This window comes from Musa acuminata, chromosome BXJ3-1 (assembly GCF_036884655.1).
Source record: "Musa acuminata AAA Group cultivar baxijiao chromosome BXJ3-1, Cavendish_Baxijiao_AAA, whole genome shotgun sequence".
NCBI classification, from domain to species: Eukaryota; Viridiplantae; Streptophyta; class Magnoliopsida; order Zingiberales; family Musaceae; genus Musa; species Musa acuminata.
Genome location: NC_088349.1, coordinates 43,253,770 through 43,325,858, shown reverse-complemented (window position 1 = coordinate 43,325,858; position 72,089 = coordinate 43,253,770). Strand labels below are relative to the sequence as shown.

General features: G+C 33.5%; 1 protein-coding gene across 3 annotated transcripts; it reads right to left on the bottom strand.

The window, feature by feature from the left end:
- Positions 1-37,339: 37,339 nt before the first annotated feature.
- Positions 37,340-67,224, bottom strand: LOC135628844 (alpha-N-acetylglucosaminidase-like). 3 transcript variants are annotated; one of them, XM_065135780.1, is made up of 6 exons: positions 66,907-67,224; positions 64,447-64,523; positions 63,331-63,542; positions 61,390-61,511; positions 49,683-49,814; positions 37,734-38,038 (listed from the first exon to the last, which is right to left on the bottom strand). In XM_065135780.1, exons 1-6 carry the CDS (start codon positions 67,156-67,158, stop codon positions 37,997-37,999), a joined length of 837 nt encoding a protein of 278 aa, XP_064991852.1. In that variant the 5' UTR covers positions 67,159-67,224; the 3' UTR covers positions 37,734-37,996. The 3 variants fall into 3 exon arrangements, with proteins under 3 accessions (XP_064991855.1, XP_064991852.1, XP_064991853.1); XM_065135783.1 differs by lacking the exons at positions 37,734-38,038; positions 49,683-49,814 and adding an exon at positions 37,340-37,727; XM_065135781.1 differs by lacking the exon at positions 49,683-49,814.
- Between the last annotated feature and the right edge of the window lie 4,865 nt (positions 67,225-72,089).

The following is a 72,089-nucleotide window of genomic DNA, read 5'->3' as shown; positions in this document are numbered from 1 at the left end:
TCAGTTTATAAACGACCATGGTCAGTTTCAAAAAACTAAAACCTCATGCATAACGTTTAATTAATCCTAATCTTTAAAGCAACTCACTGTTGCGATAAACAATTCATCCATCAAGATATATTACTTCAGTATTGTAATTTCATTTACAAATATTTAAGTGTTGGCCCATCATGTTTCTAAGACAACTTCTCATTAGCCTGATGGTCTTCCTCCTCTTAACGACAATGCAATTTTTCCCGGTAGCATCTGATAAGCTTGCTCCAACATCATCTTCAGCATTAGAAGAGTTGGCAAAAATCTTAGGTCAGTAGTAATTATTATTTATTTATTTATAATATTTGAAATAGCGTATGATCAAGCATTATTTTAGTTTTGATATTAAAACAATGATAAATAACACCAAGTTCTTCTAAATGCGGACCATATAGGAAATATGTTAAGTGAAGAGTTATCTTCAATTCTTTTGATGCAAATCTAAAAGCATGTTTCTTTTACTAATTTTGCTATATTCGATAATCGTTTTTATTGCTTCGTATGCTTGTTAAAATTTAGATCTTGTTTCAAAATATTTTACTAATTGAATTACTTTTGTTCTTTAGCCATTGCTATCAAAGAGGCTATAGCTGGAGATGACATCAAATCATTTGATATAAAACCTTTTATCATTCCTCCTCTACATAATCCTATAGTCCCCGCTGTACACGATTAGATTCATTGTCTTAATATCATAAACAATAAACTGTAATGCATTATGCGTTGTCATTATTTTACTTCGAAATGAACGAAAAATTATTAAAATACATGTCTCTCAAATTTTGTCGATAAAATTGAAATAGTTAAATGTGAGCTTGTAGAAAAGATAACCCAAATGAAATTTTAAATATTAACTTTCATCCGTGAAAAGCATTATTATAACTATCGGTTTTATATTTTCTTGAAAAGAAGGTTGGATATAACTATTACCACATAAAATATAGTTACGTCATTATATTACATAATTGTTCCAATATAATATATTGTTTCTCAATATTATTTAAATATATAGTCTATTGCCATAAATTGATAATTCGTGAGAGCGAGTTAGAGTTCCAATTTCCACTACAAAAGTAGACCAACACACAATATCCTCACTCCATTATATTATACCAATATTCTAAGCTCTTATATTTTAATGATAAATAACTTACATGATAGTTAAATGAAAAAATTTTAATTTCAAGTCACTAGTTGGTAATGAGTTGAAACATTGCTATAAAAAGAAAGTATAAATGCCTTATTAGTTGCCCAAGATAAACTAGCATTGGACCATTAAAATATACTCATCCTAAACTTTAAGTGGTTATAATCTTAGAGTAGGCAAAACTAAAGTTTTCTAAAATTTTTATATAATTGTGACATTTTAGATTTTTAATATGTTTGACTTTTTGTTCACTCCTTTTAACAATACATTATTAAAATTTATCTTTTTTAGGATTTGAGTAAAAGAATTAACATAAAAGCAAAGATAAATAATTACAAATATTTTTAGGTTTATTATCGACTAATACAATATTGATAACATCATATCTCAATTTAAATTATCATGAGATAATAGATATTTATTATAAAATATTATACTTCTAATATAAAATAATTAACAAATGACTCGAACAAGTCAAGTTGACAATCAATACATCCGTATTTTAATATTTTTAACTTGTACGAAGAGGATCATCAACTATATTCCTGAATAAGTTGAACAAGAAATTATTCAAATATAAAATTGTACTAGTGAGAATTTTCAATCCACATTTAGATTTTTTCATATTACAAGAATACTAAATTGACAACATAAAAAATTAAATTGGGCCTCTTTTTAAATAAGAATTCTATGCGTGGAGAGTTTTACACCATGCTTTATATACTTCATCTCAAAAAGAGCATAACATACTAAACTACTGAGGTATTAATTAGTAATTCATAAAGTAAACTTTAAATCCTCTCTTAGTAGCTTTTAACCACTTGAAAGATATGAAATAATTTTTTTAAAATTTAAATCTTAATAGTGTTATATAAACTATAAGTATCTTGTCAAAAGATGATAATATTCTTATAAAATGTTTACCTTATGGATATAACAAGCATAGTTTATAAATTGTATGATTTCATGATTTTTTATTCAACTTTTATACATGTCAATTCTTCCATTTTATACATTATTAGATACTACGGAAGTTGCTATATACAATGAAGATTTCAGTTACATAAAAAGTATTAAAATAATATAACATTATGCATAAAATTTAATTTACCCTAATCTTTATATTACCTCACTCTTATGATTAATAATTCAATCATCTACACATTACTTCAATAATGCAAAATTTATTTTTTTTACGTATAATGTAATGTTAGTCTATCACGTTTCGAAGACAACTTCTTATTGCCCTAACGATCTTCCTTCTTTAAACGACATTGTAATTTTTTGCACTATCATATAAAGAGATTGCTCCACCATCATCTTGAGAATTAGAATAGTTGGCTAAAATATTATTTTAGTAGTATTATAGTTTCGCTTGCTTAAGATATTCGGAATAATATACGATAACGCATTATGCATGTTTCGATGTTAAAACTTATGATTAATAACACCAAGTTCACCACAATATGGACCGTAAAAATAAGTAGTTTGTGAAAATTTGTGTAGTTTTTTTAATGCCATCAAGTTTGTTTTTTTTTTTAAACTAATTATGCTATATTATTCAACATTTTAGATAATATCATATAATTATTAAAATTTAGATTTTCTTTCAAAATATTTTACTAACATGAATTACTTTTATTTTTTAGCCATTGCTATAAAAGAGGCGATAGTTGGGGATGAGATCAGATCAATTGATATTAATCCTATAATCATAACTCCCTTTTAAAATCTAGTACACCTTAATCTCCTTGAGCTAATTTTTTCTAATATCATAAAAAATAAATTTTAATGCATTATGTATTATCATTATCATAATATGTGATGAATAAAAAATGATAAAATAAAAGTCTTCAGTACTATCGATAAAATTGATATGGTTAGATGTCAACTTGAGGAAAAAATGACCCAAACGAAATTATAAATATCAATTTTGAACATTTATAGATTGCCAACAATCATGACAAGTATTATTATATCAAAGAATGCTCTCTTTCTATTTCTAGAAATAGAAACATCCAAGTTTATAAGAAAAGAAGTTTTGATATGACTATTACCACATGAAATCAAGTTATATCATTATTGTGCAAAAATTTTCCAGTAAGATGAATAATTTTTTTCGATATTATTTAATTATATAGTTTATTATTTTAAATGTGCAATTCTTGTAATAGGGGTAGATTTTCAATTTCCTCTACAAATGCAAATCAATGTCCATAAAACTAACTTTATTAAAGTACAATTATATTATTAGCTACTAAGTCAAAATATTTCTATAAAAAGAAACTCTCATTATAAGTTACCTATAATAAAATAATCTTAGAGCATTAGAATTTGCTCATCTTGAAATTTAAGTGATTGCAAAGTCAATGTTGGCAAAACAAATATTTAAGGTATTTTAACAAAATATCAAATTTGTCTTCATAAATTTTGATTATGTTTAACTTTTTAGTTCACATATTTATACAATTGATTATTAAAATTCATCTTTGTTATTTAGCATGAGGGAAACAAATTAACACAAAATGAAAGACTTTTTTACAAATATTTCTAACTTTGCCATGCTCGTTTAAAATCATGATAACATCATATTATGACTCAAATTATCATGATAATCTTGATGTTTATTGAAATATTTTGCTCTTTTGATATAAAATAATGAACAATAATCTTGAATATGTCAAATTGACAATAATTTCATCCACATTTTGATATTTTTAAATTTTATGAAAAAGATCATCGACTAGGTTCATTAATAAAGGTGAACTAGATATTATTCAAATCATTATTTCTAAGAGTGAGAATTTTTGCTTTTTATATTTTCAAAAATTACAAGAAAATTGATCGTCAAAAAAATTAAGTTAGTTTTATTTTTAAAAAAGATTTCTATGTGTGGAGTTTAGGACCATGCCTCATGTAATTGATCACAAAAAGAGCATAAAGTATTGAATGACTAAAGGATTACTAGCCAATTTACAAAAGAGATGCTTATTCCTCTCTCAATTATATTTATGCACTTGAAGGATATGGAATATATTTTTTTCAACTTACCATACAATAATCTTAGTTTTTACATAAAGTATATGCATTATGTTAAAAGATGACATTATTTCTATAAAATATTTATTAATAAATATAACAAGCATAGTGTATAAAGTCACAATTCTTTATTTAATTTATATACATTTCCCTTGTACCATGAGATATGTTATTGCATGCAAAGAAAGTTACAATATACAATGAAGATTTCAGTTTCTAGACGACCATGATCAGTTTAAAAAAACTAAAACCTCATGCATAACGTTTAATTAATCCTAATCTTTAAAGCAACTCACTGTTGCGATAAACAATTCATCCATCAAGATATATTACTTCAGTATTGTAATTTCATTTACAAATATTCAAGTGTTGGCCCATCATGTTTCTAAGACAACTTCTCATTAGCCTGATGGTCTTCCTCCTCTTAACGACAATGCAATTTTTCCCGGTAGCGTCTGATAAGCTTGCTCCAACATCATCTTCAGCATTAGAAGAGTTGGCAAAAATCTTAGGTCAGTAGTAATTATTATTTATTTATTTATAATATTTGAAATAGCGTATGATCCAGCATTATTTTAGTTTTGATATTAAAACAATGATAAATAACACCAAGTTCTTTTAAATGCGGACCATATAGGAAATATGTTAAGTGAAGAGTTATCTTCAATTCTTTTGATGCAAATCTAAAAGCTTGTTTCTTTTACTAATTTTGCGATATTCGATAATAGTTTTTATTGATTCGTATGCTTGTTAAAATTTAGATCTTGATTCAAAATATTTTACTAATTGAATTACTTTTGTTCTTTAGCCATTGCTATCAAAGAGGCTATAGCTGGAGATGACATCAAATCATTCGATATAAAACCTTTTATCATTCCTCCTCTACATAATCCTATAGTCCCCGCTGTACACGATTAGGTTCATTGTCTTAATATCATAAACAATAAACTGTAATGCATTATGCGTTGTCATTATTTTACTTCGAAATGAACTAAAAATTATTAAAATACATGTCTCTCAAATTTTGTCGATAAAATTGAAATAGTTAAATGTGAGCTTGTAGAAAAGATAACCCAAATGAAATTTTAAATATTAACTTTCATCCGTGAAAAGCATTATTATAACTATCGATTTTATATTTTCTTGAAAAGAAGGATGGATATAACTATTACCACATAAAATATAGTTACGTCATTATATTACATAATTGTTCCAATATAATATATTGTTTCTCAATATTATTTAATTATATAGTCTATTGCCATAAATTGATAATTCGTGAGAGCGAGTTAGAGTTCCAATTTCCACTACAAAAGTAGACCAACACACAATATCCTCACTCCATTATATTATACCAATATTCTAAGCTCTTATATTTTAATGATAAATAACTTACATGATAGTTAAATGAAAAAATTTTAATTTCAAGTCACTAGTTGGTAATGAGTTGAAACATTGCTATAAAAAGAAAGTATAAATGCCTTATTAGTTGCCCAAGATAAACTAGCATTGGACCATTAAAATACACTCATCCTGAACTTTAAGTGGTTATAATCTTAGAGTAGGCAAAACTAAAGTTTTCTAAAATTTTTATATAATTGTGACATTTTAGATTTTTAATATGTTTGACTTTTTGTTCACTCCTTTTAACAATACATTATTAAAATTTATCTTTTTTAGGATTTGAGTAAAAGAATTAACATAAAAGCAAAGATAAATAATTACAAATATTTTTAGGTTTATTATCGACAAATACAATATTGATAACATCATATCTCGATTTAAATTATCATGAGATAATAGATATTTATTATAAAATATTATACTTCTAATATAAAATAATTAACAAATGGCTCGAACAAGTCAAGTTGACAATCAAGACATCCGTATTTTAATATTTTTAACTTGTACGAAGAGGATCATCAACTATATTCCTGAATAAGGTGAACAAGAAATTATTCAAATATAAAATTGTCCTAGTGAGAATTTTCAATCCACATTTAGATTTTTTCATATTACAAGAATAATAAATTGACAACATAAAAAATTAAATTGGGCATTTTTTTAATAAGAATTCTATGCGTGGAGAGTTTTACACCATGCTTTATATACTTCATCTCAAAAAGAGCATAACATACTAAACTACTGAGGTATTAATTAGTAATTCACAAAGTAAACTTTAAATCCTCTCTTAGTAGCTTTTATGCACTTGAAAGATATGAAATAATTTTTTTAAAATTTAAATCTTAATAGTGTTATATAAACTATAAGTAACTTGTCAAAAGATGATAATATTCTTATAAAATATTTACCTTATGGATATAACAAGCATAGTTTATAAATTGTATGATGTCATGATTTTTTATTCAACTTTTATACATTTCAATTCTTCCATTTTATACATTATTAGATACTACGGAAGTTGCTATATACAATGAAGATTTCAGTTACATAAAAAGTATTAAAATAATATAACATTATGCATAAAATTTAATTTACCCTAATCTTTATATTACCTCACTCTTGTGATTAATAATTCAATCATCTACACATTACTTCAATAATGCAAAATTTATTTTTTTTACGTATAATGTAATGTTAGTCTATCACGTTTCGAAGACAACTTCTTATTGGCCTAACGATCTTCCTTCTTTAAACGACAATGTAATTTTTTGCACTATCATATAAAGAGATTGCTCCACCATCATCTTGAGAATTAGAATAGTTGGCTAAAATATTATTTTAGTAATATTATAGTTTCACTTGCTTAAGATATTCGGAATAATATACGATGACGCATTATGCATGTTTCGATGTTAAAACTTATGATTAATAACAACAAGTTCACCACAATATGGACCGTAAAAATAAGTAGTTTGTGAAAATTTGTGTAGTTTTTTCAATCCCATCAAGATTGCTTTTTTTTTTTAACTAATTATGCTATATTATTCAACATTTTCGATAATATCATATAATTATTAAAATTTAGATCTTTTTCAAAATATTTTACTAACATGAATTACTTTTATTTTTTAGCCATTGCTATAAAAGAGGCGATAGTTGGGGATGAGATCAGATCAATTGATATTAATCCTATAACCATACCTCCCCTTTAAAATCTAGTATACCTTACATCTCCTTGAGCTAATTTTTTCTAATATCATAAAAAATAAATTTTAATGCATTATGTATTATCATTATCATAATATGTGATGAATAAAAAATGATAAAATAAAAGTCTTTAATACTATCGATAAAATTGATATGGTTAGATGTCAACTTGAGGAAAAAATGACCCAAACGAAATTATAAATATCAATTTTGAACATTTATAGATTGCCAACAATCATGACAAGTATTATTATATCAAAGAATGCTCTCTTTCTATTTCTAGAAATAGAAACATCCAAGTTTATAAGAAAAGAAGTTTTGACATGACTATTACCACATGAAATCAATTTATATCATTATTTTGCAAAAATTTTCCAGTAAGATTAATAATTTTTTTCGATATTATTTAATTATATAGTTTATTATTTTAAATGTGCAATTCTTGTAATAGGGGTAGATTTTCAATTTCCTCTACAAATGCAAATCAATGTCCATAAAACTAACTTTATTAAAGTTCAATTATATTATTAGCTACTAAGTCAAAATATTTCTATAAAAAGAAACTCTCATTATAAGTTACCTATAATAAAATAATCTTAGAGGATTAGAATTTGCTCATCTTGAAATTTAAGTGATTGCAAAGTCAATGTTGGCAAAACAAATATTTAAGGTATTTTAACAAAATATCAAATTTGTCTTCATAAATTTTGATTATGTTTAACTTTTTAGTTCACATATTTATACAATTGATTATTAAAATTCATCTTTGTTATTTAGCATGAGGGAAACAAATTAACACAAAATGAAAGACTTTTTTACAAATATTTCTAACTTTGCCATGCTCGTTTAAAATCATGATCACATCATATTATGACTTAAATTATCATGATAATCTTGATGTTTATTGAAATATTTTGCTCTTTTGATATAAAATAATGAACAAACATCTTGAATATGTCAAATTGATAATAATTTCATCTACGTTTTGATATTTTTAAATTTTATGAAAAAGATCATTGACTAGGTTCATTAATAAAGGTGAACTAGATATTATTCAAATCATTATTTCTAAGAGTGAGAATTTTTTCTTTTTATATTTTCAAAAATTACAAGAAAATTGACCGTCAAAAAAATTAAGTTAGTTTTATTTTTAAAAAAGATTTGTATGTGTGGAGTTTAGGACCATGCCTCATGTAATTGATCACAAAAAGAGCATAAAGTATTGGATGACTAAAGGATTACTAGCCAATTTACAAAAGAGATGCTTATTCCTCTCTCAATTATATTTATGCACTTGAAGGATATGGAATATATTTTTTTCAACTTACCATACAATAATCATAGTTTTTACATAAAGTATATGCATTATGTTAAAAGATGACATTATTTCTATAAAATATTTATTAATAAATATAACAATCATAGTGTATAAAGTCACAATTCTTTATTTAATTTATATACATTTCCCTTGTACCATGAGATATGTTATTGCATGCAAAGAAAGTTACAATATACAATGAAGATTTCAGTTTCTAGACGACCATGATCAGTTTAAAAAAACTAAAACCTCATGCATAACGTTTAATTAATCCTAATCTTTAAAGCAACTCACTGTTGCGATAAACAATTCATCCATCAAGATATATTACTTCAGTATTGTAATTTCATTTACAAATATTCAAGTGTTGGCCCATCATGTTTCTAAGACAACTTCTCATTAGCCTGATGGTCTTCCTCCTCTTAACGACAATGCAATTTTTCCCGGTAGCGTCTGATAAGCTTGCTCCAACATCATCTTCAGCATTAGAAGAGTTGGCAAAAATCTTAGGTCAGTAGTAATTATTATTTATTTATTTATAATATTTGAAATAGCGTATGATCCAGCATTATTTTAGTTTTGATATTAAAACAATGATAAATAACACCAAGTTCTTCTAAATGCGGACCATATAGGAAATATGTTAAGTGAAGAGTTATCTTCAATTCTTTTGATGCAAATCTAAAAGCTTGTTTCTTTTACTAATTTTGCTATATTCGATAATAGTTTTTATTGCTTCGTATGCTTGTTAAAATTTAGATCTTGTTTCAAAATATTTTACTAATTGAATTACTTTTGTTCTTTAGCCATTGCTATCAAAGAGGCTATAGCTGGAGATGAAATCAAATCATTCGATATAAAACCTTTTATCATTCCTCCTCTACATAATCCTATAGTCCCCGCTGTACACGATTAGGTTCATTGTCTTAATATCATAAACAATAAACTGTAATGCATTATGCGTTGTCATTATTTTACTTCGAAATGAACTAAAAATTATTAAAATACATGTCTCTCAAATTTTATCGATAAAATTGAAATAGTTAAATGTGAGCTTGTAGAAAAGATAACCCAAATGAAATTTTAAATATTAACTTTCATCCGTGAAAAGCATTATTATAACTATCGGTTTTATATTTTCTTGAAAAGAAGGTTGGATATAACTATTACCACATAAAATATAGTTACGTCATTATATTACATAATTGTTCCAATATAATATATTGTTTCTCAATATTATTTAATTATATAGTCTATTGCCATAAATTGATAATTCGTGAGAGCGAGTTAGAGTTCCAATTTTTACTACAAAATTAGGCCAACACACAATATCCTCACTCCATTATATTATACCAATATTCTAAGCTCTTATATTTTAATGATAAATAACTTACATGATAGTTAAATGAAAAAATTTTAATTTCAAGTCACTAGTTGGTAATGAGTTGAAACATTGCTATAAAAAGAAAGTATAAATGCCTTATTAGTTGCCCAAGATAAAATAGCATTGGACCATTAAAATACACTCATCCTGAACTTTAAGTGGTTATAATCTTAGAGTAGGCAAAACTAAAGTTTTCTAAAATTTTTATATAATTGTGACATTTTAGATTTTTAATATGTTTGACTTTTTGTTCACTCCTTTTAACAATACATTATTAAAATTTATCTTTTTTAGGATTTGAGTAAAAGAATTAACATAAAAGCAAAGATAAATAATTACAAATATTTTTAGGTTTATTATCGACAAATACAATATTGATAACATCATATCTCGATTTAAATTATCATGAGATAATAGATATTTATTATAAAATATTATACTTCTAATATAAAATAATTAACAAATGGCTCGAACAAGTCAAGTTGACAATCAATACTTCCGTATTTTAATATTTTTAACTTGTACGAAGAGGATCATCAACTATATTCCTGAATAAGGTGAACAAGAAATTATTCAAATAAAAAATTGTACTAGTGAGAATTTTCAATCAACATTTAGATTTTTTCATATTACAAGAATAATAAATTGACAACATAAAAAATTAAATTGGGCATCTTTTTAAATAAGAATTCTATGCGTGGAGAGTTTTACACCATGCTTTATATACTTCATCTCAAAAAGAGCATAACATACTAAACTACTGAGGTATTAATTAGTAATTCACAAAGTAAACTTTAAATCCTCTCTTAGTAGCTTTTATGCACTTGAAAGATATGAAATAATTTTTTTAAAATTTAAATCTTAATAGTGTTATATAAACTATAAGTAACTTGTCAAAAGATGATAATATTCTTATAAAATGTTTACCTTATGGATATAACAAGCATAGTTTATAAATTGTATGATGTCATGATTTTTTATTCAACTTTTATACATTTCAATTCTTCCATTTTATACATTATTAGATACTACGGAAGTTGCTATATATAATGAAGATTTCAGTTACATAAAAAGTATTAAAATAATATAACATTATGCATAAAATTTAATTTACCCTAATCTTTATATTACCTCACTCTTGTGATTAATAATTCAACCATCTACACATTACTTCAATAATGCAAAATTTATTTTTTTTACGTATAATGTAATGTTAGTCTATCACGTTTCGAAGACAACTTCTTATTGCCCTAACGATCTTCCTTCTTTAAACGACAATGTAATTTTTTGCACTATCATATAAAGAGATTGCTCCACCATCATCTTGAGAATTAGAATAGTTGGCTAAAATATTATTTTAGTAGTATTATAGTTTCACTTGCTTAAGATATTCGGAATAATATACGATGACGCATTATGCATGTTTCGATGTTAAAACTTATGATTAATAACACCAAGTTCACCACAATATGGACCGTAAAAATAAGTAGTTTGTGAAAATTTGTGTAGTTTTTTTAATGCCATCAAGTTTGCTTTTTTTTTTAAAACTAATTATGCTATATTATTCAACATTTTAGATAATATCATATAATTATTAAAATTTAGATCTTCTTTCAAAATATTTTACTAACATGAATTACTTTTATTTTTTAGCCATTGCTATAAAAGAGGCGATAGTTGGGGATGAGATCAGATCAATTGATATTAATCCTATAATCATAACTCCCCTTTAAAATCTAGTACACCTTAATCTCCTTGAGCTAATTTTTTCTAATATCAAAAAAAATAAATTTTAATGCATTATGTATTATCATTATCATAATATGTGATGAATAAATAATGATAAAATAAAAGTCTTTAGTACTAGCGATAAAATTGATATGGTTAGATGTCAACTTGAGGAAAAAATGACCCAAACGAAATTATAAATATCAATTTTGAACATTTATAGATTGCCAACAATCATGACAAGTATTATTATATCAAAGAATGCTCTCTTTCTATTTCTAGAAATAGAAACATCCAAGTTTATAAGAAAAGAAGTTTTGATATGACTATTACCACATGAAATCAAGTTATATCATTATTGTGCAAAAATTTTCCAGTAAGATGAATAATTTTTTTCGATATTATTTAATTATATAGTTTATTATTTTAAATGTGCAATTCTTGTAATAGGGGTAGATTTTCAATTTCCTCTACAAATGCAAATCAATGTCCATAAAACTAACTTTATTAAAGTACAATTATATTATTAGCTACTAAGTCAAAATATTTCTATAAAAAGAAACTCTCATTATAAGTTACCTATAATAAAATAATTTTAGAGCATTAGAATTTGCTCATCTTGAAATTTAAGTGATTGCAAAGTCAATGTTGGCAAAACAAATATTTAAGGTATTTTAACAAAATATCAAATTTGTCTTCATAAATTTTGATTATGTTTAACCTTTTAGTTCACATATTTATACAATTGATTATTAAAATTCATCTTTGTTATTTAGCATGAGGGAAACAAATTAACACAAAATGAAAGACTTTTTTACAAATATTTCTAACTTTGCCATGCTCGTTTAAAATCATGATAACATCATATTATGACTCAAATTATCATGATAATCTTGATGTTTATTGAAATATTTTGCTCTTTTGATATAAAATAATGAACAAACATCTTGAATATGTCAAATTGACAATAATTTCATCCACATTTTGATATTTTTAAATTTTATGAAAAAGATCATCGACTAGGTTCATTAATAAAGGTGAACTAGATATTATTCAAATCATTATTTCTAAGAGTGAGAATTTTTGCTTTTTATATTTTCAAAAATTACAAGAAAATTGATCGTCAAAAAAATTAAGTTAGTTTTATTTTTAAAAAAGATTTCTATGTGTGGAGTTTAGGACCATGCCTCATGTAATTGATCATAAAAAGAGCATAAAGTATTGGATGACTAAAGGATTACTAGCCAATTTACAAAAGAGATGCTTATTCCTCTCACAATTATATTTATGCACTTGAAGGATATGGAATATATTTTTTTCAACTTACCATACAATAATCTTAGTTTTTACATAAAGTATATGCATTATGTTAAAAGATGATATTATTTCTATAAAATATTTATTAATAAATATAACAAGCATAGTGTATAAAGTCACAATTCTTTATTTAATTTATATACATTTCCCTTGTACTATGAGATATGTTATTGCATGCAAAGAAAGTTACAATATACAATGAAGATTTCAGTTTCTAGACGACCATGGTCAGTTTCAAAAAACTAAAACCTCATGCATAACGTTTAATTAATCCTAATCTTTAAAGCAACTCACTGTTGCGATAAACAATTCATCCATCAAGATATATTACTTCAGTATTATAATTTCATTTACAAATATTCAAGTGTTGGCCCATCATGTTTCTAAGACAACTTCTCATTAGCCTGATGGTCTTCCTCCTCTTAACGACAATGCAATTTTTCCCGGTAGCGTCTGATAAGCTTGCTCCAACATCATCTTCAACATTAGAAGAGTTGGCAAAAATCTTAGGTCAGTAGTAATTATTATTTATTTATTTATAATATTTGAAATAGCGTATGATCTAGCATTATTTTAGTTTTGATATTAAAACAATGATAAATAACACCAAGTTCTTCTAAATGCGGACCATATAGGAAATATGTTAAGTGAAGAGTTATCTTCAATTCTTTTGATGCAAATCTAAAAGCTTGTTTCTTTTACTAATTTTGCTATATTCGATAATAGTTTTTATTGCTTCATATGCTTGTTAAAATTTAGATCTTGTTTCAAAATATTTTACTAATTGAATTACTTTTGTTCTTTAGCCATTGCTATCAAAGAGGCTATAGCTGGAGATGACATCAAATCATTCGATATAAAACCTTTTATCATTCCTCCTCTACATAATCCTATAGTCCCCGCTGTACACGATTAGGTTCATTGTCTTAATATCATAAATAATAAACTGTAATGCATTATGCGTTGTCATTATTTTACTTCGAAATGAACTAAAAATTATTAAAATACATGTCTCTCAAATTTTATCGATAAAATTGAAATAGTTAAATGTGAGCTTGTAGAAAAGATAACCCAAATGAAATTTTAAATATTAACTTTCATCCGTGAAAAGTATTATTATAACTATCGGTTTTATATTTTCTTGAAAAGAAGGTTGGATATTACTATTACCACATAAAATATAGTTACGTCATTATATTACATAATTGTTCCAATATAATATATTGTTTCTCAATATTATTTAATTATATAGTCTATTGCCATAAATTGATAATTCGTGAGAGCGAGTTAGAGTTCCAATTTCCACTACAAAAGTAGACCAACACACAATATCCTCACTCCATTATATTATACCAATATTCTAAGCTCTTATATTTTAATGATAAATAACTTATATGACAGTTAAATGAAAAAATTTTAATTTCAAGTCAATAGTTGGTAATGAGTTGAAACATTGCTATAAAAAGAAAGTATAAATGCCTTATTAGTTGCCCAAGATAAACTAGCATTGGACCATTAAAATACACTCATCCTCAACTTTAAGTGGTTATAATCTTAGAGTAGGCAAAACTAAAGTTTTCTAAAATTTTTATATAATTGTGACATTTTAGATTTTTAATATGTTTGACTTTTTGTTCACTCCTTTTAACAATACATTATTAAAATTTATCTTTTTTAGGATTTGAGTAAAAGAATTAACATAAAAGCAAAGATAAATAATTACAAATATTTTTAGGTTTATTATCGACAAATACAATATTGATAACATCATATCTCGATTTAAATTATCATGAGATAATAGATATTTATTATAAAATATTATACTTCTAATATAAAATAATTAACAAATGACTCGAACAAGTCAAGTTGACAATCAAGACATCCGTATTTTAATATTTTTAACTTGTACGAAGAGGATCATCAACTATATTCCTGAATAAGGTGAACAAGAAATTATTCAAATATAAAATTGTACTAGTGAGAATTTTCAATCCACATTTAGATTTTTTCATATTACAAGAATACTAAATTGACAACATAAAAAATTAAATTGGGCATCTTTTTAAATAAGAATTCTATGCGTGGAGAGTTTTACACCATGCTTTATATACTTCATCTCAAAAAGAGCATAACATACTAAACTACTGAGGTATTAATTAGTAATTCACAAAGTAAACTTTAAATCCTCTCTTAGTAGCTTTTATGCACTTGAAAGATATGATATAATTTTTTTAAAATTTAAATCTTAATAGTGTTATATAAACTATAAGTAACTTGTCAAAAGATGATAATATTCTTATAAAATGTTTACCTTATGGATATAAAAGCATAGTTTATAAATTGTATGATGTCATAATTTTTTATTCAACTTTTATACATTTCAATTCTTCCATTTTATACATTATTAGATACTACGGAAGTTGCTATATACAATGAAGATTTCAGTTACATAAAAAGTATTAAAATAATATAACATTATGTATAAAATTTAATTTACCCTAATCTTTATATTACCTCACTCTTGTGATTAATAATTCAATCATCTACACATTACTTCAATAATGCAAAATTTATTTTTTTTACGTATAATGTAATGTTAGTCTATCACATTTCGAAGACAACTTCTTATTGGCCTAACGATCTTCCTTCTTTAAACGACAATGTAATTTTTTGCACTATCATATAAAGAGATTGCTCCACCATCATCTTGAGAATTAGAATAGTTGGCTAAAATATTATTTTAGTAATATTATAGTTTCACTTGCTTAAGATATTCGGAATAATATACGATGACACATTATGCATGTTTCGATGTTAAAACTTATGATTAATAACACCAAGTTCACCACAATATGGACCGTAAAAATAAGTAGTTTGTGAAAATTTGTGTAGTTTTTTTAATCCCATCAAGATTGCTTTTTTTTTTTTAACTAATTATGCTATATTATTCAACATTTTAGATAATATCATATAATTATTAAAATTTAGATCTTCTTTCAAAATATTTTACTAACATGAATTACTTTTATTTTTTAGCCATTGCTATAAAAGAGGCGATAGTTGAGGATGAGATCAAATCAATTGATATTAATCCTATAATCATACCTCCCCTTTAAAATCTAGTACACCTTACATCTCCTTGAGCTAATTTTTTCTAATATCATAAAAAATAAATTTTAATGCATTATGTATTATTATTATCATAATATGTGATGAATAAAAAATGATAAAATAAAAGTCTTTAATACTATCGATAAAATTGATATGGTTAGATGTCAACTTGAGGAAAAAATGACCCAAACGAAATTATAAATATCAATTTTGAACATTTATAGATTGCCAACAATCATGACAAGTATTATTATATCAAAGAATGCTCTCTTTCTATTTCTAGAAATAGAAACATCCAAGTTTATAAGAAAAGAAGTTTTGACATGACTATTACCACATGAAATCAAGTTATATCATTATTTTGCAAAAATTTTCCAGTAAGATGAATAATTTTTTTCGATATTATTTAATTATATAGTTTATTATTTTAAATGTGCAATTCTTGTAATAGTGGTAGATTTTCAATTTCCTCTACAAATGCAAATCAATGTCAATAAAACTAACTTTATTAAAGTACAATTATATTATTAGCTACTAAGTCAAAATATTTCTATAAAAAGAAACTCTCATTATAAGTTACCTATAATAAAATAATCTTAGAGCATTAGAATTTGCTCATCTTGAAATTTAAGTGATTGCAAAGTCAATGTTGGCAAAACAAATATTTAAGGTATTTTAACAAAATATCAAATTTGTCTTCATAAATTTTGATTATGTTTAACTTTTTAGTTCACATATTTATACAATTAATTATTAAAATTCATCTTTGTTATTTAGCATGAGGGAAACAAATTAACACAAAATGAAAGAATTTTTTACAAATATTTCTAACTTTGCCATGCTCGTTTAAAATCATGATAACATCATATTATGACTCAAATTATCATGATAATCTTGATGTTTATTGAAATATTTTGCTCTTTTGATATAAAATAATGAACAAACATCTTGAATATGTCAAATTGATAATAATTTCATCCACATTTTGATATTTTTAAATTTTATGAAAAAGATCATCGACTAGGTTCATTAATAAAGGTGAACTAGATATTATTCAAATCATTATTTCTAAGAGTGAGAATTTTTTCTTTTTATATTTTCAAAAATTACAAGAAAATTGATCGTCAAAAAAATTAATTTAGTTTTATTTTTAAAAAAGATTTCTATGTGTAGAGTTTAGGACCATGCCTCATGTAATTGATCACAAAAAGAGCATAAAGTATTGGATGACTAAAGGATTACTAGCCAATTTACAAAAGAGATGCTTATTCCTCTCTCAATTATATTTATGCACTTGAAGGATATGGAATATATTTTTTTCAACTTACCATACAATAATCTTAGTTTTTACATAAAGTATATGCATTATGTTAAAAGATGACATTATTTCTATAAAATATTTATTAATAAATATAACAATCATAGTGTATAAAGTCACAATTCTTTATTTAATTTATATACATTTCCCTTGTACCATGAGATATGTTATTGCATGCAAAGAAAGTTACAATATACAATGAAGATTTCAGTTTCTAGACGACCATGGTCAGTTTCAAAAAACTAAAACCTCATGCATAACGTTTAATTAATCATAATCTTTAAAGCAACTCACTCTTGCGATAAACAATTCATCCATCAAGATATATTACTTCAGTATTGTAATTTCATTTATAAATATTCAAGTGTTGGCCCATCATGTTTCTAAGACAACTTCTCATTAGCCTGATGGTCTTCCTCCTCTTAACGACAATGCAATTTTTCCCGGTAGCGTCTGATAAGCTTGCTCCAACATCATCTTCAGCATTAGAAGAGTTGGCAAAAATCTTAGGTCAGTAGTAATTATTATTTATTTATTTTTAGTATTTGAAATAGCGTATGATCCAGCATTATTTTAGTTTTGATATTAAAACAATGATAAATAACACCAAGTTCTTCTAAATGCGGACCATATAGGAAATATGTTAAGTGAAGAGTTATCTTCAATTCTTTTGATGCAAATCTAAAAGCTTGTTTCTTTTACTAATTTTGCTATATTCGATAATAGTTTTTATTGCTTCGTATGCTTGTTAAAATTTAGATCTTGTTTCAAAATATTTTACTAATTGAATTACTTTTGTTCTTTAGCCATTGCTATCAAAGAGGCTATAGCTGGAGATGACATCAAATCATTCGATATAAAACCTTTTATCATTCCTCCTCTACATAATCCTATAGTCCCCGCTGTACACGATTAGGTTCATTGTCTTAATATCATAAACAATAAACTGTAATGCATTATGCGTTGTCATTATTTTACTTCGAAATGAACTAAAAATTATTAAAATACATGTCTCTCAAATTTTATCGATAAAATTGAAATAGTTAAATGTGAGCTTGTAAAAAAAGATAACCCAAATGAAATTTTAAATATTAACTTTCATCCGTGAAAAGCATTATTATAACTATCGGTTTTATATTTTCTTGAAAAGAAGGTTGGATATAACTATTACCACATAAAATATAGTTACGTCATTATATTACATAATTGTTCAAATATAATATATTGTTTCTCAATATTATTTAATTATATAGTCTATTGCCATAAATTGATAATTCGTGAGAGCGAGTTAGAGTTCCAATTTCCACTACAAAAGTAGACCAAAACACAATATCCTCACTCCATTATATTATACCAATATTCTAAGCTCTTATATTTTAATGATAAATAACTTACATGATAGTTAAATGAAAAAATTTTAATTTAAAATCACTAGTTGGTAATGAGTTGAAACATTACTATAAAAAGAAAGTATAAATGCCTTATTAGTTGCCCAAGATAAACTAGCATTGGACCATTAAAATACACTCATCCTAAACTTTAAGTGGTTATAATCTTAGAGTAGGCAAAATTAAAGTTTTCTAAAATTTTTATATAATTGTGACATTTTAGATTTTTAATATGTTTGACTTTTTGTTCACTCCTTTTAACAATATATTATTAAAATTTATCTTTTTTAGGATTTGAGTAAAAGAATTAACATAAAAGCAAAGATAAATAATTACAAATATTTTTAGGTTTATTATCGACAAATACAATATTAATAACATCATATCTCGATTTAAATTATCATGAGATAATAGATATTTATTATAAAATATTATACTTCTAATATAAAATAATTAACAAATGACTCGAACAAGTCAAGTTGACAATCAATACATCCGTATTTTAATATTTTAACTTGTACGAAGAGGATCATCAACTATATTCCTAAATAAGGTGAACAAGAAATTATTCAAATACAAAATTGTACTAGTGAGAATTTTCAATCCACATTTAGATTTTTTCATATTACAAGAATACTAAATTGACAACATAAAAAATTAAATTGGGCCTCTTTTTAAATAAGAATTCTATGCGTGGAAAGTTTTACACCATGCTTTATATACTTAATCTCAAAAAGAGCATAACATACTAAACTACTGAGGTATTAATTAGTAATTCACAAAGTAAACTTTAAATCCTTTCTTAGTAGCTTTTATGCACTTGAAAGATATGAAATAATTTTTTTAAAATTTAAATCTTAATAGTGTTATATAATCTATAAGTAACTTGTCAAAAGATGATAATATTCTTATAAAATGTTTACCTTAAGGATATAACAAGCATAGTTTATAAATTGTATGATGTCATGATTTTTTATTCAACTTTTATACATTTCAATTCTTCCATTTTATACATTATTAGATACTACGGAAGTTGCTATATACAATGAAGATTTCAGTTACATAAAAAGTATTAAAATAATATAACATTATGCATAAAATTTAAGTGATCCTAATCTTTATATTACCTCACTCTTGTGATTAATAATTCAACCATCTACACATTACTTCAATAATGCAAAATTTATTTTTTTTACGTATAATGTAATGTTAGTCTATCACGTTTCGAAGACAACTTCTTATTGGCCTAACGATCTTCCTTCTTTAAACGACAATGTAATTTTTTGCACTAGCATATAAAGAGATTGCTCCACCATCATCTTGAGAATTAGAATAGTTGGCTAAAATATTATTTTAGTAATAATATAGTTTCACTTGCTTAAGATATTCGGAATAATATACGATGACGCATTATGCATGTTTCGATGTTTAAACTTATGATTAATAACACCAAGTTCACCACAATATGGACCGTAAAAATAAGTAGTTTGTGAAAATTTGTGTAGTTTTTTTAATACCATCAAGATTGCTTTTTTTTTTAAACTAATTATGCTATATTATTCAACATTTTAAATAATATCATATAATTATTAAAATTTAGATCTTCTTTCAAAATATTTTACTAACATGAATTATTTTTATTTTTTAGCCATTGCTATAAAAGAGGCGATAGTTGGGGATGAGATCAGATCAATTGATATTAATCCTATAATCATACCTCCCCTTTAAATTCTAGTACACCTTACATCTCCTTGAGCTAATTTTTTCTAATATCATAAAAAATAAATTTTAATGCATTATGTATTATCATTATCATAATATGTGATGAATAAAAAATGATAAAATAAAAGTCTTTAATACTATCGATAAAATTGATATGGTTATATGTCAACTTGAGGAAAAAATGACCCAAATGAAATTATAAATATCAATTTTGAACATTTATAGATTGCCAACAATCGTGACAAGTATTATTATATCAAAGAATGCTCTCTTTCTATTTCTAGAATTAGAAACATCCAAGTTTATAAGAAAAGAAGTTTTGACATGACTATTACCACATGAAATCAAGTTATATCATTATTTTGCAGAAATTTTCTAGTAAGATGAATAATTTTTTCGATATTATTTAATTATATAGTTTATTATTTTAAATGTGCAATTCTTGTAATAGGGGTAGATTTTCAATTTCCTCTACAAATGCAAATCAATGTCCATAAAACTAACTTTATTAAAGTACAATTATATTATTAGCTACTAGGTTTTGATAAAGAATAACGTAGTCGATAGTTAAATGAACAAATTCTCAATTCAGGTCACTAGCATTTACTAAGTCAAAATATTTCTATAAAAAGAAACTCTCATTATAAGTTACCTATAATAAAATAATCTTAGAGCATTAGAATTTGCTCATCTTGAAATTTAAGTGATTGCAAAGTCAATGTTGGCAAAACAAATATTTAAGGTATTTTAACAAAATATCAAATTTGTCTTCATAAATTTTGATTATGTTTAACTTTTTAGTTCACAAATTTATACAATTGATTATTAAAATTCATCTTTGTTATTTAGCATGAGGGAAACAAATTAACACAAAATGAAAGATTTTTTTACAAATATTTCTAACTTTGCCATGCTCGTTTAAAATCATGATAACATCATATTATGACTCAAATTATCATGATAATCTTGATGTTTATTGAAATATTTTGCTCTTTTGATATAAAATAACGAACAAACATCTTGAAAATGTCAAATTGACAATAATTTCATCCACGTTTTGATATTTTTAAATTTTATGAAAAAGATCATCGACTAGGTTCATTAATAAAGGTGAACTAGATATTATTCAAATCATTATTTCTAAGAGTGAGAATTTTTGCTTTTTATATTTTTAAAAATTACAAGAAAATTGATCGTCAAAAAAATTAAGTTAGTTTTATTTTTAAAAAAGATTTCTATGTGTGGAGTTAAGGACCATGCCTCATGTAATTGATCACAAAAAGAGCATAAAGTATTGGATGACTAAAGGATTACTAGCCAATTTACAAAATAGATGCTTATTCCTCTCTCAATTATATTTATGCACTTGAAGGATATGGAATATATTTTTTTTAACTTACCATACAATAATCTTAGATTTTTACATAAAGTATATGCATTATGTTAAAAGATGACATTATTTCTATAAAATATTTATTAATAAATATAACAATCATAGTGTATAAAGTCACAATTCTTTATTTAATTTATATACATTTCCCTTGTACCATGAGATATGTTATTGCATGCAAAGAAAGTTACAATATACAATGAAGATTTCAGTTTCTAGACGACCATGGTCAGTTTCAAAAAACTAAAACCTCATGCATAATGTTTAATTAATCCTAATCTTTAAAGCAACTCACTCTTGCGATAAACAATTCATCCATCAAGATATATTACTTCAGTATTGTAATTTCATTTACAAATATTCAAGTGTTGGCCCATCATGTTTCTAAGACAACTTCTCATTAGCCTGATGGTCTTCCTCCTCTTAACGACATTGTAATTTTTCCCGGTAGCGTCTGATAAGCTTGCTCCAACATCATCTTCAGCATTAGAAGAGTTGGCAAAAATCTTAGGTCAGTAGTAATTATTATTTATTTATTTATAGTATTTGAAATTGCGTATGATCCAGCATTATTTTAGTTTTGATATTAAAACAATGATAAATAACACCAAGTTCTTCTAAATGCGGACCATATAGGAAATATGTTAAGTGAAGAGTTATCTTCAATTCTTTTGATGCAAATCTTAAAGCTTGTTTCTTTTACTAATTTTGCTATATTCGATAATAGTTTTTATTGCTTCGTATGCTTGTTAAAATTTAGATCTTGTTTCAAAATATTTTACTAATTGAATTACTTTTGTTCTTTAGCCATTGCTATCAAAGAGGCTATAGCTGGAGATGACATCAAATCATTCGATATAAAACCTTTTATCATTCCTCCTCTACATAATCCTATAGTCCCCGCTGTACACGATTAGGTTCATTGTCTTAATATCATAAACAATAAACTGTAATGCATTATGCATTGTCATTATTTTACTTCGAAATGAACTAAAAATTATTAAAATACATGTCTCTCAAATTTTATCGATAAAATTGAAATAGTTAAATGTGAGCTTGTAGAAAAGATAACCCAAATGAAATTTTAAATATTAACTTTCATCCGTGAAAAGCATTATTATAACTATCGGTTTTATGTTTTCTTGAAAAGAAGGTTGGATATAACTATTACCACATAAAATATAGTTATGTCATTATATTACATAATTGTTCCAATATACTATATTGTTTCTCAATATTATTTAATTATATAGTCTATTGCAATAAATTGATAATTCGTGAGAGCGAGTTAGAGTTCCAATTTCCACTACAAAAGTAGACCAACACACAATATCCTCACTCCATTATATTATAACAATATTCTAAGCTCTTATATTTTAATGATAAATAACTTACATGATAGTTAAATGAAAAAATTTTAATTTCAAGTCACTAGTTGGTAATGAGTTGAAACATTGCTATAAAAAGAAAGTATAAATGCCTTATTAGTTACCCAAGATAAACTAGCATTGGACCATTAAAATACACTCATCCTGAACTTTAAGTGGTTATAATCTTAGAGTAGGCAAAACTAAAGTTTTCTAAAATTTTTATATAATTTTGACATTTTAGATTTTTAATATGTTTGACTTTTTGTTCACTCCTTTTAACAATACATTATTAAAATTTATCTTTTTTAGGATTTGAGTAAAAGAATTAACATAAAAGCAAAGATAAATAATTACAAATATTTTTAGGTTTATTATCGACAAATACAATATTGATAACATCATATCTCGATTTAAATTATCATGAGATAATAGATATTTATTATAAAATATTATACTTCCGATATAAAATAATTAACAAATGACTCGAATAAGTCAAGTTGACAATCAATACATCCGTATTTTAATATTTTTAACTTGTACGAAGAGGATTGGGGTAGAGAGCTCGCAAGAGGAACAGAGTCCAGGATCGACAAAGTTGAGGCCCTAGTCGATCGATTGTCAGATGACACCAAGGACTCCGTGCAACACCTGCAGGAAGTTGTGGCGGAACTCACTTCGAGGGTGACCATGCTGACAAGGGCACTAAATGCGGGAGGAAGCAACACCCGCGTTGCACCACCACAAAACTTGAGGGCACCTGAGCGTCACAGTTATGGAGGGGCCAGAGATGCCAAGGAGTTCGAGAACTTTCTGTTCGATATGGAACAATACTTTCGAGCTACAAGGCCCGATTCTGAGGAGACCAAAGTTTCGATAGCGACCATGTATCTTAATGGAGATGCAAAACTTTGGTGGCGAACCCGTTGGGAGGAGATCCAATAAGGTCGGTGTCGAGTCGGCACATAGGAGGACTTGAAGCGGGAGTTGAGAACTCAGTTCCTACCGGAGAACACCGAGTTCGTCGCAAGAAGGAAGTTGAGACAACTCCGCCAAAATACTTCCATCCGAGACTATGTGAAGCAATTTTCTGCACTAATGCTGGACATCCAGGATATGTCCGAGAAGGATAAATTGTTCAGCTTCCTCGATGGTTTAAAGTCATGGGCGCAACAAGAACTACATCGAAGGAATGTCGCCGATTTAGTCGGGGTAATTGCTGCTGCAGAAAGGCTCACCGACTTCGTTTCCTCTGAAAACCCAGGGAGAAGGAAATAGTCTTCAAACAATCGCCCTCCAAAATATTCTCGTGGGAAGGAGCTCGGTGGCGAACAAAAGAAGAAGAGTTCCCACAAAGGGCCAAGCCCGAAGGGCAAGGCCTCGAAACCTAGTGGATGCTTCTTGTGCGGAGGGCCTCATATGGTGAGGGAGTGCCCACAAAAATAGGCACTCAATGCTTTAACAGCTTTCATCCACCCCCCCCCCCCCCCCCCCCCTCAATCAAACAACGGCAAAGCTGTTGCTCTTAGTTCAAGCAGTTCTGAATCCAGCAGCGACGACGAGGAGTCGCAAGGACCCCGGATGGGAGCAATGCGTTTGTTGAACACCATGCGGGGTCAAGTGGGGGAGAATTCGAAGACAAGGCTACATAAAGCAGGAAATAGTGAGCTAATGTACGTCGACATCAAGCTCAATGGCCAAACAACCCGTGCGATGGTAGACACGGGCGCTACCCACAATTTTATTGCCGATCTAGAAGCAAAGCGACTTGGACTGATCTTAAAGAAGAGCCCAAGTCGAATGAAGGCGGTGAACTCGGAGGCCAAGCGAATCTCTGGGTTGGCAAAGGGAGTCCCCATCAAGATCGGAACATGGAGCGGGAGCACGAACATGATGGCGGTGCCGTTGGACGACTTCCAAGTGATCCTTGGAATAGAATTTATGAACACGACGAAGTTGGTGCCGATGCCGTTCCTTAACACCCTATGCATGATGGGGGGTGACGACCTCTGTGTGGTTCCCGTCTCTCGGAGAGGAACCAAGGACCCCCAACAGATATCGGTATTACAATTAAAGAATGGGGTACGAAAAGGCGAACTAACATTTGTGGCTGCTATGAAGCTAAAGCCACTCGACAAGGAGGCCAATCATGAACCTGCTGTGGTGGCGAATGTCCTGAAAGAGTTTACTGACGTTATGCCACCCGAATTGCCGAAGACTCTTCCGCCACGCAGGGGCGTGGATCATAAAATCGAGCTGGAGCCAGGAGTGAAGCCTCTAGCGAGACCACCCTACCACATGGCCCCGCCAGAGTTGGCAGAACTCAGAAAGCAGTTAGGTAAACTGCTAAGCGGTGGTCTCATCCGCAGTTCGAAAGCACCATTCGGAGCTCCAGTTCTCTTTCAAAAGAAACAAGATGGGAGCCTCTGACTCTGTGTCGATTACCGAACCCTCAACAAAGTGACGGTGAAGAACAAGTATCCCATCCCGCTCATTGCGGACTTGTTCGACCAACTGGGCAAAGCCAAGTATTTCTCAAAACTCGACCTTCGGTCGGGGTATTGGCAGGTGCGCATCGCTGAAGGCGACGAAGCGAAGACTACCTGTGTAACCAGGTATGGAGCGTTTGAGTTCTTGGTGATGCCTTTCGGCTTAACCAATGCCCCGACCACGTTCTGCACTCTCATGAACTAGCTATTCAAGGAGTATTTGGATAAGTTCGTGGTCGTTTACTTGGACGATTTCGTCGTCGACAGCCAAACGCTTGAGGAGCACATCAAGCACCTTCGGAAGAATTTTCAAGGTTCTCAAGGAGAACACTTTGTTCATAAAAAGGGAGAAATGCTACTTTGCCATTCGGATGGATAAGTCAAAGGTGCAAGCGGTTATGGAATGGCGAACTCCAAAGAAGGTGCCAGAGTTGAGATCCTTCCTTGGTTTTGTCAACTACTATCAACGCTTCATTGTGGGATATTCGAAGCGTGCAACTCCACTAACGGAGTTGCTGAAGAAGGAACAGCCTTGGAAGTGGTCTAACAAATGTGAAATAGCATTCCAAGATTTGAAGGCTGCTGTTCTGGAAGAACCGGTGCTCAAATTGCCAAACTACGGAGAGCCTTTCGAAGTCCATACAGATGCTTCAGACTTCGCAATTGGGAGAGTGCTCATGCAGGAGGGTCATCCGGTAGCCTACGAGAGCCGCAAGCTCAACGAGACCGAGCGTCGGTATCCAGTGCACGAGAAGGATATGACAGCGGTGATCCACTGTCTACGAGTTTGGAGACACTACCTTCTCGGATCGCGATTTGTGTTGAGGACGGACAACATCGCTCTGAGTTATTTCCATACACAGAAGAAACTTTCCCCAAAGCAAGCACGATGGCAGGACTTCTTGGTTGAATTTGATATGGTAATGGAATACAAGCCTGGAAAGGCAAATGTCGTGGCCGATGCATTGAGTCGGAAAGTGGAGCGCATGAATGCCGTACAATTGGAGGGCGGAGGCCAAGCAAGTCAGTTGCACTCCAACTTCCCTTCCAGGATCAGGGATGGACTGTATAGTGACCCCCAGGCAGTTATCCTGATGCAGCTCATCAAAGAAGGCAAGGCACGACGATTTTGGGTCTAGGAGGGCCTCGTGTACACAAAAGGGAATAGGGTTTATGTTCCTCGAGTGGACAATTTGAGGCGTGAACTCCTAAAAGAGTGTCACGATTCCCTTTAGGCTGGACACCCAGGTATTCACCGAACGTTGGCTCTCGTGGAGAGGGCCTTCTACTGGCCGAAGATGTGGATTGATGTGGAGGAATATGTTCGAGCGTGCCTCACTTGCCAACAAGACAAGGCGGAACAACAGAAGCCGGTGGAACTTTTGGAGCCGTTGCCTGTACCAGAAAGGCCGTGGGAGAGCATTTCCTTGGACTTCATATCAAGCTTGCCACTTGTAGGGAGACTCGGATCGATACTCGTGGTGGTCGATCGATTTTCAAAGTATGCAACTTTCACTGCTGCTCCCCTACATTGTTCAGTAGAGGAGGCGGCCAAGCTGATGATGAAGGATGTGGTGAAGTATTGGGGAGTCCCACACAATATCATTAGTGATCGAGACGCTCGGTTCCTGGGACGATTCTGGACCGAGCTATTCAAATTATTGGGGTCAAAGTTATACTTCTCCACAAGCCTCCACCCCCAAACGGATGGCTAGACTGAAAGGATAAACTCGCTCTTGGAACAATATCTTCGGCACTACGTGAGTGCCAACCAACGAGATTAGGTGAAGTTGTTGGACATTGCCCAATTCTCCTACAACTTACAGCGGAGCTCTGCGTCCAACAAGAGCCCCTTCGAGATTATTACAGGACAACAATCGTCAACTCCTCACACTATGGCAATTGGGTATACCGGGAGTAGTCCGTCAGCTTACCACTTTGCGAAGGAGTGGCATCGAAATACAGATATTGCGCGGGCTTACTTGGAGAAGGCGGCAAGAAGAATGAAGAAGTGGGCAGACTTGGGAAGGCGACCGCAAGAGTTCAAGGTCGGCGATTTGGTGTTGGTAAAACTCCAACCAACATCACTCCAATTCTTCAGGAACAAAATCCACAAAGGATTGGTGCGCAAGTATGAGGGGCCCTTCCCAATTATCAGCAGGGTAGGCAACGTCTCCTACAAGTTGCAACTGCCGGTGTGGTTCAAGATTCACAATGTTCTTCACGCCAGCAACCTAAATGCCTACCATTCGAATCCGCAAGATGCGTCTTGAAGTGTTCCAACTCGGCTACCCCCTACCACCGCCTCCTACGAGAAGCGAGTTGAAACCATTCTGGCGGACCGGAATATAAAGCTACCCAATGGAGCTGAGTAGACAGAGTACCTGGTGAAGTGGCGAAAGCTTCCCCGAACTGAAGCCAGTTGGGAGTCTGAAGATGCCCTACGACATGAAGAAACAATCATCAACAACTACCAACAAGCGTCGATGAGGGCGTCGACAATTTAAGTGGGGGAGAATGTCACGAACGGTCGTCGCGCACCCGCAACAACTCCATTTAACGAACCGTTCGTCGCTCACACCTACATGTATAGCTGCTTGGCAGCCTATTTTGTCTTAGTTTTGGGTCATTTTGCTTGTAAAAATATAAGTTCGAATAAACTGCAGCATTACAAAGCGACCGCTCACCGAACCGAGCAAAACAGCCCCAAAACAGCCCAAAATAGCTCCGTTTTCGCGTGCCGCGGGCTGATTTCTGGAATCTGCCTCCGCTCACCAAAACGTCAGCCATCTCAGCCCCTTTGAACCCCCCGGGTGGCACAGGGCTGGATGGGGCTTCGGATATATACCGGGCGTTGAACACTCTTTCGCAAGTTCGTACGTTGCCTTGACGGGAACTTGTTGTCGCGCTCGGGACCAGGTGAGCGGCTGTTTGTGGGCTTGCAGCTTTTCGTTCCACCTTTTAAAGCCCTTGTTTTCCCCCTCTCCCTCTTTTCTCTTGTGCATGCAAGGTGCTCGTTGAATTGCTTGTAAAGCTTCCCCTTTTCGTGAGACGTCGGGACTTGTCCGTCGCTCGTTCTTTTGAACTAATCAACTTTCTCTTTTTACAGGTCCTTCGGGACCTGCAAGAGGTTACAAGTGGGCTGATCCTTGCGGAGCAATATCGCAAGGGCGAAGCGCGACTTAGGCAACGCAAGCTATGTTCACGTCTTTGCCGTAAGGGTGACTTGCGACTTAGGCAACGCAAGCTAAGTTCGTGTCTTTGGCTGCAAGGGTGCCTCACGCCTTAGGCAATTCCAGCTAAGGCCGTGACAGTTCGTCGGAAATTCTGCAGGAACCAGTCGAGAAGTCTAGGAGCTTGCCGGAAGAAGCTCGTCGAACTCGCCAAGAAGATCATCGTGAAGTCTAGGAGCTTGTCGGGACTCCGTTGGAACATTGCCGAGAGATCATCGGAAGTTCATCGGAAGATTGCCGAAAGCTCATGGAAGAAACTAGACTTACGAACTTATTTAGCTTAGGAAATGTCTTAGAATTCGTGGTTAGCATGTAATTGGGATTGGATTTGGGCCAACCCAATTAGGGGCCAGTTGGGCCCATGTAAGGACTGTGTTGGGCCCAATGAAAGGCCCAAACAATGACCCAAGAGATCGCACAGTCTCCGAGACTATGTCAGGCGGTGGTACAGCCCAGACATAGCCTCCGAGAGGCTGCAGGCAGTGGTACCGCTAGTCTGGGTAGTGGTACCGCCCAACACATCCTCCCAGGTAGTGGTACTACCAGACTGGGCGGTGGTACCGTCCAGTGTAGTGTCAGTGTCAAATTGACACTGGCGGTGGTACCGCCTGGACCCAGGAAACCTAAGATGAGATGTTTTTAGGCTCAAAGTTTGAATCAACTTGAGGCCTATAAATACCCCTCTCATCCCTGGTTAATATACACAAGCACAAAGAATTTAAAAAGTGAAAAACACTGTTGTAATCTCTTGTGAGAATCCTCCTCTTCAAAGTTCTAAGTGTTAGAATAGTTTGAGAGAGGAGTGAGTGCTTGTAAGGGTTGTCTCCTAAACCCGGTAAAAGGAGAAGAGGGGTGTAAGAAGGAGGTTGATCTTCGCCTATTAAAGGAAGATCGATAGTGGATGTCGGTGGCCTCGAAGGAAGAGGAATCGGCGAAGTGGATGTAGGTCACGATGACAGAACCACTCTAAAATCTGGTTTGCATTTCTTTGAGCAATTTACTTTAACTGCAAACCTCCTTACTTACTCTTTACATCCAATACTCTCTTACGTACGCTTTCAAAGTTATTACCTTTACGAAATGGTTTTTTATCGGAAACGGATTTTATCGTACGAAAGTTTTTTGAATCGACGTAATCTTTCCGCTGCACTAATTCACCCCCCCCCTCTTAGTGCCGACTCTGTTCCTAACACCTACGATCACCATCGCTCTTATGGGCAGTTCTGCTCACAGGCTACCAGTAGCAGTCTATCGCTCGTCGGCTGCTTGCACGCAAATGGCGGCCAATGTTGCCATCTACAAGGGTCCTCCTCTTTGTGGGAGAGGATAAAGGAGGTCAAGCATCATCCTCTTTAGCGGTGATCCATATGGCAGGGGCTGCAAAGTCACTCCTAAAATTGCTAGTCAAATCTCCACACCTATTGGCTGAAGAGAAGGGGAGAGGAGAATATAAGGTGATAACCAAGAAATCTAGCCTGTGGCCCTTTAGTTCTCTCCTCTTTATAGAGGCTCATTGTCAACTTAACCTTAATGGATCCTACCCTATTGGGTATTGGATCTCCGTCCAACTATCCAAGCCTTTTAGATTAGTGGATCTCTATCTAATAATCTCTCATTAGCTCTTATTGGATCTCATCCATAGGATCCAATAATTCAGGGGCTTATTGGATATCCAATAAGATATGAGCTCTAACGGATATCTCATATCCAAACTTGTACTCGTCAAAACACCTATCATATATGTATGACCCTTAGGCTCAATATCAAGTTGGGCATGAGTCATACCTGTTAGAACTCCTTCTAGCTCTATGAATTATTATCTCCATAATAATTCACTTGTCTCATCGACTATGAATGTACTAGGCTACTATGCTGTAATCCCCAAATGATATAGGGGAATCTAATTCTTTGGACCTATCTATCTTTAGTTATCGTATATTTATAGTCCCTCATCCATCTAATTTTCAAGAGACCGTATACTAGGCATGGTGTTGTCAGGCCCATACGGTTTCACCTCGAGTCTCGCTCTAATCGGATACTCTCGGAGAACTATTTCTCTCAATCCGAATGACCTTAGCCAATGATTTATTTGAGCAAGAACATATAGGATATTCCTCTCATAATATTGAGAGTGGATGATCCTCTATCGATAGTCAATAGTCCTCGTAAGGTTAGCTGCCACTCCCGATGACTGACTGTATTAGATCTAGAACTTCTAAACCTATAAGTTTAATATCAAAGAGTGGAGTACTCATATAGGACATATTTGGTATTTCAAGTCTAAGGACCAGGTACACCACTAAGATGATGGAATCGTTGTCTGACAATGAGGTATTATCAACCATCCAGCATTCCATGAGCACTATAACCTATATGGACAGGTTGATTCACTATAACCCATCAGCGAATCAATCATGCAAGTGTGGGGATAATGAGGTATCATCAATCATCCAGTATTCCGTGAGTACTATAACTATAGTACAAGTACTCACTGTAACCCTAGTGTCCCACACGAGCAACTATGAGACCAACCACCTCCATTATATGGACGGGTATACAACACACCAATTTGTCCAGTTATCTCGATGTCCATCTCAAGTAACCTATAACCAGGATTATTTAGGATATATGTTTAAAGGTAAATCGATCTCATTATCGTGATCTCGTCATGATCCAATTTCTATTGTAAAGATCCATGGACATCATAATATATTTATGCATCAAGCAATATAAAGTGAGAAATGTCATAATAATAATAATAAGCAAAAAGACTACGTGTCATGTCACATGTGCCTTTACTTATGTGATTGGCTTGTATGACACTTATGATTAGCACCTATTACTAGAGGTGAAAAATTCAATCAAAACCAGTATCCAAAAAATAACTTAGAAAGGAATCAAATGAAAGATATTTCATATGCATATGTAGTTGAAAGTCTATTATATGCTCAAACTTGTACAAGACCATATATCAGTTTTATAGTTGCAATGCCGGATATATATCAAAGCAACCTAGGAAAAAAATATTGGAAAGATGCAAAGAAAATAATTAATATCTGCAAGGGACGAAAGATTATATGCTCACATATATGAGATCAGATCAGTTTGAAATAACAGGATATTTAGATATTAATTTTGTAAATTGTCTCAATAGTAGGAAGTATAATTTAAGATTTATATTTATGTTGGCTGGAGGGACAATTTCTTAAAAAAGTATAAAGCAATCACTTATTATATCATCAACAATGAAAACTGAATTAAAGACATACTTTGAGGTCACAAATCAAGTTTTATGGTTATGAAATTTCATCTCAGGACTTAGTGTGATCGACTCAATTGTCAAGCAGTTGAAGATATTTTGTGATAATACCGTAGTAGTTTTCTTCTCTAAGAATGACAAGTACTCTAGTGGTTCTAAGCATATTAAGATAAAGTTCTTGGTGGTTAGAGAAAGAGTCTAGAAACAACAAGCGTCAATTGAGAACCTGAGTACCACCAAGATGATTGCTGGTCCATTTACTAAAGTCTTACAGTCTAAAATATTTAAAGAACATATTTTTAAAATGAGGCTTGTGAGCAAGCCATAAAAAATATGGTGATGTATGTTTAGGTGGATACTATTATTGATATTTTTTCTTAACTAAAGTTATTTATTTCTGCTATTATGTTTATATTTATGTTTATACATATTTTGATTGAATGTAATAATAGGATTATCTTTACAAAATAAATTATATGGGTCATTATGAATTATATTAGGAAAGACTAACAATATTATGAAACCTAGAAAGGAGTATGACATTGATAATATACAACTACTATGACTCACATTAATAATTTGATGTAATATAGTATTATTATACTTATTGGACTTATTGGCTTTTTTTTAAACATTTATGGTCATATATATAATTGTTTTTTAAAATTTTCATAATCCAATTAGGTAAAATTATTTTCAAACAAATTTTGTTTTGTTTATTTTGATTTTGATTTTTTTTTTATCTTACCAATTAATGGGCTAAGTAGGAGAATGTTAGATTATGTGGCCTTATTTAATTGATAATATATATTTTAGACTGATTGGATTCTGATAAAAGTTATAACTAATAGAAAGAAAGTCCATATTAAGATAGGATTTCTTAGGAGATGCTATTAGAGAAATTCTTTTAATTACTTATTCTGGACCTTCTGCTCTCGCTTATACATAGATAGGACCTCCTAGAGACTAAATATGATACTATGCATGGTTACACAGTGTGTTGATGTGATGAATGTAGACACAAACATGGGACATGAATACGTGATAATCATTGAGAGATTACAGTTCCTCTCTAATCCTTCATGTCCCTAATCTATATCAATCTAAGTAGTACTATAAAAAGATAGGAGGAGAGGAGAAAGAGAGTCTAGTTCTCCTAACAGATCGATAGTAGTTTTTAGATCTGAAGATGGTGTTCTTACAGATTTGATAAAGTTCTTTCTAGATAACATCGAAAGATACACATCTTAAATTTAATCTATTATTATTTGATTTCAATCTTGATATAAAATTTTTTTATATTATATGTAACATATTATAGATTTATATTTACAAGAATAAGTCAATGAAGAAGAGGACTTCAGTTGCTAGTTGAAAGGTAAGAAGGTGGTCGGCTATTGATGAAACAAGAATAGTAGTACCTCCTTCTCTTCCTTACCTTTTCTCTTAGTTCGAACTGAAGTTCTAGGTCAACTGACTTCAGAAAATTGCTGCTGGAACTCAATCAACAGTTGTTGCTTGAAGAGTACTCTCTTTGATGTCAAATTTTATTTCAGCACGGGCCACCAAAGGCTGATGGACGAAGGATTGTTGGAATGCCGACTTCTTCCTCTCTTTTCCCTCTTCTCTTCTTGTTTGTAGCTATGACTTTTCCTAGGACTGACTAAACCCTAAGGAGGCTAGCTTCTTGATGATGATGATTTAAAGTCTTCGGATGTCTTTTAGGAGGGTACAACTTGGATGCCTTGAAGAAGATTATGCATCACTTGTTTTTTAAATGAAGGGATGGAGTCCTAACCAAGTTAGGACATTTGAATCAACTCTAGTTGAGCCAAATTAGAGTCTGACTCGAACTCAACTAGATTGGTTAAATACTATAAAATATTTATTAGAAACTTCTTAAGGATAGTTATTTATCTGACCAGATTAACATGAAAGAATATTAAATTTGAATGACGAGCAAAGTTTTTCGGAAAAGATGATGAGTGCTCATATTTTAGTATATGCTTATATGATGAGGACTTATTCCTTCAGGTAGAAATAGCTTCTGTTTATAGCAGGGACAGATAGCTTCATAGTTTGTAGTAATGCTTCAATGTAGGAATTTGGGTGTGTGCTAATGCAGATAGAGAAGTTCATGGCTTATGTATCTGGAGAACACAAAAATCATGAAAAATATGATCCCACACATGATATTGAATTAGCTACAATTTATTTTGTTCTAAAAATTGAAAGATATTATCTTTATGAGTAGACATATGAAGTATATATTTATCATAAAAGCCTCAAATATATATAAAAATAGATGAAATTAGACATGAGACAGAGGAGATGGATGATTTTTCTTAAAGACTATGTCCTTAGTACTAACTATAATCTTGGAAAAGCAAATTTAGTGGTTGATGTTTTAAGTAAAAAATTAGCTAGTTTGTAGCTCATCTTTGTGTCCAAAGGACTTCCTTATTATCAAGTCTATTGGACATAGGAGTATAAATAAATATTGGATTAGGCATAAAAAAAATTTCTGGCTACTCTTATGGCACAATCATCTTTTGTGGAGAGAAACAAAGAAGATGATCCATTCCTACAAACAATAGCCAAGGAAATTATCCAAAAAGAAAGACCAAAGTTTCAACAAATGGATAATGACTCTATTAAATTGAAGAATTGACTATATGTTCTAAAGAGCTATATGATAAAATTATAAAATATGATGAGTCACACAAGTAATAGATTTATTTTGCATCATAGAAGTACCAAGATATAAAGAGATTTATGTTAGAACTATTAGTGGTATGGGTTATAACTAAGTATATTTCTAAATGTTTAATTTGCCAATAAGTTAATATAGAGCACCAAGTGCAAGTTAAAAATTATAGGGAATGTCTATTCTAGAGTAGAAATGGGAGCATATAATAATGGACTTTTTGCCCTGATTGCTCAAAATACTAAACAGATATAATAAAATATGATGATGATGAACTGTCTCATGAAATCAACCCTTATTCTTTTGATTATTAAAACCTACTCATTAGATATTTTAGTCAAATTATATGATAGAAAGATTGTGCTATGTTATGAAGTGTCTATCAAGATCATATTAAATTAAGATCCAAGGTTCATATTAAGGTTTTAGAATAGTAAAACTTAGGATACACAACTCAAGTTTGGTATGACCTACAATAGACAATACGAAGGAATTTGTCATATTAAAGGATCTCTTAAGGGGTTATGAGGGACATTTGCATTTAGTAAATTTATTTATAATAATAATTTTTATTCTGGTATCTAGATGGCACCAATTGAAGCCTTGTATGGAAGGAAATGTAGATCATCCATGTTCTGGGATGATGTTGGGGAAAAATTCTTCTAAGACCATAAACTCTGACTCACACACCCTTTCCTTGCACAAATTGGCTTGGGTTTTGGGAGCTTGGAGGAGAAAGGGCAGCTAGGTCTAGATATAAGTTATCTGTATTTAATAATTATTAATTTTGTATTTAATTATTTTTTCTTTTAGATGATATCATATTAGTTGTTTCAAAAATTTTGATACAATTTTACAATTTTATGAAGGCATCATATAAGATATTCATGAAATTATGGTATGGAATCATGATTTAATAATGTTGTAATTTTCTACTAATTTTGGATTTATAAAAACAAGAAAATAAATTTAAGATGGAATCCAAAATAATCAATCTTATTAAATTTGGTTTGTTTTCAGAGTTAGATGGTGTCAGTAAATTATCCGGTATGAGATGCAATCTTGATTTAATAATTTAAAATTCATACATCTAATTTTTGGATTATAGTATTTCAAGTAATTATTATTCTGTGACAAAAAAGAAGAAAAGAAAAACAGCAGGTCCGAATTGGACCGGCCCAGCTTGGGTCGGATATGGATTTGGACAAGCCCAGCTCAGATCGAGCCCATGGAGGCTCAGTCTTCTGGGACTCGAATCGGGTCAGGTGAAGAGTCTCTTTTAAGTATACGAAAAGGATTATAGACAATTTCTTACGTGGAAGAATTAGCCATATACTCAAACAAAAGGGTCAAGATAAATCCAGCCTCTTGAGAAAGATGCCAATTGAGTTTAGATACCTAAACTTCGTAAACCATTTCAATCAGGATTATGCAGATAACTCCATCCACTCCCGAGTCAACACAAGGGCTCCGTATGGGCAGGTTTTGATATCCTCTCTTGCAGAGAACTTCATCCACTCCAGAGTCAACGCGAGGGCGAGGGCGATGGTTCTGTATGGGCTAGTTTTTACTGTTGAATCTCGGATTTTGATGATAAAATCAATTGATGGATTAATTGATCTAATCCATATTATTGAGTTAAGTGTGCAAGATTAACTACGATAACCAGAAAATATAAAGTAAGAATACCGGAGTCAAGTTCGAATCGGGTGGTGAAGAGTCTCTTTTAAATATACGAAAAGGATTATAGATAATTTCTTAGAATTAGTCATGTACTCAAACAAAAGGGTCGAGATAAATCCAACCTCTTGAGAAAGATGCCAATTGAGTTTAGATACCTAAACTTCCTAAACCATCTCAATCAGGAGCAGATAACTCCATCCACCCTTGAGTCAAAACAAGGGCCTGTGCACCAACAAGAACAAGATGCCAATTACCCCCTTCTTGAAGGCATTACCAACAAGAACAAGTTGCCTGTTATTTAAATCAGCAGATAACTCCACAGCCCACTCTTCTCCATTGCCCACTGATTATTGCCTCCTCCATTTCCTTCGTCAACAATTGCCGGCCGACCTATGGATATATATATATATATATATATATATATATATATATATATATATATATATATATATAAGACATACCGAAACAAACTCATGTCACAGCTCATCAATGTATTTTGACCCCAAGGAAAGCCAGTGAAACAAGCAAAACGATGGTCAAACAGGCGCCGGTGCACCAAAGCAAGCACAAAGTTTCCAGAACTTGGAGCAAAGCAAGACGAAAAAGATAATGGTCAAACGCAAAACAGAAATCCCCAAGTGGTGCAAAACAAATCCCGGTCTTGCACGAAAGGCTCCTTTCGTTTCAAAGCAACAGAACTTTCTCCCCCTTGTTTCAGGGAATGAAAGGGCACATAAAGTTGGACCAACTGATAACGCCCATGGCCTAGATTGTCACACCCATCAACCTCAACGTTTTGTTCATTCATACATTCTCTTTGCATGACGTAAAGTTTGTTCGCCGTGCAGTGAGAGAAGGGATGGTCGACAAAACCTGCTGTCGAAGCAGCGACTGTAGCTTGGCATGCCTTTTTGTTCTCCATCATGTGCTTGCCAACATCGTTGGTGGTCTTCTCAAGGGCACGCCCGAGGGCATGTTGCCGTCTGCCATGCATTGTCAGGATCAAAGAGATTGTTTCAAGTGCCAAAATTTTTACAAAGTAAAGGACTGAACTAAACCTAGGCGGCGAGCAACCCAAGGAAAAGAAATTAGCATCAAGCAGCTCGAAATCTTCATCACTTGCAGAATCCTTGGGCTCTCTCAATCATAGCTTCTATGATTTCTTCAACTTCCATTTATATGCCTAAGGGTATTGGTGTTGAAGCTGCTGCTCTGATGCCATCTTAATTCACAAAAGTAATCATGAACCATATTATCTACGTAATCTTGGATTAGGACGCACGGGAAAGACCACCTGAGGTGCAAAAAAACGCATATCAAAGGTAAGAGTAAATGATGGAGGGATGATGATGGATGCTGAACATGGTTGCTTTATGGACATGAAAAGGGTGTTAGAAAAGTTGAAAAGGTGAGCACTGATCTTTGATTCAAAGATCTGAGTTGAGGCCTAAACCCCAAGCTAATGATGAAGGCAATGATATGTTTTGTGGGAATTTAGGCACTTAATCTACCTCGCCTTTTTTTGGATTAGGGTTCTCGGTGGAGAAAAGGTTTTGCATGGGAAAAGCTTGAATGGAAAGTCGATCCAAAGGTTTGCTCATCGTCTTCGGACGTGCTCGATTCGTCCTTGAGTGCTTTTTTCTTCTTTGACAACTTCTTCTTCAGTTTTATATACTCATCTTTAGAGTACCCCAGTTTCTTGCATTCGTAGCAAGTAGTTGTGTTCTTTTTAAGTTTATTTTTATTATTTGATTCTTATTTCATGAACTTTTTAAATTTTATAGTGAGGAGTTTTATGTCATCATCATCATCACTTGATTTATCACTCAAGTAGTCTTCTATTGTTCGAAGTGCCAAATCCTGCTTATTCTTTCGAAGGTTGTTATCAAGTACATTATGTTCGATACAAGTCATTTCATAAGTCATTAAAGACCCGATAAATTTATCAAGTGAAAAATAGTTCAAATCCTTTACTTCTTAAATAGTCATTACTTTAAGATCCCAATTTTTAAGAAGATATTGTAAAATTTTGTTTAAAAGTTCAAAGTTAAAAAAACTTTTACTAAGTACTTTTAAACTATTGATGACATCCGTAAACCAGGTGTACATGTCAACAAAAATTTCGCTTGGCTTCATTCGAAATACCTCAAAATCATGCATCAAAAGATTTATTATAGACTCTTTTACTCTATTCATACCTTCATGAGTTACTTCTAGTGTATGCCGAATCTTATGTGTAGTTTTGCATAAATAAATACAATTAAACTTATTTTTATCCAAAGCACAAAATACAGCGTTCATAGCTCTAGTATTTAAAGAAAAAATATTCTTCTCCAAATCATTTCATTCGTTCATTGGTTTAGAAAATTTTTAAAAATTATTTTCAATAATATTTTATAAATTGAGGTTCAATGAAGGCAAGAAAACTCTCATCCGAGTTTTTCAATAAGTGTGGTCTATCCCATTAAACATAGGAGAATGAATGATAGAGTGAACATCTTGTAAGCCGAAAAGAGCCATTACTCTTAGGTGTTAAACCAAACGATAAAAAATGTGGCTCTGATAACAACTGTTAGGATCAAGTCGGCACTAAGAGGGGGGGGGGGGTGAATTAGTGCATATGTAAAAATTACGTCGAATTAGAAATCTTCGTACAATAAACCGTATCAAGGAGTGTTCAACTTTAAAAATGTTCATAAGAGTGTACAGCTAAAGTAATGAGAAAGTAAAGCAGTTTGCAATAAAGGTAAATAGTAAAACAGAAATGCAAACCAATTTATAGTGGTTCGGTCGTCGTGACCTACCTCCACCCTCGATTTCGCTTCACTCGAGGCCACCAGCTTCCACTATCGATCTTCTTTCCAATGGGTGAATATTAATTACCCTTACACTCTTTCTCCTTTATTCAAGTTCAGGAGAGAACATTTACACCCTTTTTTTATAAGTGTTCCCTCAAACACCTCTCTTAGGATTATTACTAAGCTCTTAGAGGAAGGACTCTATACTTAAAAGAGTTTTACAATCTTGGAATCACAAAGTTTTTGCTCTATTTTCATGTGTATTCATAGCAAAAATTTGTGGGGTATTTATAGACCCAAAATGACTTCAAAACTTGGAACCAAAATTCAAATCCCCGAAAACACGAGTGGTACCAATACCTGCATTGGGCGGTACCATATTTGATAGCATGGAAAAGTGTGCTTTTAACTTTTTCAGCTCATGGGTGGTTCTATCTAACCTTGGGTGACCGAATGAGTCTTCTACTTGGCCCAAAATAATCTCAACTCAGGCCCAATGGGCCCCTAATTGAGTAGGCCTAATTACATTCTAAACCAACCTAATTAGAACTAAAACTACTGTGCTCTAGACTTATTACAAAGCATTAATCACATGTTGTCCAACATGTCATTGGTTCATTCGATGCTTCGTCTGACCCTTCGACGCATCATCTTCTCCTTCGATGTATTACCCAATCGGCATGTTACCTTCTCGCAACATCCGATCTCCTTGGCGCAATGTCCAATCTTCTTGGCCCATTACCTGAACTCATGGTATGAAGCCTTCTGCCAATACGTTGATTGATCATCCGACTCGACGTCCAATCTTCTAACATGTTCCACTCTAGCCCAACATTGATTTTTTTTATTTTAATTATCTCTTCATGTTTGAAGCTAGTCCTGCATCATTCAAAACTTAGATTAGATCATTAACTCTATCAATTGATTTTATCATCAAAATTAGAAATTCAAACACTTTATTGTCCTATTTCTTTCTTTTTGGTGCTTACTTTGGAGCTTAAGCAAAAGAAGTAAAATGTACTTTAATACCGACTATGTTCTGGTGGAGTTGAAATTTATATTTTCTTGTTTGAAATATGATTTGATAAAGTTAACTCAGTTTTTCCTTTCCCTTTTATCACAAGTAAGAATCTAAGTTTACAGTGTCATCTGCAACTGAGACATGTCCAGGTATGTAGTATGCCCTCCTTTTAATTTTGATGCTATTAGTAGCAGTTTAGTAGGTTATTTGACTATTAGTTACCATTAAGGCTTGTCATAGCTGTTAAACGTGAAACCTCTAGAGTGATTCTCTTTGCAAACGGACCAGTTGAAGAGGTGATTTAATGGTGAAAGAGAAATACTAATATGGTTGGCATCATCTCAGCGCTGGATCCTCGGGTAGTTGATATTCTAGTATCTAAGTGACCAATATTTCAATATTAGATAATAGACATCTCACATTTTACATAATCTTTTCTCTTATAATGCTAGTTGAATCCTCTAAATCGTCTACTAACTTAAGCAGAGGAGTATTGTTGAAAATATCTTGACCTAATTTTACAAGGTTGGGCATAATTGGAGTCTAATTTATTCGATGTTAATAAAAATTAACTTGGGATCAATTTAGAAGAAGTTTCTCAGTTTACTTCGAATAAACTCCCAACTTAGATAATTAAAATATTATTAGATCTAACCCGGGCTTGAACCGGACAATAGGAGCATTGAGCCTAAATCTAATCAGTTATTAAAAAAGAAAAAAAGTAAGGTCGTGGATGGCATAAGAGGTGGGCCAACGGAAAAAGATCTACTTAATAAACAAAAGAAAGTTAGAGGAGAGAGAAAGCTTGGTTTTGAGGCATTTGATCAAGTGATTAAATTTCATCGACTTTAGCTTATATAGAGAATCCTTACAATAAACTCTACAATCCTAATGGTGCTAATCTACGATTTGTCCTCTCCGAAGTGCTTTTTTGATATACTCACTTGGTGAGACTTAAACCTTTCCTTTGATGAAATTCATATATGGCAATGATGATATATTATTATTGAGCCAAGATCTGTATTCTTGATGTTATTATGATCCTCTAGTTATTTTAGAGAATACTTATTGTAAACCTATTATCATTATTGGTGACAGTGGAGATTTGAAGTGGACTACGGTCTTGTGATTTCTCCCGCATTGGGCTTTTCACGTAAAAATTTAGTGTCTCACTTTATGATTGATTCATTATTCTACTATTTATGTTGCTTTGGTTAATATTTGTTTTGGGTAACATATTCCACTTTGAGGTCTATGATGGAAGATTTGCTATATTGTAAAGATTTGTATAATCCTATCAAAATTAAAGAAAAAATTTTGCATTGAAAGATGGGAAATGAGAGATTCAACATAGAAAAGCTATTGCCTATATTAGAAGATGGATGGATATAAATTTGCAAGAGCATATTTTTGATAAAATCAAAGCTAATGTTATTTGATAAATGTTAGAAAATATCTTTGTGAAAAAGGCACCGAGAAATAAAATTTCTCTCCTCAAAAGCTTATCAATTTAAAATATAAAGATGGTAGTAACATTGTTGAGCACATAAGCTCGTTTCAAAGTCTTGCAAATAAGCTGGTTACTATGAAAATGAATATAGATGATGATATGCAAGGATTATTACTTTTTAGCTATTTATCAAAAAGTTGAGAAACCTATATGGTGACAATTTCTAACTCCATGCCAGAGGAGACTATAACTATAAACATAGTTAAAAATAGTTTGCTAAATGAAGATGCCAGAAGGAAAGAACAAGGAGAATCTTCTTCTAATGCACTTGTTATTGAAAAATAAGAAAGACGTAAAAGAACTCATAATAAAAATCCATATGATTATAGAGGAAGATCTAAGTCTAGAAGAGATATCAAGTGTTTCCACTACAATACGCCAGGTCACATAAAGAAAGAGGGTAGGTTTTGGAAGCGAGAATAGAATGAAAGGAAGAAAAATAAAAAAGAGACAACTACATTTATTGCTAAATGTGATATCATTATTGTTTGTGATGACGAATGTGTCAATCTTGTAGCTCAGGATAGTAATTAGGTAATTAACTCTGGTGCTTCAGTCCATATTACTTCTTAAGGTGATTTCTTCAGATCTTACACTACTGATAATTTTGACAATGTTAAAATGAAAAATAGTGATATATATAAGATTGTGGGTATTGGAGATATTTGCGTGGAGACCAGTACTAGGAGTGTTAGTCATAGGTGCCTTGTAAACCAATCACATGAGTGATGTCATGTGTGATACAATACACTATCTTTTTGCTTATTATTATTTATTAATATTTTCTCACTTTCTGTTGCATGTTACATATATTGTGATGTCCATGGATCTATACAATAAGAATCAGATCATGATGAGATCACGATAATGAGACTGATTCGCCTTTAAACACATACCCTAAATAATCTCGATCATAGATTACTCGAGAGGGATATCAAAATAATCGAACAGACTAGTGTGCTATATACCCGTTCATATGATGGAGATGGTTGGTCTCATAGCTACTCATTTGGGGACACTAGGGATATAGTGCAGGTGCTCATTGGAGAATGAGTTTACTGATTGATCCACTCATAGAATATTGGATGGTTGATGATACCTTATTGTCATACAGTAATTTCATGATTCCAATTGTGTCTGCTCCTTAGACTTGAGACACCATGGATATCCTGTATGAGTGCTCCACTCTTTGATACCAGACTTATAAGTCTAGAAGTTCTACATCTAACACAACTAGTCATTAAGAGTGGTAGCCAACTTTATGAGGGCAATTAAGTCTCGATAGAGAATCATTTGCTCCCGATGTCATGAGAGGAATATCCTATATGTTCTTACTTTGACAAATCCCTAGCCAAGGTCATTCGAATTGAGAGAGAAAGAGTTCTCTAGGAGAATTAGATTAGAGCGAGACTTGAGTAGATTCCATGTGGGCCTTATAGCACCATGCCCAATGTATGATATTTGAGATATTAGATAGATGAGAGATTATAAATACATGATAACCAAGGATAGATAGGTCCAATAGATTGAATTACTCTATATCATTTGGGGACTACCCCGTAGTGGCATAGTACGTCCGTAGTCGATGAGTCGAGTGAATTATTATAGAGATAATAATACATTGAGTTAGAAGGAGTTTTGATAGGTACGACTCATAACCAATTCGATATTGGGCCTAGAGGGTCACACACATATGGTAGGTGGTGTGACGAGTAGAGGTTCAGATATGAGATATCTATTGGAGCTCCTATCTTATTGGATATCCAATAAGCCAATGAATTATTGGATCCTATGAATAAGAACCAATAAGAGCTAATGAGAGATTATTGGGTAGAGATCCACTAATTGGCTTAGGTAATTAGATAAAGATCCAATACCCAATAGGGCATGATCCATTAGGGTAAAGTGGCAGAAATCTTTATAAATAGAAAGGGCCAAAAGGTGGTATAGGCTAGTCACCTCTAGGCTGTCCCCCCTATTCTCCTCCCTCTCCTCTTCTCCTAAGCCAACGACCCCAATTGAGGGCGTGTGGACAGTAAGAAGGGTTTGCTCCTTCTTGATCATGTGCTGCGTGTGGAGAGGAAGACTATACGATGATTTGAGGAGTGTCTTCACCACATCTACCTTATGGATCACTACTAGAGAGGAGGACAGTTGACCTCCTTTATCTACTCCTATAGATATGAGATTTTTCAGGGATATACGATCTCCCTAGGTAACAAATCTCACTTGATACTTTTTTTGGAAAATATGTATTTTTTATTTTCTATTCTTTCATTGTGCATGTGATGCTCTGATCAGATTTTCCAATAATAGTATGAAAGCCAGGTTGATTCGTGTGATGATTAATTTTTAAACTACGTGTGTTAATGAATCATGTAGAATTGTTTTATACACGATTGCTGTAATTTTTGTTAGTTCTCAAATCTGGACAATGCCTCTACTCTCTGTTTAAAGGTACTTTAGATTAATGTTTTATCGCCAATATTATTATCACATAATAGAGGAAAAAGGGCAGCAACTATTGCTGCCCTGCGATTTGGGTCACCTATAGCTAGGGGTTTTTAGCCACATGGGGCAAGCAAGTGGCCAGGGTTTTCTAATCACCCATGGACACCTTGCAACTAGGGTTTCTTGGCTATAGAGGAGACCTTGGGGGCTAGTGTTCCTTAGCTTCCCAAGGCTATCATATGGACAGGGATTCCTAGTCGTAGGGGTAATCCTAGCGGTTAGGGTTTCCTAACCGCATGAGGCACCCTTAGGTAGGATACCCCAAAAATATATAAAATAATAATAATAATAATAATAATAATAATAATAATAATAATATTATTATTATTATTATTATTATTATTATTATTATTATTATCTAGTAGTCCTATGATGTATACATATGATGTATGATGTGAACGGATGATCATGGACCGTGTGATGTAATGTATGTGTATACGTGATGTGATTATTATTATTATTTAGGTTTGCAAGCCTCTATTTTTTCTCTTTATTATTGGGCTTCCATGCTTGGATTATGTTGTAATTGCATGAGGAGACACGGTAGGAGCGTGTAGGTGACAACGGGACCCACGAGGTCGAGACGGACAATCGCGACACATGGAGATGTGTACAGATACCGGTAGAATCGATGAGTATGAGATGGATGATCACAAGGCATGGAGATGCACCAATGCACACATAGATCTTTATGTGAGTGATCGAGCCCATTGGCTTGGGCTTGATCATATTAGGTTGTGGTCCATGATCATCTAGTGTGATTACTCATGCGATGTATATATATATATATATATATATATATATATATATATATATATATATATATATATATATATATATATATATATATATATATATATATATATATATATATAATACGTATGCATGTGACATCATATTAAGAGATTGAATCAAAATCTCCTCTCACGATACTATTCAGTTGGTAAGCACGAGGCAATTAGATTGACCCACATGGCCTTCCATCGTTATAGGGAGAAATCGATTCTCAACGAACGTTGAGTTGGTCAAGTCCCTCGAGGCTCACTCTTTGAATTCAGATTTTGATGATGAAATTAATTGATGAAGTTATGATCTAATTAGTATTTGAGTAATGTAGGACTAACTTCAATCACAGAAAGACAAATTGATTGAAGCAGGAAAAATCAAACATTGGGCCGGAGGACTGGTCGATGTGCTGGAAGGACTTTGTGCCATGAGTTCAGGCATCGGGCTAGAAGGATCGGATATTGCACTAAAAAAATCGGATGTTGTGAGAGGTCAACATGTCGATGGTTGGGCAATACACCGAAGAAAATGATGATGTGCTGAAGGATCGAACGAAGCGTCAGATGAGCCAATGATATGTTAGACAACATATAATTCTAGTCTTGTAATCATGTGTCTTAATTAGTCATAGTCAGGTCTTAATTGAGTTAGTTTTGGGTGTAATCATGCTAACTCAATGAGAAGGCCATTGAGCCTTAATTGGGGCTGAGTTTGGCCTATTAGGAGGTCCATTCAATGACCCAAAGTTGGGTCAAGTGGTGGAATCGCCTATAAGCTAGAAAAGTACAAAATGTACTTCTTTTCGAAGATCTGATGGTGGTACCGCTAGTGTAAGGCGGCAGTATACCACTAGTGTTGGGCGTTGGTACTACTTAGTATCAGTGTTGCAGGTGGTGGTACCGCCCAGCACAAGTGGTGGTACCACCAGTACCCCGAAATCCTAGGGATTTGAATTTGGTTCCATTTTTTGAAGCCATTTAGGTCTATAAATACCCCACTAATTCCTACTTGGGTAAGTAAGAATAAGAGTAGAAAGGGGAAAGAATACTTAAGGAAAAAAAGTTACAATCTCTCTAAAGTTTAGAGTCTCTTCCTCTTAGAGTTAGAAGTTTTCTAAGGGAGGATTGAGGTCCATTGTAAAAGAGAGGTGTGAAGGTTCTTTCTTGAGCCCGTGAAAAAAGAGAAAGAGTTATAAGAGGGTAGTTGGTCTTCACCCATTAAAAAAAGATTGTCAATGAATGCTAGTGACCTTGACGGAAGAGCAATTGAGAGTGGACGTAGGTCACAATGACCGATCCACTATAAACTTAGTTTACATTTACTTTCTGCTCTTTATTGAGATTGCTTTCTGATTTAATTGCTTATTACACTTATTCTAAGTCAAACACACTTTCAATATTTGTTTTTATCGAACGAAAGTTTTCAAACTGATATTTTTATGAAAGCACTAATTCAACCCCCCTCTTAGTGTTGTTTTCAGTCCTAACACCACCTATATTGCGATTTAAGATCTTGCCTATAATCTAGAGATGTCATCGGTGATCTAAGGATGTGGTATGCTTGGTCAAATCTCTCGAGAGTATATCATCGAATCAATCTCATCTTATAACAATAGTGATGACTTAACCGAACATCATGATTGGTTAAGTCCCTCGAGGCCATGATGATTCAGAGGCCGAATAGGATGGGAATCACAAAGAGTTGTGATCGACAAGAGTTGCCTACCTTTTTGGGCTTAGTGTGATTAGTCGAATCTCTCGAGGTTACACCAAGATGCTAATTGGATCTCGATCTCCATTAGAGATCCGCTAGGGGTCTCCAATTCACATACTAGAGAGTGTTGTGTGTTTCGTGAGAAAAATAGTAGGAGTAGATTAAGATAGAAGTCCATATCTTGATTGTTTACTTTTATGCAAAATCTACATGTTATTTATTTCTGCTATATCTTTTGTTTGTTAGAAACATGTTACTTTCAAATCCCTTATGTGGCATACTTGATGTCAATCGCCTCACTGGTCTAAATTATACGGATTGGTTTCGTAACCTGAGAATCGTTCTCACAATGGAAAAAATCGCATACATATTAGAGCATGCGCTATATTAGGCCTGGTACATAGCATGACATACATAATAGACCCTATTGTTGAGGCATAGAGTATCATATCCATGTTCTCCCTTTCTTCAGGAGTCTTTGGGGATATACTCCTAGAAAGCGATATCCTATGTCTCATCGGTATGAGATCTCTCTTGGAATTTTTCATGCCAAATCTTTTGACAATAATGTCTATGTACCTGGACTAGGACAAGCCAAGCATCCTCTTGGATTTATCTCTATAGATCTGAATCCCCAAGATATAAGATGCTTCCCCTAAGTCCTTTATGGAGAAGTATCTAGATAACCAAGCCTTTACTATGGATAGCATTCCTACATCATTCCCAATGATCAGGATGTCATCCACATATAACACCAAGAAGGTGATAGTGCTCTCACTTACCTTCCTATATACACAAGGCTCATTTTCGTTCTTAACGAAGTCATAAGATCTAATTACCTCATCATACCTTATGTTATAACTTCGGGAAGCTTGCTTTAGTCCATAAATGGATCTAAGCAACCTGCACACCTTATCTGGGTAGTCCTTGGACACGAATCCCTTGGGCTGTATCATATATACCTCCTCCTTGAGGTTGCTATTGAGGAATACGATTTTTACGTTCATCTGTCAGATCTTATAATTATAGTATGCTGCAATAGCCAATAGAATTCAGATTTTAGCATGAGGTGAGAAGGTTTCGTAATAGTCAACACCTTGCCTTTGACAATACCCCTTAGCAACTAGTCTTGCTTTATAGGTCTCTATTTTTCCATCTACTATGATATTTTTCTTGAAGATCCACTTGCAACCGATAGATAGAATACCCTCGGGCGCATCAACTAGGTTCCAAACCTTGTTGGAGTACATGGAATCCATCTCAGAATTCATGGCTTCTTGCCACTTCCTGGAGTTTATACTCATAATAGCTTCCTCATAGGTTTGAGGATCAATATCCTTAACATCCTCTCATATAATATGTCCCACATATCTCTCAGGAGGATAGGATACTCTACCGGACCTATGTAAAGTTGTAACTAGTGTGTTATGTACCTGAATATACTCGGGCTGTAGAGTGGTGTTTGAGCTAGGTTCTCCAACCTCGCTCAACTCTATCATGCTCCCACTGTCTCTACTAAGAATATGTTCCTTCTCAAGAAACACATTTCTCTTGGCTACAAAGACCTTTTGATCATCAAGATGATAGAAATAATACCCATAAGTTTCCTTAGGTTATCCCATGAACTTGCACTGCTCCATCCTTGATTCCAACTTATCGGGGTTGTGTATTTAACGTGGGCAGGGTAGCCCCAAATCTTAACAACTTTAAGATCGAGCTTCTTCCCTTTCTATATCTCATATGGTGTAGACACTACTGACTTAGTTGGAACTCTATTCAAAATGTAAGCTACGGTCTCTAGGGCATATCCCCAAAATGAGATGGGTAGGTCACCGAAACTCATCATGGACCGTACCATGTCTAATAATGTACGATTCCTCCTTTCAGATACACCATTGAGCTGAGGTGTATAAGGAGGTGTCTATTGGGATAGAATCCCATGGTCTTTGAGGAACTAAGTAAACTCTATACTTAAGTACTCACCTCCTCGATCTGATCGAAGATTCTTGATACTCTTTCCAGTTTGGTTCTCCGCTTCATTCTTATATTCTCTAAATTTCTTAAAGGCCTCGGACTTGTACTTCATTAAGTACACATGTCCATACCTTGAGAAATCATTAGTAAAGGTAATGAAGTAGGAGTAACCACCAATAGCATGAGTTGACATGGGTCCACATACATCACTATGTATGAGTTCTAGTAGCTCAGTAGCTCTTTCTCCAATTCCACTAAATGAAGAGTTGGTTAGTTTTCCATGAAGGCAAGGCTCACAAGTTGCATATAACTCATAGTCAAATAGATCTAGATATCCATCTTTTAGCAACTTTTGAATCCTTCCCTCATGGATGTGACCTAGCCTACAATGCCACAGGTATGCACTATTCACCTCATCTCGTTTCCTCTTAGACACACTTACATTCATGATATGTGGAGTAGTGTATAGCATAAATAAACTATTATGCAATATTTCTCTCGTGATGATCTCATCATCTAATAATATTAAACAACCATTGTTCTCAAAAACTAATTTATATTCACTAATTGTCAAATATGAAATTGAAATAATATTTTTGATAATAGAAGGAACAAAATAACATACATCCAATGCAATAATAGCTCCACCAAGCAAATGTAGGGCAACCTCGCCAATAGCTACTACAGCAATTTTTGCTCCATTGCCCATCTTGAGGTCCATCTCGCCTCTCGCTAGTCTCCTAGGCCTTGCCAGAACCTGTAAAGAATTATAAATATGGTAAAGACTATCGGTATCTAATACCCATGTGTTATCATAAGAGTCTGACAAATAGAGACAGATCATGAATGTATCTAAAGCTTCTCGAAGCTTCTGTTTCACCCTCTCTGCAAGGTACTTTTGTAGTTCATCTTCCAATGCCTATCTTTTCCGTAGTGGAAGCACTGACCTTTGTCCTTTGCCGGGTCTTTCTTGGCAACCTTTGCTTTACCTGGTTTGCCCTTGCCCTTCTTAAGGGACTTTTATGCTTTTCTTTTCTTTTTGGTCTCACTAGTATAGAGAACTAGCTTCTTTTTCTTGATAGTGCTCTATGCCTCCATCAACATATTGAGGAGCTCCGGGAGAGTCACCTCAAGCTTGTTCATATTAAAATTCATTATGAACTATGAAAAGGAATCTGGTAGGAACTGAAGCACAAGATCCATAGATATGTTATCCTCTAGGATCATTCCTAAACCTGTGAGTTTCTCTTTCCAATCAATAATCTTTAGGACATGTTTATAAACCGGTGTCCCCTCAATCATCCTAACGCGTAAGAGGCTCTTAGATATCTCTATAACCGTTATTATTAAATATTATATTTAATAATAATGTAACCGTTCTTATTAAAATTCATAATTCATTATCATGAATTTCTTTATTAATTATGATTTAAATGATTTCAGTTTTTTATTCTTTATACATGAAACCGTTATTATTAAATTAAATATTTAATATCATTAAAGTTCTTCATTATGGTCCAAACGTTACAAATTTGAATTAATTCTTGAATGTTATGAATTGGTGATGATAAATGTTCTTGATGGGAGAACATCTATATATATGAGGATTTTGGTCCCTGGGCTTAATCATTTCTTTGAAGCAAAAAAAACTTTCCTACACCATCTAAAGTGAGAGTTCTGAGTTGAGAAGTGCCAAAGTTGAAGAAGAAATCTCTGCAGAAATTCTTGACAACAATGGCTGAAGGTACGCTATTTTATTTCCGTATTAGTTTTATTATGTTTCTATTATAATGATTTAGAAACACAAGTTGGCTTCAATAGTTTTCTTACATTTGGTATCAGAGCCTTTTGACCTCTGTCTTGATATGACATAGTTTTCATTTTTATGCCATGAAAATGATTTGATTTTGGTTTCTTCTTGGAATCTTCTTGATGCATTTTGTTGAAAATCATGAGGAAATATCATTTTCAATATTTTTAGTCGGTAAAATGCTCATATTACGTATGCATATTTAGTTATACAAAATTATGCTTATGAGCAAATTTTTTATGTTTAAAATGTCTAGTGATCCATATAATCTTAATTAATTAAAAATTAGCCACAACATCCTTGATTAATTAAAATTATATATAAAGTTAAAATAAGGATCACATAAGTAATTAGATAGCATATTGTGATTGATTATATTTCATATAATAATTGTTATCCCATAGGATCTTTTATTATATTTAATATAATTAATCAGGATAAAATATCAAATTATTTTCATAATTTACCCACAGGGATTATGAATTAGAATATAATTTGATAGTTTTATTATAAAGACCATTTGAATCTATTTGAATTAAGAATTTAACCCATAGGCAATTTTTATGTCATGAGATTCATATTTTTGACATGTTTCACATTGGTAAAACATGTAATTTAATCTATTAAGCTTAAAATTTTGACATAAGCATGTTTGATTTTATGCAGTTTCTCAAACTGTTAATTTCTCTGATATTCGATGTAATATTCCCGAACTTAATGGTGATAACTATAAGATATGGAAGGAGAGGGTTCTCCTCCATTTAGGGTGGATGGATATCGATTATGCTATAAAAAAAACGAATCACTTATAGTCACTAATACCAGCACTCCAACTGAGATCACGTTATATGAACGATGGGAGCAATCTAATCGGCTCAGCGTGATTTTATCAAAACTAAGATGACTACTGGCATACGTGGTTCTGTTGACCAGCATGAAAATGTCCGAGACTTGCTAAAAGCTATTGATGAACAATTCGTCACTTCAAATAAGACATTAGCAAGTACCCTTATAATGAAATTTTCATCCCTTAGACTCACTAACATAAAGGGTGTGCGTGAGCACATAATGCAAATGCGAGATATTGCGGCTCAACTTAAGAAACTTAAGGTTAATATGTCAGAATCCTTCCTGGTGCACTATATTCTGAATGTCCTTCCACCTTAATATCGCCCTTTTAAAATTTCATACAATACACATAAGGACAAATGGTCAATCAATGAATTAATGACCATGTGTGTTCAAGAAGAAGAGAGGCTAGTGATGAAATTGGGTGAGAGTGCATTGGTAGGAACCACTCACGGGAAGAACAAAACTAACAAACATCAAGCCAATCAGAAAGCTCATCAGCAAGGAAAAGGTAAAATACCACCCCAAGCTGATATCAAGAAAAAAGCAAGGTGTTTCTTTTGTAAAAAAAAGGGACACATGAAGAAGGAATGCACAAAATTCGAACGGTGGTCTGAAAAGAAAGGTAAACCAACCTCATATGTATGCTATTAATCTAATATGGTCAATGTTAATATTAACACCTAGTGGATTGACTCTGGATCAACAATCCATATTGTAAACTCTTTGCAGGATATGTAAAACTTAAGGAAGCTAGTGGGAAGTGAGCAAAGCATCTTATCAGGAAATAAGATGGGCTCACATGTGGAGGCAATTGGAACATGCATTTTAACTTTAAGTAGTGGTTTTGTTTTAAAATTAGAAAGGACCTTTTATGTACCAAGTTTCTCACAAAACATAATTTCTGTTTCCAAACTCATACAATTTGGGTATTCCTTTAATTTTAAAGACACATCATTTCGTTTATTACATAAATCTGATTGTGTTGGGAATGATATTTTGTCTGATGGTCTTCACCGTATTTTATTACAAAATGATAATACTCAAAGTTCAATGCATATTCACGCTGGCATTAAGAGGTGTAATATTAATGAGGACTCCTCTATATTATGGCATCGAAGATTAGGATATATCTCCGTATAGAGAATTAAAAGATTAGTTAAAGATGGGATACTTAGGACTCTTGATTTTACTAATTTTAAGACATGTGTGGACTGTATTAAGGGAAAGCTGACCAATAAGTCCAAAAAGGGTGCTAATAGGAGTTCAGACTTATTAGAGATAATTCATACTGATATATGTTGTCCAGACATGGACATACATGGTCAGAAATACTTCATCTCCTTTATAGATGATTACTCACGATACATGTATATATATTTTCTTCATAAAAAAAATGAAGCATTGGATCCCTTTAATGTCTTTAAGGCTAAAGTTGAGAACCAATGTGGTAGGCAAATTAAAATTGTGAGATCAGATAGGAGTGGAGAATATTATGGTAGATATATTGAAAATGGACAAGCACCTGGTCCTTTTGCTAAGTTTCTTTAAGAACATGGGATTGTTGCCTAATACATTATGCCTGGTTCTCGTGTTGTAGAAAGAAGAAACCGAACATTATTAGATATGGTCCGGAGTATGCTCCAATCTTCCTAAGTTCTTGTGGACTGAAGAACTAACAATGACTGTGTATATATTAAACCGAGTTCCAATCAAGGCTGTCCAAAAGACACTATTTAAATTATAGAAAGGTTGGAAACCGAGTTTGCGACATATACGCATTTGGGGATATCCATCTGAAGTCAGGATATATAATCCACAAGAGAAGAAACTGGACCCGAGGACTATTAGTGGGTGTTTCATTGGATATGCCAAAAAGTCCAAAGGTTACAGATTCTATTGTCCATCTCACACAACTAGGATTGTGGAATCAACAAACGCTAAATTTCTTGAGGATGATGTGATTAGTGGGAGCGATCATTTCAGGAACATAGTTTCCGCACATGATCATATAGAATCTCAACCTTCCATATCAAATGATAAATTGGTTATAGTTCATAGCACTTCTCAAGTACAAACTAGTGCTGAACAACCAATCATTGAAATTCCACAAGTTGTTGATAGTATTCTAATAGATCAAGCAGTTCATGAATTACAACAAGCTCCTGAACAACTAGTTGAACCATAAGTTCCTCAAGGAACCATTGGTATAACATTAAGAAGATCTACTAGAAATAAAAGATCAGCAATTCCTAGTGATTATGTTATATATCTACAAGAATCTGATTATAATATTAGAGCCAAAAATGATCCTGAAACATTTTCACAAGCCATGAGTTGCAAAGAATCAAATTTGTGGCATGATGCCATGAAAGAAGAGATGAATTCCATGATGCGCGATGGAGTCTGGGATCTTGTAGAGTTGCCTAATGAAGCAAAGGCTATTGGTTGCAAATGGGTCTTTAAAATTAAGAAAGATTCGTTAGGCAACATTGAGAGATTCAAGACAAGACTTGTTGCAAAGGGATTTACTCAAAAAGAGGGAATCGATTATACGGAGACGTTTTCTCCTATATCTAAGAAAGATTCTCTATGTATTATTTTGGCATTAGTTGCTCATTTTGACCTTGAGTTGCAACAAATGGATGTGAAAACGACATTTCTTAAAGGAGATCTAGAGAAAGAGGTTTATATGAAACAACTTAAAGGTTTCTCCTCTAGTGTTGGTGAACACTTGGTTTGCAAGCTTAGGAAGTCTATATACGGCTTAAAACAAGCCTCCTGCTAATGATATTTTAAATTTCATGAAGTAATTTCTTCACTTGGATTTGTTGAAAATCCCATGGATCAATGCATATACCAGAAGGTTAGTGGGAGAAAAATATGTTTCCTTATTTTATACGTAGATGATATTTTGCTTGCAACCAACGATAAGGGTTTGCTGCATGAGGTGAAACAATTCCTTTCTAAAAATTTTAACATGAAGGATATGGGTGAAGCATCTTATGTCATTGGCCTTAAGATCCATAGAGATAGACATCGAGGCATTTTAGGTCTATCACAAGAAACCTATATCGATAAACTTTTAGAAAGATTTCGAATGAAGGATTGTTCACTAAGTGTTACTCCCATTGTGAAAGATGATAGATTCAATTTGAACCAATGCCCAAAGAACAACTTTGAAAGGGAATTAATGAAAAACATCCCATATGCTTCTGTCGTAGGAAGCCTTATGTATGCTCAGGTCTGTACTAGACCTGATATTGCATTTATTATGGGGATGCTAGGTCGATATCAAAGTAATCCAAGTATGGACCATTGGAGAACTGCAAAGAAAGTGATGAGGTATCTACAAGGAACCAAAGATTACATGCTTATTTATAAACATACAGACAATCTGGATGTGATTGGTTACTCCAATTGAGACTTCGCCGGTTGTGTTGATTCTCATAAATCAACTTCAGGATAAATTTTTATAATGGCTGGTGGAGCTATTTCTTGGAGAAGCGCTAAGAAGACCTTGACTGCTACTTCTACCATGGAAGCTGAGTTTGTCTCTTGTTTTGAGGCTATTTCACATGGTGTATGGATTAAGAGTTTCATTTTTGGGCTTAGAATCATGGATTCTATTTCTAGGCCATTAAGAATTTTTTGTGATAATTCAGCTACTGTCTTTATAGCTAAAAACAATAAAAGTCGAAGTCGAAGTAAACACATCGACATTAAGTATTTAGCCATAAGAGAACGTATAAAAGAAAAGAAAGTGGTCATTGAGCATATTAGCACTGAATTGATGATTACTGATCCTTTGACTAAAAGCATGCCACCTCTGAAATTCAAGGATCATGTAGAGAAAATGGGACTTGGTTCCACTTTTTAATGATATTGAAACTCTTATATATTAAGAAAATTTCTCATTCATGTGCACATTATTTTGAGAAAATATATTGTTACTGAACCAAGAATAAACATAAGGTTTATTCATTAAGTAATATTACCAAATTGAGATTAAGAAACTAAATACATCGTGATACATGGATGATAATACTCGCTCTTAGAGGACTTATCGCTCTGATTCATGTATTTATTTCTTAAGAATGTTGTTTGAGAAAGATTAATTTAAATTATTAAGATAAACGTATGGACCAAGTGGGAGAATGTAACCGTTATTATTAAATATCTAATTTAATAATAATGTAACCGTTCTCATTAAGATTCATAATTCATTATCATGAATTTCTTCATTAATTATGATTTAAATGATTTCAGTTTTTTATTCTTTATACATGAAACTGTTATTATTAAATTAAATATTTAATATTATTAAAGTTCTTCATTATGGTCCAAACGTTACAAATTTGAATTAATTCTTGAACGTTATGAATTGGTGATGATAAATGTTCTTGATGGGAGAACATCTATATATATGAGGATTTTGGTGTTGGGAAATCATGGGGGCTACATCACATGTGCAGCGGAAGAACAAGAAAACAAAATCCCCGATTCCCAAAGAGATGTTCGTCGTCGTGCGAAGATTGGTGCGCAAAAGTCCGCGAAACATGAAACTGCGTATAGAGTAGATTGTGTTACCTAGGGAGATCGTATATCCCTGTTTCCTTGCAGATCCTTAGGAGAGGGTGAAGGAGGTCAAGCGTCCTCCTCTCTAGCGGTGATCCACACAGCAGGGTTGCGATGACGCTCCTCAAGACTCCAGGCCTGCTCTGAGGTGGAGAGGAAGAGGAGAATAGGAAAGGCAAGCAAAGACTCTAGCCTATGAGGCTGTGAATCCCTCCTATTTATAGAGATCCCCTGTCAAACCCTAATGGGTCCTCCCCTAATGGGTATTGGATCTACATCTAATAAGACAAGGGCTCCGTCGGATATCTCAAGGACTTCCCTAGGGTAAATATTTTGGGAGTGATCAATTTTTTGAATTTTTGAGATAGTGCACAAAGAACCTATCACACCTTGACTTTGCACAAAATTTATGACTGCCACGTTTTCTTACGAAGCCCAGCATATACGACTTCCCGAAGGTAAATATATTGGGAATTGTCAATATTTTAAATTTTTGAGAGGGAGCATAAAAAACCGATCGAACCTTCACTTTTTGCAAACTTGATTACCGTCACGTCTTTTGGCAAAACCCAGCTTAAACAACTTCCGTAGAGCTAATATGTTTGGAATGGTCAATATTTCGAATAATCGAGATGGTGCACAAAAAACTGATCGAACCTCGACTCTACGTAAACTTTATAACCGTCAAATTTTGTTGCATAACCAACCTTAAACAACATCCTTGGAGCAAATATGTTTGGAATGGTCAATATTTTGAATTTTCAAGATGGTGTGCGAAAAACAATCGAACTTCGATTTTTCGCAATGTTTATGACTGTCACATTTTTTTCCCAAACTATGCTTATACTGACTACCCTAGGGCAAATATGTTGGGAGTGATCAATTTTTTGAATTTTTGAGACGATGCGCAAAAAATCGACCGAACCTCGACATTGCAAAAACTTTATAACTATGACATTTTTTTTCTGAAACTATGCTCCTACGACATCTCATGGACAAAATATGTTTGGAATGATCAATTTTTTGAATTTTTGAAATAGTGAATAGGAAACGGATCCAACATTGACTTTATTCAAAATTTAGGACTATTTTTGAATTTTGAATTTTTGAAACCAAGCTTTTACAACTTCCTTAGGGCTAATATGTTTGGAATGGTTAATATTTTAAATTTTCAAGACGATGCGCAAAAACTATTGGAACCTCGACTTTGTACAAACTTTATGACCGCTACTTTTATTTGCGAAAACCGGCTTATACAACTTCCATAATGCTAATATGCTGGGAATTGTCAATATTTTAAATTTTTGAGATGGTGCGCAGAAAACCAATTGAACCATGACTTTGCGCAAACTTTATGACTAACACTATTTTTTGTGAAACCATGCACAAACAAATTTGCTAGGGCAAATAAGTTGATAATGATCAATTTTTTGAATTTTAGAGACTGTGCAAAAAACCGATCGAATCCCGACGTTGCACAAACTTTATGACGGCCGTGTTTCTTACGAAACTATACTTATATAACTTCTTGTTTTTGCCAAATGACACACTCGGCATTGCTATACATGTCCCTCCACATCTCAAGACATTGCGAAAACTTTATGACCGTTACTTTATTGTGAATAGAATACTGTTCGAACCAAGCTTTTTCGGCTCACAAAACCGACCGAACCTGGACTATGCGCAAACATTTTGATTAACATGTTTTTTTGCAAAACCAGGCTAAAACAACTTCCATAATGCTAATATGCTGGGAATTGTCAATATTTTGAATTTTTTAGATGGTGCGCAGAAAACCAATTGAACCATGACTTTACACAAACTTTATGACTGACACTATTTTTTGTGAAACCTTGCACAAACAACTTTGCTAGGGCAAATAAGTTGATAATGATCAATTTTTTTAATTTTCGAGACTGTGCAAAAAACCGATCAAATCCCGACGTTGCACAAACTTTATGACAGCCATGTTTCTTGCGAAACTAAGCTTATACAACTTCTTGTTTTTGCCAAATGACACACTCGACATTGCTATACATGTCTCTCCACATCTCTAAACATCTTAGGCCCAATAGAAGTTTGATTGAACAAGAGCAAAACTAAGCTTAAACAACTTCCCGAAAGCTAATAAAAGGGGAATTGTCAATATTGTAAATTTTTTAGAGGGTCCACAAAAGACAATCGATTCTCAGCTTCGGGCAATCTTTATGACCGTCATTATTTTTCGTGAAACTAAGCTTAACAACTTCCCTTGGGAAAATGTGTTGGGAATGGTCTGTATTTTAAATTTTCGAGATGATGCACAAAAAACTAATCAAACTTCGACTTTGCAAAAACTTTATGATCGTAATATATTTTTTTTTAATCCAGACTTTTACAACTTTCCCTAGGGCTAATATCCCAATGATTGATAGTTCTCGGCTAGAGAAGAGGTAGGGAAGCGACCCTTGCGATAGGCGACAAGAAGCGACTGAGTGTAAGGGCACCTCACGGGCAGCACGCACTCCCGTGCCCTCAATGGCGAGTGCGAGGGTGACTTGTGGCAGGGGCGATGGTTGCTTCTCCCTAGGGCTACCTACTTGGCTCGTACAAATTTTCATGGGTTAATATGTTGGGAATGGTCAATATTTTGACTTTTCGAGATGGTGCAAAAAAAAAATTCGAACCTCAACTTTAAGCAAACTTTATAACCGTCATATTTTTTTTGCAAAACCAGGCTTATACAACTTCCCTAAGGCAAATATGTTGGGAATGGTCAATAAAATTTGTAAACGGTGCATAAAAAACCGATTGAACCTTGACTTTGCGCAATCTTTATGACCGTCATGTTTTTCTGTGAAACCATTCTCATAGGACTTCCCTAGGGTAAATATTTTGGGAATGATCAATTTTTTGAATTTTTGAGATGGTGCACAAAGAACCTATCACACCTTGACTTTGCACAAAATTTATGACTGCCACGTTTTCTTACGAAACCCAGCATATACGACTTCCCGAAGACAAATATATTGGGAATTGTCAATATTTTAAATTTTTGAGAGGGAGCACAAAAAACCGATCAAACCTTCACTCTTTGCAAACTTGATTACCGTCACGTCTTTTGGCAAAACCCAGCTTAAACAACTTCCATAGAGCTAATATGTTTGGAATGGTCAATATTTCGAATATTCGAGACGGTGCACAAAAAACTGATCGAACCTCGACTCTGCGTAAACTTTATAACCGCTACGTATTCTTCCCAACTTGCTTATCCTCGTGATGCCTCTTGCGCGAAGGGTTGGTCATTCCTCTGAATGCCAATCTCAGATGCCCGCTCCTCTTAGCGACTCCTTTTTCCTACATCTCCATGCCCGCTTTCCCCTAAACGGTCGCGCGTGCGGGCTGCCCTCAATGCAGTCCCGCTAAGTCCCCCACGTTTGCATGTCAAGTGTTTCTATGAGTGCTTGTCCAGCTCTGATACCATCTGTCATGGATTTAGCTGGTTTTGCCTAAGTCGTGCGGCACCGTTGCGTGTCCATCCGCAAAGGTCAGTCTCTCCGAAACATCTAATGGTCCCTTAAGACCTACAAAAGAGAAAACGGGTTAGAGAAAGCGCCTCACTCGGGATCCACAAGCAAACATTTCGAAAAACACTTGCATAGCCAATGCAAATTACAAACAGACTTTACAAGCTCTGAACGGTCGCACAACAAAGGATCCAAAATGGTCCACTATAGACCAAATATCTCTCACAAGTGTCCACATGACACAACCTTTATTTACAAGCCTAAAACGGCCACCAAACTCAACTAAAATGGGGTTGTTAAGCCTTCGACTGTCCCTCTACATGTTGTGCAACGCATGAACAAACCAAAATACACGGACATACATAAGCATTACATTAAAAGCCATGTTTACAGTTTTGCCCATGACAGACTGGTACCGAGGCGTACTGACCAATACCGCCCCAGATTTCGACCATTGCTGAGGCATGGTAAGTGTAGGTATTTTTAAGTTTTTGGATGTACCATCGGTATACCCTGGCATACCAACGGTACGTGCTGTACCGAGCGGAGCTCAATACGTCGGTACGAACCGGTATTTAAAACCTTGCTCCAGGGTATTGACATTAGATTGACGGCCAGTATCAAATACTGTCAAATCACCAAAGGAACCTCCTCATTGTGAGTTGTACTCCATAGTTGACCTATTGTTAGTAGCAAGGTTCGCAATACCGTACCGTACCGGAGTTTCGACCTGAGCTCGGTACCGGTACGGTACGGTATACCGAGCGGTACACCCAGGTGTACCGAGCGGTATATTCAGGCGTGCCGAGCTACAGTACTGCTACAATGTCGGACCGGTAAGATGCGGTCCGCGTACCGAAAGCATGTCGGACCGGTACGTACCGCCCGTACCGGGCGGTATAGTTCGGTACGGCAAACCATGGTTAGTAGAGTCTTGAATGGTCAATGGACTGATGAGAGAGCTAAAAATTATGGTACAGGGATGAGAAGCAAAATATTGTCTTGTACAAAAAAGCAGCATGCAAAGTTACATCCGTAAGGAACTAACATCTCAAACTATATAAAAAGGATTGTCATCTAGTGCATACTGGATGCATATTATTCCCTAGCCAGACCTGGACCGGTCGGTACCAGTACACTGGTATGTATGAGTGAAGATGAAGGAGAAGGCGAAGGCACAGTAAAGGAAGGAAGAAAAGGAGGCAGTGGAGGAAGAGGAGAAGAGGTGTATGCGCTAGGTGGCTGTGCGCAGAGATGGTGAGTGGCGACATCACATGATGTATCCTGTGTGATTGAGATGCGATTAGGGCAAAGGTGGTGCAGAGCAACAATGTACAAGGTAATGACGTGCACGATTAGGGCAAAGGTGCAAACATATTTTTTACATTTTATATGGGCAGGTTGAACTGTCCAAAACGGGGGCAGTCCACATACTGGTTCACACACCAGGACTGTTATGTACATACCAGTCCAGGCAAAACATCATTTGTTGCTCTATGTTTGATAGAAAAGTTACATATATTGAGGTATTATACCTTGACAAACTAATAGCAAAGGACACTGATAGAAGAAAAAGAAAAGTATTGTACCTCAAAAACTTTCTGCCAAATGGCTTCTTGCCCATTGAAAGCAAGTGGTAAGTTGACCCCTTGGAGAACCATCCAATCAATTTCCTTCTCCCATCTTTCCCAACTCCACCATGCATATGAATCTTAACACAATAAAAAACAAAGTTCACAACATGGAAGAAACAAATATAAATAGCATACAACTGGGGTGTCATCCCCTAGAATGCCACCCGAGGCAGTTCCAAGGGCTGGCATTTCACATCATAAACTATGCATCAATATCTTAGCCAATTTATCCAAACACCGTAAAGGTTCTAGCAAAATCAAGGGTCGCAAGTACAAGCAACACAAACTCACACTAGAATGTTACCATCATGGACAAATATTAGCACGAGGGCATGCCAACATTATGTAAAACGAGTACAAGGGCAGCGCAAAGTAGTAAAAAGCTCACGCAATGTGTCAGTTAAAATGCACCATGCACACACATTCAATGCACCATGGAAGTGCTGGAGAAGTGAAAGCATTTACAAAATATAACCATAAACTAATTGAACTTGTTGTTATATGACAGAATTCAGTGTTTAAAGTAAATTGAACCATTTGCATTAAAAAAAGTTAACTGACAATTTAAATGGATTGACAACACTGATCTAACAACGTGTTGATGGCCGAACAGTTATGGATAGTTATTTGTTGATGACCGACAACTTGGTAGGTAGTTGCTGGAGGGGTCAATAACCAGGTAGTCAGCAGTCAAGAGGTCACCAGCAATGGAACTAAATGGCAACAAACATATGTCATGGTAACTGACTATATATTTTAGATGAGTTTAAGCATACAACAGATGATGACTCTCCATGGTCCAAAGACACTGAAATGACTATAAATCAAATGGCTCAAACTTGCCATTCTTGGAAAATGTCGCTTCCTGCTGCCCAACTAATAGTGGAGAGAAATCTATTCATGAAATTAATGATTTATTAAACATATCCTCATTTCTTTTGCGAAACAATTTTTTACTAGATGCATAATGAAGAAACATTCTAGAGAATGTAATCACTAAAAATAGCTAATTGACCTAGATGGACTTAAGGACTATGACATTCTAACAGATTTACTATCTCTTAGCACATGTTTCAGTAGGTTTAACTTCTATGATTGTAAAATGTTAGTTAGAACTTGGAGGCAACCACCATGATTGTACATGTAACATCTGCACCTATGTAGGTGCTGAATCCACATCTAGTACAAACATTTTCTGGCCCATCCAAATTTCAGTTAGAAACATATAGAAAGCACAAATATCATGAGGCTAGATTATAACAAATTATGGAGTCTGATATGCTTATAGATGGTGACAAGCAACCATGTATAAAGCCGAAAGTGGAGCAAATTAGCACTCAGTTCAGCAAATTTAATCCAAAAAAATCAAACAAAAAAATATATTTCATTTTTAAATGTGAACCTCCATTATATGCTCTGAAGTGAATGGTATAAAGAATGGAACTTCATGGAGGTTATAATCACGTTAATTTTACCTCTTTGTTCCAGCTTTCGTATTTTATTTTAACTAATAGCTATGTTGTTCAAAAACAGTGAAACTATCCATTTATTTCTCTTCTTTTGAGGATAAATAATGTACCGAAGTACATAAGATGCTCAAATAATTTGTAGTAGTATTCACTAAAATTTACGAAACTAAAAGAAAAAATGTCCTTATGCTAGCTCTCATACATACACATGCCAAAAGTTGGTTTCTTGGATTTTCAGACTAGATTAAACTCGTTTCAACTTTATGTGTAGCTTTTAAGTAATATAAAAACTAGAAAGTGAATTTCAAATAATAGCTATCAAGATGAAATTAGATACTTCTGTCTCACATTAATAGACTTCTAGACCAAACTAAGGGGGCTATTGAGCGCCAAATCAACTTAAAAAATAAATAATAAAGTAACTTACAACTGGATGTAACAGCATTCTGGTAGTAACTCAACGGAACAGGTCTTTGTACCAAAATACCAGCCGAAGGAACATGCGGAAGGGAGCCCACTTTTGGTAGAGATGACAACTGTAGACCACCGGTCTTCTCCCAAGATATGTGTATCAGACACCAGTGTTTTAAGTACCAATGGAGACCAGCAGAAAGTTCCACACCACTTGTCCCTTGGATTCTGTTAAAACATTGACAGAGTATTTCAATATTGGAACACAAACCAGGAGGCACAATTACAGGATAAGCATCTGAAGTATTTTTTAAATACTTTCATATTTCACTAATTAAAAAAAAATGAAAAACCATATACAAAAACTTATAGTAGCATAATTCTGTACCAAAATTCCGATATCCATAAATCTTGATGGAAAGGAGTTCCATAAATTAGAAACAAATTTATTGGCCAAGACATCCAGATGTTGTCCCACACAATATCTTGATGGACACAGTCTAACAAACAGAACCATTAGAAGGAAGAAAGAAAGCCAACTAGATGGATTTTCAGCATCGACCAAGGAAAGCAGTAAGTAAAACCAATCAGATATAGAAGAATCAAGCTCCCTTCCATCTTTACCCAATGAATAAAAAATGTCAACAAAGTACAAAAGAATGCCTCTGCATACTGTATCCAACACAACCAAGCTACATTTAAGTAATTTGACTCCCAACTTATTCACCCTGGTTGATGACTTGGTGCCAAATTAGCATTCAACAAGAATAAGAAGGTCACCCTCCCACATCTTATGAGGAAAAACAAAATAATAATGTAGTAAAAATTAGCATCCATCAAAAATAAGGAGGTTGCCATCATACATCTTATGAGGAAGACCAAAACAATAATGTAGTAACCAATTAACAATATTACCAATCTAGCCTTGTTTTACTAATCTTATACTTTAGCAATTTCATTGAGGACCATACTCTTCATGGATTTTTCTATATTTTGTCAGTGAAGTTCAATCTGATAAAAGAACAAAGCAAATAAGCATTTTAATCTTCAATTTACAAAATCACCAACCTATACCATCAATGAACAAAAGAATGAATCAATATAAATATGAAAAACAATTAATGGTACTTACAGTATTTCTGGGAATCCTTTTGTACTTAATGATGGATGGTTGCTAATAATGAAGCATGCTACTCCACCACATGTTTCCTTAAAAATAAGTCCAGTGAAGTGTTATCCACTTAGCAGAGAATACAGTGATGAAAAATTTGAACATTTAAATGATCTGGATGTTGACAATTACTACAATCATATAGATACAAAAGATATCTTGATTAATATAGAACTTTGAAAGAGGATTGACACAATACTCCAATCAACAAATAGATGCAACTAAACGATCTAAAATTTCAAGTATTCATCTGCCACGTATCTCTATTGGATATTATATTCGCCTTCATCTAGCAAAAGTTTTTATACTTGTTTGAACCTATTACTGAATAGAATATATTAAACATGAATTAACTACTTGAACTTGTTACACATGTTAAGTTCCCTTACCCATGTCCCAATTTTCTTTCTAAAGATAAATGAGTTTGCAGAACACTTAAAAGGAATAATCATTGAGTATTAGCAAGATTCAATTGTCCATGACACATCAGAAAATGTTAGATCTTTTAATATAGTCTAATCACGAAGGAGTTAGTAAAATACACTAATGAAGAGTGCAGATCCAATTTAATTATCAGCCAAAAGCCAGTCCTTTGTATCTTGCTGAAAAACCTCCTATAAATCAATTCCCTTATGGATATTGAACAATTTTCTTTTTTGCTTTTCTCCACAAAATATTTACTAACTTGTAGACTCCTTTAATTAAGTTAACAGTAGCACTTTAACATCAACAAAATTGTTTTTCGATATGACCATTTGCTACTAATTTTCCATTTCTTCCAATTGCATCAACGAGGTCATGATAGCTACATCCACTTGAAATAACAAAGTTCCTCATCAATTACTAAAAGAATATTTGAGGACCTAAGCACCAAAATAACCCAACCATATACAACAGTTACTTAAATCTCTATCCTTCTAATTTTTGTCTTTATGACCTTGATGCTAGAGTCGATTTAACCTTCGAACTGAGTCCTGAATTTTTCAGGTTATCTGCACATTATCTGTCCTAGATTTTGCATTCTCAGATGTTTCGATGAGACAATGGCTTGTTTTGTTCTTCATGCATCTATACCATTTGCTGCTTCATTGATCAGTCTATCTTGTCGCTAGTCCAAATTTTCAATTTAACACAATATAGTGTTGGTCGATTTTAGATGTATTACTTAGTTCATCATAAGAACGACTCTGCACTTACCAAAAATGGTTCCTGAGAGTTCTTGGAAATAATCCAGCAGCTTCAGTTATGTTCTCTGCAATTATTTTCTGTTAATTGCAATTAGTTCTTGGAAAATGTTAATGCATCCTAATGTTAATCACGAAAACTAAAATGATCAACAGTCATCAGGTTCTAAACTGATGCATAGAATTTTCCTTGTAGACACAAACAATTGTGCTACATGACCTACATCATTCTTGCTTCCAAGTAATCTAACTATTAACTGAATCCACTGTAATATTCAGAAGTGTCACTGTTAGATACTATGTAGCCACTAGTTACTATTATTACACAGGAGATCAACAGTTGATACAAATTCCTGCCTGTAATCCACCCTTAACAAGAAGTGGCAAATAAGCAAGGTGGTCAAACATTTGTAATAATTTTCTGTACATGTTTGAATGTGGAAGATGTTGCCAAAGTGCATGGAAATGCAAGAATTTCTTGAATAACATACCATGATCCTCTATACAATGATGCCAATACTTCCACTTGTCAATTTTTTCCTCCTTTGAAGATTCAGGTAATTCAACTCTCCTAAAGTAATCCAAGAACCAACGGTCTAGCACACTAGAGCACATCAAGAATCAAATCCATAAAAGCCCAATTCAGCAGAAACCTTTCAAGAAATGCAGAACCGCGTAGTCCTATAACAAGTTTGGGCAATAAATTCTACAGAATCATATTATTTGATCGTCTGTCTAAGGTAAGAGAAATTAGCAATAAAGACGTCGGCGACCTTGGAAACCATCTCAAACTCGAAGTTGGAAACGTGAAAAAGGAGGAGGCGGGCGAGGAGGCCAGGGGCGGCGGCCACCTGGATGACGGCGGCGAGGGCCTCCGTTCTTGGATGTCGACAAGACTCTATATAGATTGGAGGACTCCAGCGGAGAAGAGCCATTCGTCCATGCGACGAGGCCTAGGAGAAAGACAAGAGAGAGAGGAAGGAACCCAAGACTCGGGGAAATGGACGAAGAAGGAAACCAATTCAGCAGAAACCAGATAATTTAACCCTCCTAAAGAAATCCAAGAACCAACGATCTAGCACATCAAGAATCAAACCCATAAAGCCTCGATTCAACACAAACCTTTCAAGAAATGTAGAAACGCGTAGTCCTGCAACAAGTTTAGGAAATAAATTCTACGTATTCATATTTTTTGATCGTCTGTCTTAGTAAGAGACATTATCAAGAACTTGCCGACCTTGGAAACGATCTCGAATTCGAAGCTGGAAACGTGGAATGGGAGGAGGCGGGAGAGAAGGCCACGGGCGGCGGCCACCTGGACGGCGGGCGGTAAGCGCTCCCGTTCTTGGATGTGCAGGACTCGATAAAGGTGGGATGACTCCAGCGGAGAAGAGCCGGTCGCCCATGGGAGGAGGAAAACGAGAAAGAAAAGAGAGAGGAAGAGAGCGAAGAGGGGACGGATTCCGGGTTGCGGGCGAGGAGAAGCCATGGGAATGGCCGGCCGGTCGGAGCATTTTTAAGTGGGTGAGTGGGGAAGGGGTGTGTCACCTGTGTCCCGTCCCATTCACCACGCACGAGAGAATGCGCTACCAGAAAGGTCCTCATAACTCTCTTTGTTGGACCCACACAAAACAACCAATCGGAAGGTGTCCTTTGGTATCCCGGCTCACACTAGATACGGATGTAGGATGACGCGGTGCTTACATAAGCCAGGAGAAGAGAACAGCGCAGGCCGGCAAGGGTTTTCGGGATTTTTGTATCATCCTCTACATTTAAGTATAATTTAATATCCATAATTCTTATTTATTCTTGTTAACATAAACGTCAGAAAATGAGATTTGATCTATCAAGACTTTATCCAATCTATCCATATACTGATCTATCAAGACTTTATCCAATCTAATCAATACATTTCAAAAATTACACTAATATCCATCATGTTAGCCCAAATTGTTTCCTATATTCGATCAAACCCTAAAATTATAGAATTCACTCATCCGTAAACATATACATTATATTAAAATTTTATAGGAGCAAATATTTCATTACGAAACTTTGAATATGTATAATGGATTTGTCAGAATACTATTGATATCAAGTTTTTTACCCTTAATTGATTGTAGCAAGTTAATTTTTACAATAGAATAATTTGATATTCAAGTATAATTAGATTATTACATTATCATCGATAGGATACGTACAACAAGGATTATAAAAGAGACAACATTGCACATATTAGGATAAAAATTCTTGATGATAATAAATACTAAATGCATGGCATGTAAATACATTCGAAGGAGATGAGGTATTAAAATTCTGACATACCTTGTGTGACTCAAGGAAGCTCAGGATGTTTGCAATGCTCAACAACAGCCATAGGAGTCCATAAGTCCTCACGAAGACAATGTAAATAATTTCTTGTTGCAATTATTTTTTTTGAAAAAATAAATATTTATTTATTAATTTAACTAATTACATCATAAACAAGGGAGAATAAAAATCTGATTTCTAAAAGAAAAAACTCAGGTGAACTCTCTCGAGGCCAATTAGCTTGTGGGAACAAGTGTTAAGGGTTCTACTTATATAAGAAAATATATTGATAATGATTTAATGTACAATATGTAGCCCACAATTAATTTGCTGCTTAATCTCTTATAGTTACTTTTAGTTATGATATTTTTTACTTTATATTATATAATAAATATATTATGATATTTATGAAACTATGCAATGAGAATTAGATTACGAAGAGATCATAATAATTAATTAGACCAATTTATCTTTAAACATAAATTTTAAATATTTATGGTCATAGATTACGGACATCTAATCGGATAAACTGATATATTATATACTTATCAATATGATGGAGATAATTGGTCTCATAGTTGTTTGTGTGAGAACACTAGGAGTATAGTGCAAGTGCTTAGTTTACTAAATGATTCGCTTACAGAATGTTGAATGGTTAATAATACCTTATCGTCAAATAATGATTCCGTAGTCTAAATTATGTATCTAGTCCTTAGACTTGAGGCACCAAGGATATCTTGTTTAAGTACTTCATTCTTTGATACCATACTTATAGGTTTAGAAGTTTCAGATCTAGTACAAATCATTATTGGGAATAGTAGCCAACCTTATAAGGCAATTGGGTATCAATAAAGGATCATCCACTCTTAGTATCATTAGAGAAATATCTCATATGTTCTCAATCAAGCAAATCCCTAGCTAGGGTCACTTCAGATTGAGAGAGAATGAGTTCTCTGAGAGAATTCAATAAGAGACTAGGATGGATCCCATATGGGCCTGACAACACCATGCCCAATATACAATCTCTAGGATATTAGATGGATTAGAGACTTTAAATACATAGTAAATGAGGACAGATAGGTCCAATGGATTAGATTCTCTTGTACCGTCTATAGATTATACCATAGTTGCTTAGTATATCCATAGTCGATGAGTTGAGTGAATTATTATGAGGATAATAATTCACTGAGTTAGAAGAAGTTCTAAGTCAGAAGGGATTCTAACAAGTTCAACTTATGGCCAGCTTGGTATTAGGCCTAGAGAGTCACATATGTTGAATCTCGGATTTTGATGATGAAACTAATTGATATGTGTTTATGATTTAATCTGTGCTTTGATTGACGTATGATGCTTCGATCAGGATGAGATAATTAAAACAGGAAGAATCATGTTGGGCCGGGGGAAAACATGTTAGAAGATTGGACGTCGGGCCGAAGGAACGGTCGACGTATCAACAGAAGGCTTCGGGTCGTGGATTCAGGCATCGAGCCAAGAAGAGCGGATATTGCGCCAAGAATATCGGAGTTGCGGAGTCAACTGGCCGATTGGGCAATAGGCCGCAAGAGAGGACGATGCGCCGAAGAATCGGATGAAGCATCGAGGGACCAATGACATGCCGGACAACATGATTATTGCTTAGTATTAATTATCTAGATCGAAGTGTGTTTTACATATGCAGGATTAACTACGATAGCAAGGCATGAAGCAAAATGAAGTCTCGGAGTCAAGGACGCGACTTAGTTGGTGTTAGTTTGGCAAGTCCCATATAGTCCCACATCAGGAAAATTAAGTTTGGTATCTCCTATTTAAACTATAAATAAGGGCCTGGGCTTTGAAGTCAATGTACCACAAGAAACATATAATTGTTTGCTTTGGGTTTTCTTATTTAGTAGTTTCAGGTGTTTTATGGCCTAGGAACATCTTCCTAAGGCATTTGTAATAGTCTTATTTTATAGTAGTGATTTGCTCCTCCTTCGTCCATAGATGTAGGTCAATTGACGAACCACGTAAATCTAGTATTCTTATCTCTTTTATTTTTCTGCTTTATTATCTTTTTTTGGGTTGTCAAAGTACCCTTTGCTAAATTTCCTAGGGCTAGCTCTAACAAACTGGTATCAGAGCCTGGTTTCGGGATCTTTTGACAACGATAACAATAACAAAGATCGTTGTCGAGAAAATCGATAAAAATGTCAACTTCGGTATGTGGCAACTCAAGATGGAGGCCATTCTGGTTCAAGACGGAGTTGATTTGACACTACAGGGAGCTGAGAACATTCCAGATGATATGTTAAAAGAAGAGCTTGCGGGTATGGATAAGAAGGCCCGATCAAGTATTATTCTAAATCTCTCTAATGAGGTTTTACGGGAGGTAGCTACGGAGACTATGGCTAAGAGCATGTGGGACAAGCTTAAAGCCTTGTATATAAAGAGGACAATGGAGAATCGTCTCTACTTGAAGCAGAGTTTGTATATGCTTCAGATGACTGAAGGTATATCTATACTCTCACATCTTGATAAATTTGATTCCTTAGTTATAGATTTGGAGAATATAGATGCGAAAATTGATGACGAGGATAAGGCCCTATTACTTTTGTGTTCTCTTCCCCAATCCTTTAAGTAGTTCGTGATACTATGATTTATGGAAAAGAAACAATTTCGTATCAGGAAATTATTAAATCTGCACTAAAATTTAAGGAGCAGATAGACAGGGATATCACTAGGAAAAGTAGAGGGAATCAGGTTGAGGGTCTGGTTGTTAGGGGTAGAATGGATAAAAGAGGATTTGATAGTAGTAGATCTAAATCCAGACATAGAAATTTGGAGTGCAAATATTGTCATAAAATGGGGCACATTAAGGTTGATTGCTTTAAATTGAAAAATAAATTAAAGCAAAAGGGAAAACTTGTTGAGAAAACTACTGAGTCCGCTGAAGCTAGTGTAGCAGCTGATGAGAATTTTGGAAATATTTTCTTTGCTACTGATGACAGGACGAGGTCTAAAAATGAATTGATTTTAAATTCGAGTTGTTTTTTATCACGTGTCCCAATAGAGATTTGTTTTCCACATATGAATCTTGTAATGGTGGAATTGTTTTGATGGGCAATAATGTTGCGTGTGATGTTGTTGGTAGAGGCACAATCTGAATTAAAATGCACGATGGTATTGTGAGGATGCTCACTAATGTTAGACATATTCCTGATTTAAAAATAAATCTCATCTATTTAGGCACCCTAGAGGCTCTTGGGTGTAAATACGCAACTGAAGGTGGAGTTATGAAGGTTTCTAGAAGTGCCCTTGTTGTTATGAAAGCTTGTAGGTCTGGTAGCTTAAATATTTTGCAGGGAACTACTGTCATAGGCTCGGTTGCAGTCTCCTCATCATCATTGTCTGATTCTGACATCACCAAATTATGGCATATGTGTTTGGGTCATATGAGCGAAAAATGTTTGAGCATATTAAGCAAAAGGGGTCTTCTTTGCGGACAGAGTACTGGACTACTGGATTTCTATGAACACTGCATTTTTGGAAAGCAGAAAAGAGTCAGCTTCAATTCTTCGGTAGTTCACAAAATGAAAGGTACTCTTGACTATATTCATTCAGACCTTTAGGGTCTAGCTCGTGTTCAGTCTAAGAGTGGTGCCAAGTATATGTTGACTTTCATTGACGATTCTTCCAGGAAAGTTTGGGTTTATTTTCTGAAGCATAAAAATGATGTTTTTCTAACCTTTAAACAATGAAAGGCTTTGATTGAGAAGCAAACAGGTAAACAGATTAAGCGGCTTCGAACAGATAATGGCATGGAATTTTGTGAAGGTTACTTTGATGAATTTTGTAAAAACGAAGGAATTGTTCGGTATCGCACTATTATGATGATGCCTCAGCAAAATGGTGTGGCCGAACGTATGAATAGAACACTCTCGGAGAGAGCAAGGTGTATGATCTCAAATGCAGGGTTGACAAAGGACTTTTGGGTAGAGGCGATTAATATGGCCTGTTACGTTGTTAACCGCGCTCCTTCTACAGCACTTGACTTTAAAACTCCGGAGAAAGTTTGGTCAGGTACTCCTGCTAATTACTCTAATTTAAAATTTTTTGGGTGTCCAACATACA

Excerpts from the sequence above, each read along its gene's own strand:
- LOC135628844 (XM_065135780.1), bottom strand. The coding sequence starts at position 67,158 with ATGGCTTCTCCTCGCCCGCAACCCGGAATCCGTCCCCTCTTCGCTCTC. Across the intron at positions 64,524-66,906 it reads AATTCGAGATCGTTTCCAAG|GAAACATGTGGTGGAGTAGC; the intron begins GTCGGCAAGTTC and ends CTTATTTTTAAG. Across the intron at positions 38,039-49,682 it reads GAGCTATTATTGCATTGGAT|GTGGTCTTTCCCGTGCGTCC; the intron begins GTATGTTATTTT and ends TTTGCACCTCAG.